This window comes from Nansenia antarctica, assembly GCF_963989245.1.
Source record: "Nansenia antarctica genome assembly, chromosome: 3".
In the NCBI taxonomy this organism is placed as follows: Eukaryota; Metazoa; Chordata; class Actinopteri; order Argentiniformes; family Microstomatidae; genus Nansenia; species Nansenia antarctica.
This window is the reverse complement of record NC_137688.1, coordinates 57,896,284-57,957,026: the sequence shown is the minus strand read 5'-3', so window position 1 is coordinate 57,957,026 and position 60,743 is coordinate 57,896,284. Positions and strand designations below refer to the sequence as shown.

The window sequence follows — 60,743 nt, the reverse complement described above, 5'->3', positions numbered from 1 at the left end:
GCTGTCACCAAGTTCAGGCCCAGCGCACTGAAACAACTGGAAAGGGGCCTCGGCGGCTCCTATGCCTGAGCCAGTGCAGAAGACGTCCCAACGACGGGTGAACACGTTCCATTCCTCAATCGATACGCCTACGTCGACTTTAGGCCGATCCAGTTTCGGGCCTCGGGGGGTCGGCGCGGCTGTGACAGGCGATGTGCGTTGATGGGCAAATCCATGATTCGTCAACAGGGCAATGGCGAGTGCTTCGGACACGTTTTCAGTTCCGAAAGCGCAACCAGGGACAGAGCATGCAACGACGACCATGGCTTCCTGGCGTTTTCATGAAGAAATACGCTCCTCAATGTCAATGAAGTGTTTAATGACAAAGATGAAAACGCCCTGCAAATATACAAACAATAGAAGCATGAATTGAGATAAAGTATAAGCAGGGTAAATGTAATATATATAACTTAACCAGAAACATTCGAATAACCAACTTACAGGAATAGGTGGACAGCTCAATAGACGGCCACCGTAACATGAACGTCTGACACTAAACAAATAATAACATGGCCGACACCTGACTGAGCCGGACAGCATAGCAAACGAGATACTGCCACCTAGTGGACAGGTGGTATACCCTTCAAAGATATGAGCTTTTCGTCATCCATTTTATCCATTCAGGTTACCGGTAAATTACATACACGTATCTTAACGTTTATGATGGCAGCTTCCACCTACGTTGCACTCGGGGAGAATCAATATCGGAGACGATGAACTGTTTTGCCCTCGGGCATGGTTTTATTTTCTCCTCACCAAAAGGAATAAAACTCTTTCGCTCAGCCGAGCTAACTTAGAATGGTAGACAACAACTCGGACAAGTGCATCAACACATCAACATATTAACAACACACAAGCCTGCAGTCTTATGCAGCGCCCCCCAGTGGTACAACAACAGTACTGCATCCCCTCATTAACCTGGGCATAGGATAAACACAATATATTCAACTGAGGACATATATAATGCATTTCACTTAACAACGTACGTACAGTAGAGTAAATATTAATTTTGGGTTGCCAGATGTCCGGTTTTCAGTGGACAGTGTCTATACAACGTGTGTACAATTTGGCTGGTCATTCAGTCGTGCTAGAAATCTGGCAACCCCGTGCAGCCAAAAACACTATCGTAGATCTTTGAGTTAACTAATATAATATATATAGTATAGTATATATTATAAGTATAAATAACGTTACTTGCTCAAAGATTCACGATAGCCTTTTTGGCTGCACAGTACAAAATACAAATAACAACAATGACAAAATAACAACAACCTTTTTAGTAATATTTTATTCACATGTATATATGCCATCATGTTAAATAACTTAATACCCTCCCTAAAGCACGTATTTCATCAAAAACAAAACCAACATATTCATAAGAATGCAGGTATGCAAAGTTATAGATAAGTTAACTGAAAAAGCTTAATGTTAAGCCCTGACAACACTATATTTGTACTTTGAAATTGCAATTGTAATTGCAATTCAAACTTCAAAATCAAATTTTGTCCGGCGACAAAAATCGCACGCCGTGTGCATTGTCCCACGTTTGCTTTTTCATCTTTCCCCATACATTATTTATTGATATATATCCTCAGAGAGCACTCAAGTTATTGTGATCAAATGTGTGTCTCCTCCAGAACAGATTATAACTCTTAGGCCAATGCACACGGCTTGCGATTTTTGTCGCCGGACAAAATTCGATTTTGAAGTTTGAATTGAAGTCTATGAGAAAATCTCATCCCAATGCACACGCCCCCGATTTTAATCGCACCGCGAAAATTCGATTCCATTCGTTTTGAATGGGACAAAGCACACGGCGGCCGATTTTTGTCACACTGTCAAATTTTGTAAAAGTTTGTGGTGCGACGGATTATTGCATCACAATGGGACAATTGGGGAAACTTAAACTGTCTTATTTATAGGCCTATGATTATTTGAATTAGATGAATTTGTACTACTGTATATTTATGATGATTAATTGAGATGCATGATCAGTTGTGGAAGTTGAGTCCTAGGGGCGAATAGCTAGATGTTGGACTGTCTCCGTCCTCCGAATCTATGTCTGCCTGATCATAGCCCATAATAATAAAGTGGCTTTTATAATACACCTTTCTGGCTGTGTGTTTTGTGCGCTCCCTCTCCTGACATTTTACCAATACCCCTAAATCAGGGGACCCACATATTTTATCACAATATGTCCAGTTGTATCTGAAATTGTGGAAGCAAGGCAAGCAATATTGGTAGAGCCTATTGTAATCAGCCTGCCTGGTCCGACTACGTAACAATAAAGTAACAATTGAGAATGGAATGTTGTGGTGCGACAAAATCGTGCATTGGGATGAGATTTTCTATGATTTTCTCATAGACTTCAATGGTGTGAGTTGAAAATCGAATTTTGCGGTGCGACAAAATCGCATCGCACGCCGTGTGCATTGCAAATTTGCAATCGAATGTTGTCCGGCGACAAAAATCGCACGCCGTGTGCATTGGCCTTTACTTCTTTCTTTACACACCCCACTGTGATTAAAAACAAGGCCTCAAATAAAAGATCTAACATGAGAGTTGTAGAGCTGTTCGTTTCGTATAAGAGTATGTATGTCGGCATGTACTATAGAAAATAAACAAGCTAATTAGGTGCTATGATATTACAATGAAAGAAACAGGGAGGCTTCAAAGGCAAGAAAACTAAATGAATAAAAATATTCTGATGAAGTCATTGGGAACAGATAACTCACTATCACAGTAAAACCTACAACCAGGCAATTAGTGCAGGCATAAAGAAGATGCCACTTCTTAAATCATACTAACAAGTTAGTCATTCATCTTTTACCACCTATGAACCAATTAAAAGATGCAGGTCTGCATAGAGAAATATGATTAACCCTAACCCTAAATTCAACAGTGAAGTGGGTGAGAAAAGTTTGAAATCCTAATGTACAGTACAGTACCATGCAATAGAGAGAGGCATTCATAGTAAAATAAACCTATCATCTCTCCATCCATCAAGGCATGTTGCTAGGCTACATCTCACCCCCTGAGAATATATGCTTTATTTGTCTTTCTTTTTTTAATCATGTACAAAGGTCATATATGAAATATCTTGTACTATCCAACCATAATTAGGCTGTGACTTGCAACATGTTTCCTGGATAACATCTTTCATTTACCTTAGACAGTTTGTCATGATGAATTCAATTATTCAGTGAAGCAAGAGCTGTTAAATTTTGATAGTGAATTAATAATAGCATCAGATGTTTGACAACTCAAAAGACACAGAGAGCAGAGGGAGCTGACAACCTCCACAGTGTTCATTATGCTCCATTGCCTATTAGGTTAAAGGCCTTTTGAAATCCATTTAGCTCTGACAGGATGAGTACCAATAATAATAATAATAATAATAATAATAACTTAGATTTTTATAGCGCCTTTCAAAAAACCCAAGGACGCTTTACAAGGGAATGATCAGACAGACAAAACAGAAAACAAACAAAGCAAAACTGAAACAATGACTAGGGGCCAAAGGCCTTGGAGAACAGATGTGTTTTGACGGCTAATTTGAAGGAGTCCAGGGTGGGGGCGTTGCGGATCACTATGGGGAGGGAGTTCCAGATAGTAGGTGCGGCCACGCTGAAGGCTCTGTCCCCAAAGGTCCGTAGGTTGGTGCGGGGGGTGGATAGCAGGCCCATGTCTGCGGACCGCAGGTTCCGGGGGGAGGAGGTCAGTTAGGTACTGGGGGGCGCAGGCATGAAGGGATTTGTAGGTGAGGAGAAGGATTTACCAATTATGTGTAGTAAGTTACAGCAGATGTATTAATTAGCATCTCTGGCATCAGCTCAGCCATCTTCTGCTTTGTCACCTGTGGGTTGGAGGAGCGCACTGTTGATGGTTTGTTTTGGATGTTCAGTAGATGTTCAACGAACTGTCAGCAACAATTCAACTAACTATCCACTAATTCTAACTCTAGCCATAACCTTAACCTGAACCCTTACCCTAACCCCTACTCTAACTCCATATCTAACCCTAACCATTACCCCTAGCATACTGTTGCATATCAATAGAGTTACAGTTGATAGTTTGTTGATAGTTGGAATAACTATAGATCATCTATATTATGGGACTATCAAAATAAAGTGTGACACTAAACTGTCACTCTGCCCTCCAGGAAGAGTAAACATTTGTGGCAGTTTGAAGCGTAGGGTCTCGTCTCTGAGCCCTTAACTGAAGACAGCTTGCTTGACAAGTACCATCAAACTGCATGGTCTCTGTACAGCTGTTACGTCCTCAAATATTATCCACGGGATGAGGGGAGTAACAATAGAATAGAACCGGGGGACATGAACAAGAGGCTGATGGGAGAATATAAATAAACCAAGATTTATTGTATAACTTATAAATAAAATAAAATAAACAGGTTTCCATGAAACTCTTAACTAAAAACTACTTTCTATAAACAGGGAGAAAGCAGATGATTGATTAACTAACAAAGTAACAGGTAAGTTAGTAGTTAACAGATCACAATGCAGTAAGTAAAGTAAAGTAAAAGCCAAACACAAGATTAACAAAAACTCCCTCTAGAAAAGGAGTGAAAGTTACCAACACCGATACACACTACAACCTGTAGCAACACACAATAGCTGTAGCTAAAACTTTAAACACACACACACACACACACACAAACACACAGAATGCTCAATCGCCATCACCACGGCGACAGGCAGGGAAGAAGGGCAATCACCTGGGGAGAAACACAGGAAACAAACAAAACACACACACACACAACTACACTACAGCCGTAACAACAGCATATATGGGCAAGCAGCGCCTCTTTCTTGCAGTGCCCTGAAAACAACAAAGGGAGAGGAAGCAATAAACAATGTTGGCCTCTGTATTTTTTCTCTATTTCAGTCAATAAATACTTCACACGGAGGGATTCATGTGTAATTATTGAGGTCGCTATAAAGGATGACACGTATAATGTCAGCATAAAGAATGATGGACCTGACCTCTACAGTCTAGACAAGGAGGGCAGTTCAATAATGTGAGAAAACCTCTCAGATCTCTCCTCATCAAACTCATCAAATAAGTGTTTATCACAGGAAAAAGGGTTACTACGGTATGTGAAAAAGTCTGGTTGTTGGTCCCTTTCCTGTGACTGTTATTGTTATTGAAAATGTCAAAATGCAAAAAAATGTACTCCATGGTGCAGTGTTTTTGCAGAGTAGGGAAAAAAGAGAGAGAGAGAGAGAGAGAGAGAGAGAGAGAGAGAAAGATAGACATGTGCAGACATGATGTTACACCATGAGATATATTTCTCCCTATCCCCCTGAGTTTAAATAAAAAATGCTAAAAAATGAATGAATAAAATGCTATTGGATCACAATATTCCCCTTATGCTGCATCCAGTCACATTCATTCCCAAGGCCTGATGACATTAGGCAACACACTGGAGCAGCAAAGGGAAAAGTACAGCCGGACACTTGATGTATAGATAGGGTTCAAACACTAATCTCCTCGGGGAGTTACACAGCGTGGGATCTCAGTTTGAGCCTAATCATGAAATCTTTCATGTTCCTCTATCAGATGAATGAGCTTCCATGTTTCTTTTATCTTGCGACAAATCCCCATGCCTATAAGCTCATCCCTGGTATGGGTTCCCTAGCTTTGATTGGGCCTCTGAGACATCTCAGCCGCTGTGGCGCAGGGGGTAGAGTCGGCGCAAGGTTGGCAGATCGGCGGTTCGAGCCCCGACTGGCCACATGTCGAAGTGTCCTTGGGCAAGACCCTGAACCCCAAATTGCTCCCGAATGAGCGGGCTGGCACCTTGCATGGTAGCTTGCCGTCATTGGTGTGTGAATGGGTGAATGAGAGGCCGTTGTAAAGCGCTTTGGAATAAGGCGCTATATACGTCAGTCCATTTACCATTTACATCTCCTACAGTATTCTATGCTGCCTGGCACATCCATCATGTTTGGTTTACTATGTCTTTTAATCTCATGTACAGTAGTACTCTCATTATATAATGTATGTCTATTTTCTTTGGATTTAATTTAAACAACATATCTATTGCTTTTATAGATTGCATGGAAAGATCTTTTTCTTTTTCAAAAGTATGCGATTCACACTATACACACCCCGGCATTTAGTGGATCTATGTGGCTTATTTGTTTTGCGGGGTCCTGTGAGTCGGAACATGTGTTTTGATTATGGAAATACATGTTTGTGTTTGGGGACAATGTATTTTGCTCTTTGGAGGACAAAAGAGAATTGGAGAACAATTGATGAAAGTAGGCTGCTGAGAGGCAGTTAATATCATTGATCCATAAAGAAGAACAGTTTTTGTGCCCCTTGGATTGACAAAGGCTAATTTGGACATTTGGATTATTCAGAATCATTTGGTCCATGGGTTTGACCCATTTGGCTCTGCAAGATAGCCTTTCATTACATCAATCAAAACATTTTGTGTGACTGCTTAATTTTGCCCTCACAAACTCTAGAAATTAGATAATTCATGAGAATTCAAACCATACAAAGCAGAAATAAAGCAAAACCTGCTTAGAATATCCTCTTTCCAATTGTTTTGTTATTATTACAAAGCCAGGCAATGTTTTCAGTTGTATGTGCTGTCTGTTCTAGAAAACTATTTCTGCAAAGCTATGGGTGTATGCATCAGGACAAATATGAAGCCAGCAGATTAAATTGTCCTTTGAAGATGATTGAGGCACGATTCAATGTGTCATCTTCTCAAACTGCAAGGGCGAATTAGGTATGACACATTTCAAAACAATCTGGTTTCAGAAAATGGACTGAAAAACAGTGGCTATTGTTTGTCACTTAATTAATAATTTATTCTGGATATAGAGTGCATTGTATTCCCTTGGAACATGGTGCTTTTTAAAAATGTTGATCCTGCTCCTTTGACTACCTAATATTAATCTGCAGCAATAACTGTAATAAATATTTTTTATATGTATCAAAAATGTGTGCGTGTGTGTGTGTGTGGGGGGGTTATATATAGACATTTTTATTTATTTTATTACAAACATTTTTATCACAAGTATATATGTGTCTTGTTTGCAACCTTTTTATGCACAATCTCTTTAAACCTTTGTTCTCTGTATGTTTGTTTGCAGGGGGCATGTTGAAACCAGTTCAGAAGGTGCTGTCTATATTGTGGAAAAACACCAATAAAAAAGAGTTAAAATAAAAAATAAATAATATAATATAAATATAAATATATAATATATCAGTATATTCTTTGCAATTAGCTTTTATATTTTAAATCTGTGCTTGAATTATACTCAGGTGCTGACTTGACCATGGCTGAAAGAATATTAGACTATTCACGAGCTGCAATTAATATATTGAAAATAAGCCAGTATGCATCACTAGTAGTTTAATCACTAAAAATTACAAGCTGATTGGCACTCATCACTAATAGTATTTTATATTTTACCCCCTTTCCTGTTTTGTATGGAGGGCGGATCGTGCCACATTCAAATGCAATACACACATCGGAATGCAATACACACATCGGAATGCAATACACGTGTATCACTAAATACAATGCAAAAATACGGCATATTTGTGCCAAAATGAAATCAATGTGTATTACATTTGAGCGCAGCGCATTACATTTGGTCATGAGTGTATTCCATTGCGCATGTGTATTCCATTTGAGCGCAGCGTATTCCATTTGGGTGTCCACAGCCACAGCCGGTACTACCGTATTGAATCTCCTGGTAATGTATTTCTGACATCTATCACTTTCGCTGTCGTTAAGATACTTTATTTAGCTGTTTTGGTAGTCTGTCCAATGTGACTAGCTAGCTACGATTTATCATCAAAATAATGAACAGCATAGCTACTATGATAAATCGTAGCTAGCTATAACATCTTCATATATATATATAGAGCAGGAACTTCTGGTCCTATGTTCTGGTCCTATGTTCCCCGCTCCCGAAAAAGGGTCCTTTGTTCCCCGCTCCAGCGAGTTAACGTGACGTCATAATGCTCCGTGTTGATGAGTGTAACTCCCTAGATAGATCATTTTCGAGATGGAATTGAAAATCTTATATTCCTAAAAGAACACCAGTGACAGTGTATATATAGACACATTATTAAATATGTTTTCTATATTTTTGTCAAACGAAATCAAATAAATACAGTAGAGATATCAATCCAAAATATAGGCTTTTATTGCAACCAACTAATTAAACTATGTTTGTGCATATGGTTCAATTTACTTCAAACAGTAAACCTAAATAATAACAATAATAACAATAATAATTAAATTAGGCCAATAATAATAATAATAACAACAACATAGGCCTACTGGACAACATATTTACTTCAAACAGTAAACCTAAATAATAACAATAATAACAATAACAATAATAATTAAATTAGGCCAATATTAATAATAATAACAACAACATAGGCCTACTGGACAACATAATAACCTCCTCCTGATTATTTGTTTGAAAAGTGCTATCCAAATAAAGGTGCATAAATGCAAAAATCAAACAAATAAAAGGGAACAAAAGTCTACCCCTTTCGATCTAGCCCATAAGGACGCTACGGCTGACAGCCCTCCAGTACGAAGCCAGATGTCTGAGGCCCTGGATATATTGTTCTTTCAGCCTCAGTAGACGGGCCTCCAACTCCCTCCACGGAGGGAGCGGGGAACATAGGACCCGGGGAACATAGGACCCTTTTTCTGGAGCGGGGAACATAGGACCCGGGGAACATAGGACCCTTTTTCGGAAGCGGGGAACATAGGACCCTTTTTCGGAAGCGGGGAACCGGGGAACATAGGACCCGGGGAACATAGGTACGCTCCCCAATTTATCATCAAAATAATGAACAGCATAGCTACGATGATAAATCCTAGCTAGCTATAACATCTTCATATACATATATATAGATATATATATATATATAGATATATATATATATATATATATATATAGAGAGAGAGAGAGAGAGAGAGAGAGAGAGAGAGAGAGAGAGAGAGAGAGAGAGAGAGAGAGAGAGAGAGAGAGAGAGCAGGAACTTCTAGAACATTCTGATTCTGAATATATCATTTTTTCACAATAGGGTATCAGATGAGCACCTGGACCCCTTATCTCTGATATCCAGCAAATGTTTCCCAACTGTGGATACAAGATGATGCGAGGACATCTTCAAGGGAGAGGCATCAGGGTTCAGAGTATGTAGTCTGATTCAGAGTTTGGCAAATCTACAGCTATCTTGGCACCAAAGGTTTTATCACATGAATACATTTGCCGTCAAGAAAGTTTAAATCATGTTTACATCCAATGTACAATAATTGAAAAAGGTCTATAGTGAAAATGAGTCCACAGCAGGATCCGTATATCATGCTTGAACGCTTGTGAACCTTCCACACATTTTAGACTTTTATTTGATCTTCATATAAGTCCCATTGTCTGATGACGACTTTCAAGCATGACTGTATATAGTGTATTGAGGGAGTGGGATTTGGAAAGTAGCTTGCGTTGTTTGTGCAGAACAGTATACAAAGCTCCAAATCCCACAAAACAAGGTTATATGTGATATATTCTGTAACCATATTGTCCTTTTAAATTGTATTAATGATCACTGTTATTGGATATTATGATATTAATTATGATATTACGATTTCATTGAAACTCCTACATTAAATTAATATTCAACAACACAGCATAAAGTATGACTAACAATTTGTGTACAACATTTGTAACAGTGCTATAACAAATACTGAGAACATGGGTAAAATGATGTGATGTTTTTCCTAAAAAGATTCTAAAAATACTTATTGGTATTTTACAGAACACGTGATCCAAATCCTGGGCAGGCCACTTCCTGTTGGCTTTGTGAAGTCCCTGGGGGATGAGATTGAGAACAGGGATGTAGTTACCATTGACAAGATAGTACATGTGTGCTGCCGTGGTCAACACGTCAGGTAGCATTGTGTTCAATAAAATCAGACAGGGGGATGTGTAGCCAGTTCATCAGTCCTGCTCTTTGTTCTGCTTGAACTCATGACACATTTACTGTAAATCACATCATAGTCACTATTTGCTCCCTCATCTCATCCAAAATCTACCTTACTGCACTGCTCTCCACCCTGCACTGACTGTGGACTCCACCTCTCCTGTGAATGGAAATAAATAATTTTAAATTAATTGTTGTCGTGAACCTCATTCCTAACAGCAAATGCTACATAAAACTGATATGAACTATAAAAACATTTCCATATGACTGCAATGCAGTGTTTTGAATGCTGTATGTTATACCAGAAGTTCCTGCTCTCTCTATATTATATATATATATACAGTATATATATGAAGATGTTATAGCTAGCTAGGATTTATCATCGTAGCTATGCTGTTCATTATTTTGATGATAAATCGTAGCTAGCTACTCACATTGGACAGACTACCAAAACAGCTAAATAAACAGCAAATGCTACATAAAACTGATATGAACTATAAAATCATTTTCATATGACTGCAATGCAGTGTTTTGAATGCTGTATGTTCTACCAGAAGTTCCTGCTCTCTCTTTATATATGAAGATGTTATAGCTAGCTACGATTTATCATAGTAGCTATGCTGTTCGTGTTCGTTATTTTTATGATAAATCGTAGCTAGCTAGTCACATTGGACAGACTACCAAAACAGCTAAATAAAGTATCTTAACGACAGCAAAAGTTATAGATGTCAGAAATACATTACCTGGAGATTCAATACGGTAGTACCGGCTGTGGCTGTGGACACTCAAAAGGCAAAAATGTCAAACGGCAAACTACAGATCTTACAGTTTTTATAGTCTCTTCCAGCTCCTCATGCAACAAAAACTCATGTTGAAATACAATGCAACTCATGTCGGAATGGAATACAATGCAAATTAGCACCGGATATCGAAAAGCAATGCAAATTAGCACCGGATGTCGAAAAGCAATGCAAATTAGCACCGGATGTCGAAAACCAATGCAAATTAGCACCGTGGCAACACTCGAATGAAATACACTCATGACCAAATGTAATACGCTGCGCTCAAATGTAATACACATGCGCTCAAATGTAATACACATGCGCAATGGAATACACTCATGACCAAATGTAAAGCGCTGCGCTCAAATGTAATACACATTGATTTCATTTTGGCACAAATATGCTGTATTTTTGCATTGTATTTAGTGTTACACGTGTATTGCATTCCGATGTGTGTATTGCATTCCGATGTGTGTATTCCATTCCGATGTGTGTATTGCATTTGAATGTGGCACGATCCGCCCTCCATAATCCGCCCTCCATACAATCCCCCAAACATCATCAAAGCATTGCTAGTATGACAGACAACTTGTGGTTGTGGTTGCTTGCTGTTATAGTTGTAGTTTTTTGCCTGATAATTGTTAATCAATCCCCACCATCCCACAATGGACGTGCTGTTCTATGTAATGAGATACTCATAGATTTAGATGATACAGTTATAGGATGAAGGATGGGTAGAGAACAAAAGGACAACAGATCAGATTATGTCCTTTCCTTCCATGATCCATTTTACTGAGCTTTTTAAAGATGAAATTACTTTTATCAGCATTTAGTATCAGACATTATATTTGAGCCATTAATTCACAGCGTTTGCCTCTGATTAAGACGGTCAATTCTGACTTATGGTTATGCTTATCTACTTTGATGAATGATCTTCGAATTCAATCTCCATGGAAACATGTTGCATAGAAGCTCTAATGATATCAAAACTCTGGCCCCTGTTTTCAAGGAATCTGCATATGAAAGGACCTTCATTGAATATTCCTTAGCTTGCATGGAGTGATACCTGAAACATATCCCTCCTCAGATCACCATACAGTATTTGTATCACAATGTACTTTAATAATAATAAAAGGCTCTTTTGTTAACAATACAAATGAAGATTAAAGATAGGAACTAATTAGAACTAATCCAATCACTGTAATGAGCTCTTTTATGCAGCATATTGATTCATGGTTTGGAGCAAATTAGCAGGTGTGTAGTGCAATTGCTAGGAATAGAGTTAGTGACAATAAAAACCTGGCCTCTGCAGCTGACATTTATATCCCCTACCCCACCCCCCTTACACCAGGAATAAATGAACTTCAAGAATGGATGAGATCTCAATCTGATTCAAGAGAATTGTCCTCTTTACTCTTTAATTGACACTTTACTGTTTCAGATAATCTATCTGTCACTCCGAATCCAAAACACCTCATTATCCCAACAGAACATGGTATAATGGAATAATAGAGGTTGAATCCAATATTTCAGCATTTCAATTTGTTCCAGAATTAATCACGGAGTCTGAACATACCCATGACATGCTATGATGATAAGCATTTCAAAGACTTTTGTGTCAGAGATTAGTGTTGTCAAAGCTAATGCAGTATACCGTGTCCATCCCAATTAAAATAACAGGCTTTGATGGGAAATGTAATATACTGCAGATAAGCAAAGTAATATTTAATTAATTAATTTGATAATGAAACCTATGGCATTCCATTAAATGTTTACTATCTCCCATGAGACTCTTATACCTAAGGTAAATCAGCCCTGCATATATTGCCTGTAATATGGATTGTATGCAATATCTGACATTTTATCCTTCCAATATTGTTTTACTTGGAAATAAGATCTTGGAGGTCCTCCGAGATTTGCTTCAATAAACTTAATTGGATAAGATGAAGCAATTTGATGAACAAACTGGTGCTAAAACTTGCTATTAAAAGTTTCAATAAAGTTATCCATCACATTAGTAACTTGTTTTTCCTTGAATGGATCCAGTATAAGTGAAATATTAGGATCTGAGTAGCACTTTGGTTTGTTTTAGTACTCATCAGATCAATCCTGGGCTACAGCACTCATCAGAACATTTGTTTGTTTGTGAGTTGAGCTTGCCTTTTCGTAATTGTTATAGCTATACCCTTCATACACATGTCAAGTGCTGTACTTCCCACTAACAACACTGACTATTCAATCCGATCAAGATAAAACGTCCCTGTTCCTAACACTGAGACTTTAGACCAACCACTGGAAAAATGTGTAACAGTCATTCACCATCAGCCTAAATTGGTCTCATCTTCCCATAGCCAATTTGACCATCTGTCTGCGGTCAGGGTTGCACAATCAATATCAAACCACTCCTGAAACAGTCGTAGGGGGAGAGAGGGTCTTGCAGTAATGATAGAGATTCTTCACTCAGGTTTTTTGAGGAGGAAAGTAAATTGCTTCACAGAGGGCAATTTGCTGAAACAACTTCAGTGCCGGGAGTATGATGTGTGATTTAACAGTGTGAAGCCACATACCAGGTAACACTGAGAAGGCCAAATATTTTAGCTTATGCTAACAGTCCTGAAATGAGTGTATCCAGAACACAGTTTTACTTTCCTGACATTGTAATCATGCAGGTGTTTCTTTGGTTAGTCCAGCCTTTGCCGAGGAGGGCTAATGGGCAGAGGGCTAGCAGAATGACATGGTGGTTTCACACTTCAGCTGCATTTCAGATGGCTTCATTAACTTGGATAGAGCTTCTGCTGGGTTGCTGTGAGACAGCTAACGACGACTCTGTAAACAGTGGTGCGCTGAGATTCTAATGACTAACCTCCCACTGGGTGTTCCATAGAAGACGGCACTGCACTGTCTTGTATTTGTATCCCAATATATAGAGCTCTCTATCTAGCTACTGCTGACTACTGTGTCTATGGCTACATAATGTACATGTATGAGTCTCTCATATTGTTGTACCTCAAATCAATAGAGAGATCTTTCATTCCACCATCTTTACCTTCCATAATCATAATGTAACTGTTCATTGCTGATGATGATTTAATGATTTAATTGCTAGCTCAGTATGGCAGTCATTCTGACCTGTTAGTTGACTGAAATAGATATTCTATACACCATGCAAAGACTACACCAGATAAGATCAAATCATCTATGTCACACACATAAATTGATCCTGACAGGTCCTTTGCTCCCCTAGCATTCTCAGGGGGATATTTCCTGTTTTGAGTACTCAGCACTTAGCCAATCTGCCACTGGGTCAGGTCCCATGGTGTGATTAATAGGTCCTGATCTGATCCGTGGCCATGAGCTTTTACAGGCGTGCTGGAACACACCAGTTGCCAATAGCCCGCTTTAAGACCTCAGGTACATCTCTAGGAGACGATCTATTGCTGTAGCAACATAAATCAAAGTCATTGCAATGTAGTTTTTCATCCCAATGATGTTCACAAATACAAATCAGAGCAAGGGGACTGTCATGGGGGAGAGAAGGCATAGAGCTATTGTGAGGGATTGAAAATCTTTGCTTGCCAGGAAATATTGTGCTAACAGAATCTAGCCATTCTGTTCTTTGGTCATTTTCTACTGACCAAAGAAAAAATGAAAACATGAAACACATAATAAGTCATCATTCTCAAAAAGTTGGTATTCGGTATTAAGGTGTTACAAGTTAAAAACATGAATCAAAAACAACATCATATTGGGTCTTTTCTATCATTTTGATTTCATATGATGATTATATGATTTAAGTCCTTATTGATTTGGAACATTTCACATATCAACACTTCACACAAGCCCTTTTCACCGGCAGCACATCTATTTCATTACACCTTAATCACAGCCCTGTGTATAAAGGATTACATGGTGGCTATTTCAGGACAGTCACACTATAGTCCAGTTGTCTCAAAGGGACAGGCACTGGGAGAGAGGATTTGTGTTGCCATTCTCTGGGGCAGCGTAGCTCCCATGTGAGGTTCGGGAGTGTCACAGACAGTAGAAACCATAAGCTGCTCAGTGCTCACAGTGATAACTGAGAGAGAGACAGTTTTGTCCATTTTAAACCAACACATAAAAGCCCAGTAATAAAGAGAGAGTATTCCTTTAATACTTGGGGGGGGGATGTTACAAATACAATATTGTAAATACAATTACAGGCTTTTAAACATTATTGTGACTGGTCTAGAGTAGACCACAGTGTTGGAAACAGGGATGATGTCATCTTGATCAGATTGAATGAGTAGTTGTGTAAGTGGGATGGGATATGGGCTCCAAAAATCATGAGCAAGGGAAACCAACTGAAGAGTGAATGGAGCACAAGAATTCTACGGCATTCTGGAATTAACCAGTAGAATATTGAAGCTGTGACTCACACAGCCCATATCCATTATGACTGGGCTCTTACCTGACAGCCAGGTACTTAGTCGACTGGGCATTCTCAACTGTTCAACATCAAACATATACACATAATACTAATTATACTAATGTACACTCATGAGGAGTTTCACCAGAGGGTGTGCATTAAGTCACCCAACAACAGTAGCAATAGCTTATTTTTTCATGTCTCTTTTGGTTGCATAAACAACTTTATCATGTTGTTTATATTCTCCAGCACAATGGTATGCAGCTCTCTCAAATGTTCCAGTTTTCAGTGATTTGTAAAGCATATTTTGTGCAACATCATCATTGTCGATTACAGTTCATAGACATAGAATTGGGAGTGATTAATGCTCTCATTATGAAATAAACAGTTAATCCAGTATTCGATTACTTTGTATTTACATTTTCTGACTAATCATGTTTGGTAAATCAAATCATTTTGATCATACCCTCCAATATTGATTATGTGGATCAGATATGTCGAAAGCTGATATTCAGCTATTTGATATTAATATTTGAGGCAACACTGTCTGTCTGAAAACAGACAGATTATTATGACACATTAATCTCTTATGCAATTTGCAGTAACTTGCTACACTTATTTAGAAATAAACAGTTCAAATGGAGTAATTAAGCATTGTTAATTATATTAATTGAGTACCCAATGTTATTACATCTGATTTATTTACAAATCCAATAGAGAACATCTATCTTTATAATAATACATTATTATGATTATAATAATTATTATTATAATTATCATTATTATTATTATTTTGTTTGGGGTGTCACTTGGTAAAGCTCCAACATCATATCCCACATCTTTAGTTTGAACAAACAATACAATTGTATATATAATAAGCAGCAAGGTATAAGATGAACTCATCATTTGACCACTTAATAAAGTATTCATATTGTATTGCGGTTTCTGTTTATACAATGAATCAAGCGAAATATGCCCCCTAGTGTTACAGAGATATTTCAGTGAGACTGACAATCCTTATATTTACAGTAGAGGGACGAAACCCACAGCCAGCCAAGTGTGGCAGTATCCGGCACAATGATTTTCTTCCAAGGAATTTTTATTCAAAGTAATGAGGTCATTGCGCTCCTAATTCCCAGGGCTATTTGACTATTCTCAGGGTTCTGCGGAATTTTCTTAAGAAAATCTTCGGTGGCCAAATGTGAAACACCTGCGGAGCACTTCATCACATGCCGCGCACCCCTGCCGAATACATTGCGCTCGTAATCCACCGCCTGGTTATGGACAAACCTTTAACTTCAAGAAAGACTAACGTTTTTTTCTTTTTTCTTTTTCTGATCAACCTCATTTGGAAGTAATGACAGTCCTAATGAATTTTAAATAATTGAACGGTAAGTGATGCGCTGCACGCAATTTACCTTCCAATTGATTACTGAAATTAAGTGGAAATGATCAATGACTATTAAGGCTCAAACATACATTTAATCCCAATTTATAAGCATATTCTTTAACTTTAAGAGTTAATTTGGCTTGCTCAGCCAACTGCATAGCATGTTTAAGTGATTTCCTATGCCCTAAGGTCGAACAAGTGTCAGTCAAGAATAACTAATTCATCATAACCACTGTTCTGAAGTGAAGGTGATTTGATCAGATATATTTTGTCTGCTCAATCGATGGTATGATTAGAATAACTTGACTATGTCCAACACGATGAATAAATTACCCATTCATAAAATGATGACATTTCTCTGAGGAGCTTTTTCCCATGAAAGCAGGTTAAAGACTGAGTTACTAATAATACATACATAAAAATAAGTTGACATTGATGTAATCTCACGATAACATAATCCAATAGACATCGATTGTATTTCTGACATGGTTTGTCAGTTTTTTCAAAAACAGATTCAATTAATTAATCAAATTGGAGCATGGACTCAAATAGCCAATAATCAAGCTTTGTGAGTGTGTGTATGTATGTATGTATGTGTAGTTAGTACCACTACTAGCATACAATCACACGTCCTCATACCTCTCCAAAAGTAATGGAACAGCTCATAAAAGCCTGGCCAAACACATGTTGTGATCATATCTCTTCTGCCGGGGTTTCCATTACTGGGGCGTTTAGAGGCACTGAGAATAGAATTACAGATAAGGTGCTGGATTCTGATGGCCTACCTTAAATATGATCCTTTTACAACAATTGGTGACTTGATTTTACAACTAGAGTTTTTCAAGTAAACTTGGTGAGATCAGTGAATTTCCTATTCTTATAATATCTGTCTTAACAGGATTGACATAAAATCTCCACCTGGAAAAGTAGCCTCCTTCACCTTGATATGCTGTGTAAACACTAGAAGGGGAACACATTCTTAATCATGCTGTTATTACTGAGATGGCTTAGGTACTGAGATGGCAATTTGCACATTGTATTAGTACAGTGATCAGACCAGTTAAGAACAGTTATGAGTAGGGCTGCAGGTGATACTTCATACTTCGTTAGCAGTCATATAATAATATCTAACAGTCTTTGTTCTATTCGTGTAATAACAAGAAACACTCAAAGCAATTACAAAGCAATTACTCAGTAATTTTTGTAATAAAATGTTACAAAGCAATTACTAACTTATTAACAACATAATTTCAGAATTGTCATATAAATATACAGTAGGAGCTACTTTATGTAAAGTGTTGCCATAAACTTTGTCTATACTTCTGGTAACTTCTCTGTTTGCTGAGACGTTTCAGAGTAGTTTGAAGGTTTAGCTGCCTTGTCCCCACAGTTGTTCAATCATCAATCCTCTTTCTTCTGTTTTGTTTTGTCTTAGAATAAGGCATGTAACAAGGGTAGGCAAAATAAGCTATTGCTTCAGCTTAAACCTTTCTGTCATTTATTTAGTTTTTGTTTTAATGCTGTATTGATATGTATGTTATGTTCATACACAAAAAAGGACTGAAATAAACTACTATGACTACTACTATGATGTAAGTGAGTAGTGCCATGATGCATTCCTCGCATATCACAGGTACTGTAGACCTCTCAACAGGGCTACATGTGCCAGCTTGCATCAGCAATCAGGCAAAAATCAATAGTCTCTTACTTTTCCCTCCCAAGGTACCCTGCCCAGAGAGATGAGTTGCCTTGCATTCTCTCCATCGTCATCATCACCCCCCCCCCCCCCGCCACACACACACACACACACACACACACACACACACACACACACACAAACACAATCTCTCTGTCTAAAAACAAGCTAATTAATAGAAGTAATTGAATGCAATTGTATGCATGTCTATAATTGTGTTCCATGTGGTTTATGTTCTGTTGTTCTGCAAGACTGTTTTACTTTGTCAGACAAGGTGGGGATGTCAGGGATGACAAAGAACAAATCCAAGGACTGCTGTATCAGATCATGTTTTAGTGCTGCTGTGACTGCTGTTGATACTCGATTATGATTGAATTTAAGGCCTGTGTCTGCCTAACGTCAGACAAATGTATAGGGAAACAGATAAGCGGGAGGACAGCTGGGGAGAGAGAGAGTTATTTCAGAGTAACTAAACCTTTAAATTCTCAGCCATTCTCTTCAGCGACATTATTAATCTCACATTGGAAGTCACATATCAAAAATATTGTTAATCTCAACTTTAAAGGTAAGACATATGTAGACATCAGTGACAGATTTTTGAGATCTGAAGATTTTAAAGATCAGTGATGTTTTTAAGGTAAAAACATGCCACCATGAAATGTCAGCACCATGGACAGCACCACAGACAAAGAAGATCAAATGTCCATATGTTTAAATATGTTGAAAAAGACAAAGGTTTTCATCGGGTGTCCTATCTTTTTCACATGATTATATGAAAGAAACTGTCAATCAATGTTTGGATGACAGATTGTGTGAGTGTGTGAGGCATTTGCCTTGGAGCATCAGTCAATGTCCTTCTCCCTAGACAGCAATATGTTGGTACTGCTGGTTGCTATTCTGGTTGTACTATCTTGAGAACATAATATTATATTCTAGTTCATAGGGCCAGTATCTCGCAGAGGCTAGAGGGGCCAATGATTGAAGGTCCATTGGTTTAGGAGTAAAATGTGAGCCTGTACTGTATATGTTAGACATTTGTGGTGGACATACTGTAGTATCAGTCAGAGATTGATCATTCAAAGAACAGGATTTTATTATGATCGCTGTGTGTCTTTGATAAACAGAATTGCAAACACTCCATACACTACAGTTCCTTTCAGACATCAAAGTGTTCCAGCATACCCCCTTATTTGTCTTCTCTCCCCGGGCCATTTGTTTCTGTCATGTAGTGGCGTCCCTTCCCCATGATCTATCAACCTCAAAGCCTTTCTCTTGGCTAATGGCCAGACTGCAGCACCTCAGAGGAGGAGGCAAATGTGGGGTATGATGGTGCCAATACACCGATTCACTTCATCTCACCTTTTACCTATCATTATCTTTCAGTTCAGCTTCGATTTCCTCAAATACATTTTCTCCAATCTGCAGTTTGTTCCCTATATGTCCTTTGTCTATCTTTATTTTCTCATCAATCTGCATTAATTTATCCTAGAGAGGCGCAACATGAGCAGGAGTCATATCAAATGTGGTCACTGAATCTGACTGTCATTTATTGTGATTGCGTTTTAAAGTAATTTTTTCTGAGTGGGGCAGTCCCACTCATATTTTAAATTTGTATTGACAGTTACAGTGAAGATTTAGACAGGAAGGATGGGTGAGAGAGAGAGAGGAGGGATGACATGCAGGATATGTCCCCGGCCGGAATCGAACCGGGGACCCTGCAGTTACATGATCAACGCTTAACCCGCTACGCCACCTAAGCGCCCTGTGATTGCGTTTTAGCGCATGCTGAAGGATTGGTGTCCGCAACTTGTGATAGAAGCACCAGAAACCTGGCAGTTTTATGATAATGCAAAATCACCACTGCAATCTCCACTCCTGGAAGGGCATCCATTTCCTAGGTGAACTGAGTAATCACATTGTTTGCTGCGTCCCTGGGTGTCACTTGCCTCCCTACAGAGTTAGGCCTCCACAGCACACTAGTGAGGGATTTACTGTAGAGGTAGTCCTTCAGATAGAACTCAGAATTGACCAAAGCTGTAAAGGCCAGTGTTTTATTAGGTCTTGAGTTACAGGCATTTGTCACTTACAGTGACAGAGAGACGGAGAATTACAGTATTTTACTCAAATTATGGTCAGTGTGGCTCTATGTTTGCAGAACAGTATTGGGAGGGAACAGATAAGATGAAAACAGAGGTTTTTGAGGTACACTAAGGGACTTGGCATTATAAAATGCTATTGTGAATGTTTCCCTGGTAGTAGTAAGTAATAAACCACAGGGGCCTGTTGAATTATTCATGTTCCTCATTCCTTTTGAAGGCTTTGCTGTTTTATAGAAGTTCTTTTTTTAAAGAACTGGTGAAGTACAACATTCTGTATAACATTGATTACTGTAGCTGTTCTATCAATATATATGAATAAGAATATGTCAATAGTTCAGAATAGGTCAATAGGTCAGAATAGGTCAAGTGGAAGAGATTCATTCCTTGGAGCTCTTTGACTTCCAGTATAAACCATAGAACAAAGAATTGGGCATCTCAAGTTTCAAGTTGTATTGTTACGTCACATTACACAAGTGTAAGAGAGTAAAATTCGTAGGCTTTGGTTCCTGGCATTGCAGCACAAAGACAATAAGGAAATATGGCAAGATAAGTCAAGAGATTAGTTATTTTGCTTCCTGGAACAGAGTTTATGCACGACATTGGGGAGGGCCTGCGTGTGTTTCAGAGGGAGGGCTGGAGGCATCTCCAATTCCCATTCTAATCCCTTGTTTAATGAAAGCCTTGTTGTCATTTTAGTTGAATCACAGTGGGATTCCAAAGGAAAAGCAAGAGAAAATTATTGTTCTGTTGATGAATGAACTTCTTTTGATGTTTGGCAGTCTCAAACTGCAGACGCTCATTTTGTTTGGGGGTGTTTGAGATGGATATTCATTTCCCAGGGACAGATACGTAGTAAAACAAGGGGTGTCAAATGGAATTATACCATAGTCTTGTCAGTGAGAGAAAATAGGTCAATGTCTTGCCTAAGGGATAGAATAGTTTTACACTCATGGAAAAAAATATTGTTTAATTGAGTGTTCCTTATGTGTTTTTTTTTCATTCAGGAGCCTAAGCAGATCTACAGTAATTGAAATATATAGTTGTCACGCTGTAGGAAAGAGATATGGAAGTATATGGAAACACTTAAGGTCCAGTATGTAGTTTTGAGCTTTAAAATAATGTTAAAAGGCCATGAGAAATCATATTTAGAATAACGTTCTTGTTTATTGTACATACAGAGTAGTGTGAACCAGTATCACCAGACATAATTATAACTTAAATAATGTGGATTTTGTAGCTTGATTGAAAACCAGCCACAAGACTAATGTTGACAACCCCAAAATATGTCAGAGCCAGAGCAAAACCAGTTTCATGGCTCTGCTGAACCAGAAATTATTCGGTAGAAGTGTGCTGAGACCTTGTTCCTCAGTCTCTTTAGACTTCATATTGAGTGGTGCATCATGGAGGGGAGACAAGTACATACTTTCACACAGTTCTCCATCTGCATTATCCTTTAGTCATGAAGTAGTGATGACTCACATTGAAATGATGGGGAAAGCACCCCTCCTTTTGTTTTCTCCCTGAAAAGCATTTGTTTCCAGATTTGCACACCAAGTAATACAGAATGAGAAAACTCACACATTTTTTTTACATGTTTTGATGGAGATACTATTGTATTTCGAACAGTGATTCTTGTGAGAAAATAAAATGTTTTACTCAATGTTGTTCCATTTAGCCTTTCATAAACTCCTTTAAAATAGAAGAATTGAGAAATGTCATGTTTCATTCATTGTCCTTTGCTACTTACTATTTTAAATCGACAGTACAATTTGAATTTCCAATACTATGTGAAATGTGTCATATCTGACATGTTTTGGTTTACACAGGTAGATACTCTGTTACATTTTCTCTGTAATAATCCATGATGTGTTTCCCTCTATCCCCACCAAGTGGCTATTCTCAGTACTTTCATTCAGTTGACCCTTGTAATAAATGATGGATCTGAGCAAAACGTCTGGTTGAACACTGACCTGACAGATTCATTGTTTGTGTTAAGGTTATCTAGCTGTTCTGACAGTTTGGTGGTACTCAATACCTACCAGGCTAAAATTAAACTACCTTACCCCTAACCACGTCCCAGTCTTTACCCACCTATCAGTGGCCATTCCATCATCTTATATCTGTATGAGGCGCACTAGGAGCAGTGTTCCATGTCCGTGATGACAGCTGATATTGAAATGTTCCGTCTACCTGGTCTACCTGAATGATTTGATGTCTTCAAACAATGTCCTTCAGCAGTCTCTCATGCTTGCTGCAAATATAAAGGTCAATTGTTCTGCCTCTCAGAGGTGATAAGAGACATTGGATGTAATAGATAAACCTTTTTTAGATTTATATGGCTAATTTCCATAATATGTAATCATATATATTATGCCACATGTGGACTGCACTGTATGTTTTCCCTCTGTGGCTGTAGTATGCCCACAGAGAGTGTTTTGTATATATTTGTAAATAAATAAGCATATATTTAAATTAGAGTAAAGAGAATCTAGCATCTAGCTGATTCCTCCACCTTTTCTCTGACGATCTGTTAATGCATTGTGATTGTGGTACATCATTTATTTCCTCTTCAGGGACCTGGGTATTCATTCAAACACAAACACAGATAATCACCCAGCATTATGATTTCACACAAGTTTTGACAGTAATTCATAGAAATTATTCCTTCCAAGCTCCTTTTTAACTCAGGAGAAGACACATGTTGTAACTGCCTATGATTCTGTCAGATTAGGACGATTAGACCTAGGCTACTGTATAGTATTTCTCAAAACATACATTTTCTCATATATGTAAAAGGTCAAAATGTTGTGTCTGCATCAGCAGTGATATTTGATTATGACCACATTACAGTCTCAAACATTCTCAAACATAATTTGTTCTATATGAACAAACAAAAAGAAGAGGTCACAATAATCAGTGTGTTATAATCACCCGTAGCTTTATAATCACCAATGAGTGGATTTTCATCTCCACCCAAAATATATTACATAAAGGCCAAACAGCACAACATCAAAACCTTACAGAAGCACAAATTACTACTATTCTACCTTAATTTTGTACAATTTTTCTATTGAATGATATCCTTCAATAACAACATACGGACAGCTCCATAGATTATTAGGCTGCTGAAAAACACAGACGAGTTTAGATAAACAGTGCCCTCTACATTTCAGCCTTGGACATAATTACAACATATGTTTTCAGATATTTTCCAATTAACACATAGTATAATAATGTAAATTTCATTGTGACAATGCATCATTTCAGCTTGAACATGTAAACATGGTTGCACTTTGTAATATGTAAACCTGTGTCTATTTTGTCTGTTACAGGATGACCACTAATCCTTAGTGTGGATTGTGTCCCTGGGAGAGAGGGGGAGAGCTGGCTCTGCCCGGGGATGGCGATGGAGAGATACTTTGAAGACTTCTCCACAGGCACCAACATCACAAACTGCACAGATGCCCCTACCAGCACTCTCCAAGTGTCAGTCCTCACAGATAGGATGGTTGTAGTCATAGTTCTGCTGGGGATTCTTACCCTCCTCACTGCGCTGGTCAACGGCGCTGTCATCGCAGCCATCTGTACCACCAAGAAGCTGCACTTGCCTGCAAACTACCTAATCTGCTCCCTGGCTGTCACTGACTTCCTAGTAGCTGTCCTGGTGATGCCAATCAGCATTCTCTACATGACCACTGAGACCTGGTCGCTGGGCCAGGTGGTGTGTGAGGCATGGCTGAGCGTGGACATGACCTGTTGCACCAGCTCCATTCTGCACCTGTGTGTCATAGCGCTGGATCGCTACTGGGCTATCACTAAGGCCATTGAGTATGCCTGTAAGAGGTCAGCCCGCCGTGCAGCTGTCATGGTTGGCATTGCCTGGGTAATCTCAGTCTTTATATCCATCCCCCCCCTCTTCTGGAGACACAGGCCTGGGAGCAGTGGTCCTAAACAGTGTGTCATAGAACATGACCATGTGGGTTACACCATTTACTCCACTTTGGGGGCATTTTACATCCCTATGACCCTCCTCCTCATCTTATACTATAGGATCTACAATGCAGCAAAGACACTCTACCAGAAGCGAGGTTCCTCACGGCACCTGAGCGGCCGGAGCACGGACAGTCAAAACTCCTTCAACCACTGCCGTGTGACACACACACTCTGCATATCAGACCTGAGCACGATCGATCCCACTCTGGAGTTTGACAGGCTCAATGTCACCGTCCGTATTCCATCTTTTGAGACAGAGATGGAGGCGACAGATGAGAGGAACCAGATCTGTACCTCCCGTGAGAGGAAGGCAGCACAAATCCTGGGCCTCATCCTTGGTGCTTTCATCTTTTGCTGGTTGCCCTTCTTTGTGAAGGAGCTCCTTGTGGGACTACAGGTCGTAAACCCCTCTCCCCAAGTGTCTGACTTTTTAACCTGGCTTGGTTACATCAATTCATTCATCAACCCTCTACTTTACACTAGCTTCAATGATGATTTCAAGTTAGCTTTTAAGAAACTGCTCAAACGAAAGGAGCATGCATAGTTTTCCTAGATTGAACATATTGCCCAAACAGGCAATGTATGCAGGAATATGCAGTGTGTCATTTTCCTATGTAACCGGTGTGATGTGATTTTCTAAATAAAAGTCGAAACAAATAGTGTTACTTGCTTTCTTTCAAGATCATTTTTTGCCAAAAAATAATGATCACAATGGCTCATAGGAAGAAGATGTTTTGCACACAAAATTTAAAAAATGTAAGTTATGATGGACTTGTTTTCTACGATCTGACTGAGACATTCCGCCCCATCATGTTATGGAGGGGATTTTGGACCAAAGACAGAACTCAGCTCAAACTCATGTGAAAAGAGGATTTTGTTTTGTAAGTGACGACATAAGTTTGATGTCATGATAATCAAATTCGATCTGATTTCTCCGGTTTAAAACACAAAGGAGGTAAATGCATGACGTGTCTACAGTACACTGAATGACATCAGGTGGCATTTGTTGATACTGCGCTTTTGGTCACGTGCTGTCTGCGTACGCGGCAGTGGTAATAACTGCTCGCCTACTAAATTTCTCGCATACTCAAATCTCGCATACTGTACGTTCGGAACGTACTACATACTCAAAATCTACGTCATATCTAGTATGAGTAGTATGCTAGTACGCTATTCCGAACACAGCCGTAGCCTACGCGACGGAGTCGGGAGTGAAGATGGCGGACGAGGAGGCCGAGCAGGACCGCTGCGCACAGAGCGGCGACAGTACAGCGATCGAGGCGCTCAGAGAACGACTGCGAGAATTAGCAAATGTGTTGAAGGACAACACGGACTCTCCAGCCCTGTCGTCTTCTCAGTATTGCCAAGATTTCTGTCAGGTGAGTTGTATCTTTCGCTCATTCGCTGTCTTCTCTGTGCGTCCTGTCCACCAAATAACCCCTCTCAGCGGTCTGCTAGCTAGCTAGCTAGCGGACATGATTAAGTAGCTTGATGATGGCCCTCTCAGCTACTGTATATCTGCGTCGGTAAAGGGTTTGACACGATCGATAGGAGCAGTATTATGGCATATTATGAATAAGCAGACGTTACTTAACACGTAACGCGTGTGCCAGTTGATCAGAGAGTGGGACGTTTTACTCGACAAACTAAGCTAGCTAGCTACCGCGTCGCTGCTGCTTGTTTAGCCAGCGATGCGCTCTCCTGTACTCAGTAAAGATAAGGGAGTGTGTGGATTTGATTGAATGACCATTGATAGGCCGTGGAAGTGGTTAACCTTTGCTTTGTTATTTCTACTTGGCACGTTAGCTAGCTAATGCAGCCAGGCAGGGACGCCGCTTGACAGTTCCGGTGATATCAGTCCCTGTCCAAGCTGACAGCTAACGAGCTAGCTACATCTAGGCTCTAATGTCCATATTAGCTAGTTACATTGGCTTTGTTCCGAATGTGCACACGCCTCACACGTTATACCTCAGCCCTCTAGGTTGTTTGGTTTTATGTTGTGTGCAGTCGGCCTACTGCATGGCCTCGGATTGTCCAAAATGGACATTATTTGATCGGTTATCGTCATCAAATCCAAATAACATTTTTGATGGGAGCTACTATTATCCTGTCCCATCAGTGAACCTCCCGCCCATGGTATGTGCTTGGAGACTGTTTGCACCTCAGTAGCCGGTTTATCTTATTATTGAACAATTTCGCAGTGGTTTAGTGACCCATATTTATGGCTAGGTATGGTGACAGGCTGCCAGATTAAAATCTGTACAATCAGTATTGATTTCTGTGCTAATTCACTGACATCTTATTCTGTAGTTGAGGATTATATGTTATTTTAATATGTTATATATGATATGGGAGTAATGAATTGTTCCCCCAGATCTGCTACAAAAATGTGCAGTAGTCATGTAATGCTCACCTGTTTGTAAAATTTTACAGGCATTATATAATTATAATGATGAACCTGAGAATAGAATCCTGTAGATAATGTTAGGTGGCCAGGCTTGAAATACTAAAGGAGCCATGTTGTATGTATGTAGGTGTGCATCCAGTCTTAAAGTGACCATTATTTTGTTAATGTTTGTTTACAGCCTAGTCTATGTTTACATTTGAGGAACTGAGTTCTGTGAGTGAGTTTTATCTATGGTCAAAGTGAAGGGTGAATAACTGAATATTGTTAAACGAGTGAATAGAGGTCGATGCAGTAGTAGTAGTAGTAGTAGTAGTAGCAGATATCACCAGCATGCTGGGTTATGCTGTCTTTGTTTGAAACATCTTATTGAGGAAGTTCAGTCTTTGATGGTGCAGTCGTTGTACAGTAGCAGTGTAATATCAAGCATGTGTGAATATTTGTGGCCAGAGGCAATGACTGTCCTTTAGCTGTGTAGGAGGAGAGTGGAGATGGATGAGTAGTACTCACTGTGCTCCTCATCCTCACACTAGCCTATTGTGTTTACCGTATTATTTTCTAAATAAGTCTACATACGTCCTGTCGATAATTTATGAGAGTGAGTAATTTTTCAAATGGCTTGTATATCATTTTCCTCTGCAGTGGGAGCCACTGTGTTTTCACGCTCCGCTGCACTGTGCACCTTGGTGGGACGATGCTCAAAAAATGACTTTCCCCCGGCGTCCGGCTGGGTTCCTTCCTAGACACACTGTGCTGCGTCTCTCTACAGACTGACTATGCATTTGTGGTGTTACCAGCCAGGCAGCCATGCAGCAGAGTGATGTCAGTCACCTCCCCCAACCTTGGTCAAGATACCGTGTGTGTTGTCTGGAGATACATTTGAGATGAGCTGCTGCCCCTGGTCACTGCGTGTCGCGGAGCGTGATGAATATGTATGAGCCAACAGTGCTGTTAGTCTGCCAGGACTGGCAATGAGCCACCAGATGTCTGTCTGCCCACAACAACCTCCTCTTTCCTCTAATGAGGCCTAGGCCTATCTCAAATTATGGTGGGATTAATAGTAGGGATTCTATGTATTTGTATATGATTCTGTGTATTTGTCTGTGTGAGCTCCCCCACACTCATGGACGAAAGTCATCGTTATAGCTAGTGTTGTCACGATACCAATATTTTACCCTGCGATACTATACCAGCCCAAGTATCACGATACTGAGTAGTATCGCGATACCGCGGCACTTTTGTAACACTTTTTATTTTTATGAACATGCAATGTATTTATACAAGTTACAATAACTTAATGAGTGGTGCATGAATAACATTTATGTAATGCATTACACTGTAACTCTACAGGTAAGTAAAAGTACTGAAACCGATATTTTTGTGAATAACATGTTTATTAATAAGTAGTTTGAAACATCAAACAGACCAACTGGCCTTTTGCAAGAGTATAGCAAAGTAGGTGTGTGTGTGTGTGTGTGTGTGTGTGTGTGTGTGTGTGTGTGTGTGTGTGTGTGTGTCTGTCTGTCTGTCTGAAAAGTAAAAGCAAACACTGGCATATCAAAAATATAGAGGGCTACTTCCAAGTTTAGATGTAATAAGCTCATGAGGTAAATGTATATGTTCATACAAAGGCTACACAGCAGCAGGATGATGATCAGTGATGATGTATAAATGTATCATAATGTCAATGATTCACTAAATTAGACGCAATTATGTTACGAGGCCGAGAATTTTAGTAGAATAGTTTTGCTGTGATATGATTGGACAATTTCTATTTTGGGGCGTGGCTTAGCGATAGGTCCATTGCATTTTATCAACATAAAAGTGATTGTCAGATACATTAGAAAATATGACATTGGAAATATCCCCATGCTCTGAATGCATTAAAAACTGAAACTTGTTTATCATTCTAAACGGAGATAGAACCTTATCATTCTAAACGGAGATAGAACCTTATCATTCTAAACGGAGACAGACCTTATTCTAAACGGAGACAGAACCTTCTCATTCTAAACGACGGAGACAGAACCTTCTCATTCTAAACGACGGAGACAGAACCTTCTCATTCTAAACGGAGATAGAACCTTATCATTCTAAACGGAGATAGAACCTTATCATTCTAAACTCACGACTTGTTCTTGATTTGCTATTATTATTTCCTCCGGTTCAAGTAGGGGGGGGGGGGGGGGGGTACCGTAACGTTACCGGCGGCGTGTATCCCCCGACAACCACGTGGGTTTTGATTGACTCCGCGGACTAACCAATCAGCGTAAACCGGCTGAATTCTTTTTACTCGCGCCCAGACAGACATCCAGATAACGTCAATATGGTAATATTGTGACTGCGGAGATGTGCGCGAGCAAACAAACTGCGATCTGTCACAACGGTGTCGCGAGCCAGTCTTGTCCTCATTAGCAGAACCAGTGAATTTGGTAATAGAGGTAACACATTGCCCCGCTGGTACCGTGTTCAACACGGTAGTATAGTATTCCACGGTAGTACCGTTGTATAAAGCTTATGGTATAGTAGGCACCGTGACATTTTGGCACCGCGGTATATCGTTGGTACCGGTATATCGTGCAACACTAGTTATAGCCACAGTAAGATGACGTAGATTTTTCTTTCCGTATAGCCGAGGCCTAGTTATGATTTTGTATTGCTGCTCTCACCCGAAACATGACAGTCCTTGTTTTTCAATTTTATGGTGAGAGGTAGGGGTGTAACGGATCACCTAACTCACGGATCGGATCGGGTCACGGTTTTTGAGTCACGGATCGGATAATTTTTCGGATCAACACAAAACATTTTTATTTTGATAAAAACTGCTTTTTCCTTGAATTCTGTAAAAACACCACTTTTATTATGTGAAAAAACCCAACAACATTCAAGATGTCAAAACTGGTAATATATATACCAGTATATATTTATATATATAAAACATATTCTACACTCAAACATTACATATTATAGTGAAATACACATTCAACTTAAAAGTAGTGCAATATGAAAGAGGGAGGCGCCTGGTTGCAGCAGTGAATCACTGGGCTCTTTTAAAGCAGACGAATAAACATGTTTTATGCCACTTTTAACTAAATAATAAGGTGAACCCTTATTTTGAACATGGTATGAAAAAAATGCCTTCATTATCAGAAGTTGTCGAGCTACCTTTTTCGTGCCTCTTGTCATAATTGACAGAGAAGCCAAAGTGCTCCCATACATGGGATTTAAATGACGAGGGAGGCATTTCGAGTTCTTCTCCGCCGAACAACGTAACTAGCTCGCCATGATACACTTGGGCCGCGTTCGTAAATTTGCTTTGAGATCGCCGGAGCGCACACTGGGTCCGACGTCTTAAAGCAGTGGTCACCAACCTTTTTAAGCCCAAGATCCCTGACCTCGGCCTTGGTGAAGGCAAGATCTACCTATTGAAGCGTTGAGAGAAAAAGACAGCCAAGGTAGTACTTTAAACTTAATGACGTTTATTTGCCTGTATTTTAATTAGATGCAATGCATTGGTCCAACATTAAAATTGATGCAACAACAACAAAAAAGACTGTATCAAGCATATCAGGAAGCTGTCTTGCTTTAAGAATTGTACATAACTGAAATTCAATTCAAAGTTTGATTATGTCATTTCATTACAACACAAAAAAATAAAGCCATGGAAGGATGGAATGGAGGAATGTATGATAAAATCATTTTGTTCATAGTAACGTTAGCTGACATTCTTGACATTTTGACACTTGACTGACTTATGACACAGCTAGTTACCATAATACAATGCCATCAACTCTGCGTCTAGTAGGGCTGTAGGCATGGGCCAATGTGTGATTTTGGTGCAAAAATGGCAAAATCACTAATAAAATCACAATAAAATTTCTTTGTGTGCCCCTAACATTTTTCATTTAGGAGCACATGTGCTCCTAGTGAAAAAGGTTAGCGTAGAGCCCTGCCATGACATCTAACTCACCAAAACGCCGATTGAACTCTGTTGCCAGTTTGTCCAGGGGAGCACAGTACTGCTCAGGGTGAAAAGCATCATTGTCTTCCAAGGCCTGTGCCATTTTCTCCAGGTTGGGAAAGTGTGTCAGCCTCCCATTCTTTAGGTGTGTGTGGTCCAAACACCGAGCTTGGCCTTGAACCCATTTACTGTGCTTATCATGTGGGGAAGGTGTCGGTCTTTTCCCTGCAGCTCGTAGTTGAGTGCGTTCAGTTTTGCGGTTATGTCTGTCAGGAACCCCAGGTCCAGTAGCCACGCATCGTCTGCCAGTTCCTTGTGCTCCTCGTTCCTTGTATGTAAGTAGGCCTAAGTAAGTAAAGCTTTATTTATATAGCACCTTTCATACAAGAAATGCAGCTCAAAGTGCTTTACAACAGGAATAAGAACATAAAGTGAATAAAAACATATATAAAAACATATACATGCATAGAATGAATATAAAAGCAGGGGGAAACAGTAAAAAGAAAAGGTAAAGATCTGACTTTCCACACCAATTTAAGTCCTTTGCCTATGAAAATATTTACTACCACTTGCCTTGTCGACAGGAACGTCTTGATCTCGGGCAGCAAGTCGACAAATCGCTGCAGCACTTTGCCGCGACTCAACCACCGCACATCAGCATGGAGAAGCAGGTCTCCGTAAGCAGCGTCGAGCTCGTCCAATAACGCTTTGAATAAGCGGTGCTGAAGCGCTTTCGCTCGAATCGAGTTGACTAGTTTCACCACCAGTGTCATTACATGGGAAAAGTCCAACACCTTACCAGCCAAGGCCTGCTGATGGATCACACAGTGATAATTGACGAAGGAGGGAAAATCAGGGTCATTACGACACAGTCCAATAAATCCATTGCGCGCACCGCGCATTGCTGGGGCCCCGTCAGTAGTAATCGCCACTAGTTTATGAATGGGTATGTCATTTTCACCGACATATTTTTTTAACTCATTGTAAATATCCACACCCCTCGTTTTCTCCTTTAAGTGCAAAAGAGTGAAGAAATCCACCTTTGTTGTAGAATCCTGGAAAACCATTTTGACAAATGTTTTTTTTGCGAGTCACATAGCAGTACTATTCTCTTATCTGATTGGTCACTTTCATGCAGCATTTGCAACACAACAGTTTGCTAGAGAGAGAGAGAGGCGCGTGCAAAACATAGGCTCTTTGTGTATTTATTTAAAAAAAAAAAGTTTTTTTATTTTTATTTTTTTTATTTTTTAATCAATCAAAGATCTACAGGGAAAGTCTCAAAGATGGGTTGGTGACCACTATCTTAAAGGGACCAAGTAATTTGATTGGACAAGAGGCGTTCCTTGAATGCTGATCAGATTCCAGAGCGAATTTACGAACGCAGCCTTGTTGTTGTGGATTTCCAGCTTCACGTGTAGTGAGTAAACAACGGATTTTTTTTTTACCGCATTATCAACCTATCATTGCGCTAGAGTAAAACAAAGCACGCAACTGTCGCGTCTATCTTTTCATGGCAACTCTACATTGTGATTTACAAGAGATATTAAGTAATATTATTACTTTTAAAATTTAGCAATTGATCCGCGGTACACATGCGTGCCGAACCGTGGGGGGCGATCCGTACGGATCACGGATTATCCTTGATCCGTTACACCCCTAGTGAGAGGTGAAATGACAAGCTAGAATTTATCGTCAGTAGCCAATGCGTTTGATAACTGTCGTGTCTGCTGAGTGTGATATGTCTGCTGAGTGTGATATGTCTGCTGAGTGTGTTATGGCAGTATGATATGTTTAAGGAGACTGTGTAGACAGCAGGGTATATCCCAACCCAGTCACAGTTTATGGCATTCAGCTCACAATGAAATAAAATACTTGTGACCTTTGACCTCGGCTATGATGTGGCAGCTGTGATATGTCTCTCGGGAGGATTACGTAGATGCCAACAATGTATTCTAAAAATAGCGTCAAACTAGTCAATATGTGTGGGTGTGTGGATGTGTTGGTGTGCCTATCAGTGTTTTCAAGACAGTATGTGCTGTGGTATAGCACTGTTCTCTTTCTATCAAGGTCCATGCAGCTTTAAATCGCTTCTTTAAGTTATGTTGCTTACAGTATGTGTGCCAATTTAGAGCCAAGGCCAATCGAATAGGCTTAGCTGTCATACACCTGCTGAGAGAGACTCCATTAATGGAGCTGTCTGTTCACGGCTCAGTTCACCTCTGTGCACATCTCCCCTGCAGGTGAATAGCCTGGCAAGCTTCTCTAATCTCTCAATCTGGCATAATGAATATCGTATTGAGGAGAACAACAATAAACCCTGTTTGTTCAGCACTTAAGTAACATTTCTTTTGTAAAAATATGAGATCTGGGAAATCCGATAATGCTTTTTAGTCGCCGATCATGATAACCGATCAATGACGCAAACAAGAACATGAGCCTGTTCATTGTCGCATGCTCATTAACCTAAACGAGCCATTCTCGCATACGGTACTTGTTAAACTAAAATCTGTCGGGCGGTGTTATGTGTTTATAACTCCAGTTCACAGTATGCATCGGGAGAGTTGAGCATGCCCGGTAGTCGCAGATACGTGAATGTTAGAATAGATATACAAACATAAGTGTGGAAGTACAATAAAGTGTGTGAGACAGATGTCACACATGCCATCTGCAATCTGTGCAAGGATAAAATACCTTGTGCGGAAGCTAAGGTAAAATCCTTCAACACAACCAATAAGGCACTTGAAGTTGCGTCACGTAGCGGAGCATGGCGAGTTTGGAAAGCTGACCGCAGAGAATGAGAAGAAAAAGGCAGAGAAACGGCAGCTAACAAAAACCACTGTAGAGGCCCACGAGTAGTCATACTCAACGATAATTCCTGAAACATGCTCAAATCAATGCAAGACGCACGATTACCAAGTCTTGGATGCAGGCCTCTACGCTAACCGTTTTCACTAGGAGCACATGTGCTCCTAAATGAAACATTTTAGGGGCACACAAAGAAATTTAGGAGCACAGTGAAACATTTTATAATAACACATTTTTATTAGTGATTTTGCAATTTTTGCACCAAAATCACACATTGGCCCATGCCTACAGCCCTACTAGACGCAGAGGATATCAGTTGTCCATATGCTTTTGTATGTTGGCCGTCTGGCACGCTTAGAGGTCAGCCAGCGGTCCACGGCAGGAGTGGGATCGAAGTCCTCGACAGAAGGCCCCTCCAGGCTGATCCTCATCAGGTCTTCGGTGGTGGAGACTCCAAGGCTGCTTCTTCTTGAATTCTTAATGCGGTTCTGTGCAGAGAAGCCTCGCTCACACTGGGCGGCTGAAATGGGCAGCACCAGCATAAGCTGCACCAACTCCAGTATGTTCTAGGGAAAATATGATATCTTTCAATTTCATTTAACTCTTACCATTAACTTATTAAAACCAACAACAGATGGATACCATACATAACCACTCAGTACTGTTGTGTTGGTCTACCTTGTAATCCTGCCTGTAGGGGTCCTTTGTCAACATGGTCTCCCACAGGCCACTGTAGGACTTGTTCTTGAAATTGTGGCTGACCAGGATTTTCAGTCCCTGCCACTCGTCCTGGACCGCAGCCAGGTCACACCCCGATCTGCAGGATTGAACAGAGTAAGTGAGTTTGCAAATATGCAAACATAACATTGTCTCATATGGCAATGCAGTGTCAAATAAATTCTTACCTCTCTAGAGGCTCCTTGAAATGCCTCACCAGGTATGCCACATCATCATCACCAAAGGTGAGAAGGCTGGTCTGGTCTTCTGGCCATGTGTCGGGGTTTAGCACTCTGAAAGACACCACTGGCGTCTGGACATCCTCATCCTTCAGCAAACCACCAAACCTGGCTTTGAGATCATTCACTCCGATGTTGATGGCCGTCTCTATGTGCTTCTTCAGCTGGGGATTGGTGAGGTCCGTGAAGCCTGTCAGATTCCCCTTCAGTGTTATTCCCTTTAACAGAAATAGCACACACACACACACACAATTAAATGTATGTTGACTTCTCCACTGCAATTGTTCTATTGTGCAACGCATAGGCCTACATTGATTCTCACACTAACTCTTAATCATAATGGTTTCTCTTACATCCTAACAAACTCTAATCCTAACACACCTGGAATCTCCTCCCATCATCATCCTGCTGCTGAGCAAGCATGGTCTGAATCTTCTCCAGCATGCCTCCTGCCTTTGCCCTAGACTTTAGTGCTTCAAGTCTGGTCACTGTCTTCCTCAACTCTGACGTGGCTTGGGGGAGGATCAGGTCATTCTTTTGCAGGGTGAGGCTAAGTGAGGATAGCTCCTCAAACATGTCTGAGAGAAAATGGCAGAATACACAAAATAGTGCATTCTCCATTTCCCTCTTTATCTGTTAAGTAGTGAGTAGATACACAATAAGTGTTAGTTAAAATTGTTTATAGCCACCTCACCTGTCAATTACTTGATTCTGAAAGTTAATTTGAGTCTTGAACTCAACCCTAACCCTATATTTTTAAATGTACTGCGTAAAACTGACCTTCTTTGCCCGCCCCTGAACCTCCGCTGTTGTTGATGCTACGGCCAGGTGCTCCATGTGCTGCAGAACAACGGAGTACTGGCCTTCGTCAGTGGCGAGGTCCTTGTCTTGTCCATGCCGCAGGAACACTTTGAGGGCTCTGTGGACATGGGGGATCCAGCGAGTTCCCTTGACGCTAGACGGTTTGCATATATCCACACCGAGCTCTTGCCCGATATGATATAGCTCTCTTTTGGATTTTCCGCTGAAGTGATACGTCTTCCATATCAGATGCAGAAGATCATACACCAGACACACCATTGGCTCTTTCTTTTGGATGGTCAGTATTGCCAGCTCTAGCCTGTGAAAGTCAGAACAGAATCTTACAAACAACTCACCATCTCTTCTCTCCCTCTATCTTGTGCCAACAGAAAACAATAATTCTGTTAGGTATTCCATTCCAGCACTTAAGAGTGTGTGCGCACACACACACACACACACAGTATTGTTTAACATTCTCTGCTAGCAAATAAAACAATATTTAAAACTTGTTTCAGTTACAAACCTATGTGGCATACAGTGGATTGGGATTATATGCCCCCCTGCCTCTCTTTGCAGGTGGGCAATCACTCCCCCACGGTGGCCCATATTCACAGAGGCGCCATCTGCCCCGAAGGAGATGCACTTCTTCATCCATGACCCTCCATCCTCCTCTGGGCAAACAGTGTGAAATGCAGCCTTGGTTGCATCCAAAACACCTCGATTGACAACACAAAAAACAATTAAACAAAAAGGCTTTTTGACAAACTAAATTATATCTCCATTATGAATAAATGATTAAACTACACAAGTATAAAGCCTATAAAGAGAAACGACTTACCAATGGCATGGGAGTGTTCAAGAGTCTGTTGTCCGACCAGGAGATTGACTGGCTTCCCACCCTCCAACAAGCGCACGTAGACAATCTCGCATTCGATGTTGGATATGTCTGTGTCTCCGTCTATTAGAACGGCTAGATACTTAGCGGCTTTCAGCTTCGCTGACAGGTTCTCTCTCATGAGGTCAGCAATTTGACCGATCATCTCAGCACATCTTACATCATTGTCGTATGTGGGATTAATGTCAATTCCGTTTTTTTTGTGGAGACGGATAAGTGGCCCAAATTTGACGAACGGTTCTTCTTCTTTTGCAATGAAGTATGCAATGTTAATCTTTATTTTCAGCTGCCTCCTCTTCTCCTCCTCGGACAGCAGCACTTGTCTCCTCAAGGCTGCTGTCACCGTTCCCGATGGTTTGTCCTGTCTCAACAGGTACAGATCTCTGCACTTGATATGCCGCTTCGAGATGTTATGTTTCGTTACGCTATCCCTTTTCAGATGCGGGTTTCCTGATAGGAACGTCGACTTGCCAGCCTGTTTCTGCCCTCTACAATATTTGCAGAACATGACGTTGTCTTTAAACTCTAGCCATGGGAAGATTTTCAGCCACTTCGGATTAAATCTATATGTTTTCCCTCCGCCGGCTGCAATGGACGCTGAGGTGTCATCTTCGCTAGTAACGTTAGGCCTACTAACGTTAGGCCTACTAACGTTGTTCTCAGCCTCACTGTCGCTACTAGCCGTCTCATCCCCATCTCTCTCGTTAGTTGAACCAGCTTGCGAATTACTTGGGCCCTCACCGGATTCCTCTTTTTCTTTGTTTCTTTGACTCGCAAAATACAAATGAATGGGCTTCATTTTCTTCATTTTGAGTCAAACTTTCGATAGCGCAGCCGTGTTCTTCTCAGGGAAAGTTGACACCACACGTTATCACAGAGAGCTGTACTGTGGTTGGCGGATTGTGGCTTGTGGAATGTGGGACTTGTAGTTTAAAAAATATATATATTGTAGTGTAGTGACCGCTCAAAGCATTGTCATATGTTTGTGTTGACTCAATCACCCAGGCTGCTTAGCGGGTGATATGACGGGATATAAGTGGGACAGAGATGAATGAATGTTGTTGTTGTCAGTACGCATGCAGAGAGTGAGAATAAAGCGCACATGATTGTTTGTCTACCGGCAAAGCGACTACATCGTCCAGTTATTGCCGTCACTCCTACAGTAGGCTGAAATCTTTCACTCGTGAATTATTTTCCCGGTTCGCACAGATTTATTTTTAGTCGCAAATGCGAGTGAAATGGTTGAAATCTGTACTCGCACAGTGTGCTCGTGAATTATTTTTCTAGTCGCACAGATTTATTTTTAGTCGCAATTGCGAGTGAAATGGTCGCACTGTCGAGCCCTGGGATGTATGGCCCACACGCTTCAGCTGGCTGTCCACGATGGAGTGCTGTCACAGCGCAGCATAAGTGATATCATAGCTACAGGAAGACTCATTGTGGGCTACTTCAAGCATTCTGCCTATTCTCGATTGCAGAATGTACAGACACAACTCGGCCAGCCTATCAAAAGGCTCTAAAAACATTTAGGCCTTGGCCTCGCTTTATCTGATGCTAAATGTCTCTTCTACACTCATTTTCGTTTTTTTATTAACCTATTAGTATTAGGCTATTATTTGATTGGTAACGGCAGTATATCAGCAGATATTGCTCATTGATTATCGGTGATCGGTATCAGTGGCAAAAAATGGTATCGGGGCATCCCAATGTCAAATCCTTGGAAATGAATCAAATAACAAGCTCCCTTAACTTTTCAGTCATCCTGAAATTCTAAATAATTGTCACCAATTCACTCAAGGAGGGGAGCTACATCACTTGTGGGGGACAACATGTTTACTGTCCACTTGATTCCCAGTAGGTGTGTGATAATGATTAATCCATTATTACCCTACTATGTATAATTCTGCCAAAGTAGAGCAGAGTAGCCTGACAGGGAGACGTGTCCATGGATGGTTGTGTTTGGTCTTGTAGTCCTCAGATGATGGCTTCCCCCTCCAGTCCTTTCTAAACTTACCAGTGTTTCAATGCTCTCTATTTTAGTTCTCTGTTGAAAATCAATCAAATAAAACTGTCTCTCTGTGTGAGTAATCCCCCCTCTCTCTGTGTGTAGACTCTGGTGGAATATGCAGGCCGGTGGAAGATAGAAGAGGACCCACTGACTTTAGTGGAGGTGTACACAGTGGCCCTGCTGAGCTATGCCCATGCCTCCCCCTCCCTCTCCTCCCAGTGTGAAAATGTCCCCCTCGTACTGGAAAGGCTCTCACTGTGAGTACTGCTGGTGGGGATTGGTTTGATGGTTGCAGCCTGTTTGAGAAACATTATATCAGTTGGCCTACATTGTTCTTGTTAACATTACATTATCGCCTTGCATGTACTTTAGGCTCCTAGCTCTACAAACTGTAATTAGTTTAGGGTAATGCAATTTATTTCTGCTGTATATAATTCTTAATAATTCCTAAGCATAGTCACTATGCTTCAGATGATCATATTTAAGGCAATGTACAAGTTACATAGAGTTACATTACATCCTTCATCGATGAGTTGCCTTGGTTCATTTTGTTGTGCAGGAGCTGCGTGGAGCTGTTACTCTCACTGCCAGAAAATGTCCCAGATGCCTTTTGGAAGGAGTTCAGTTTATCTGTCCAGGTAAACTTCATAACCATATCTTGCAGAAGGTAACACATTACCTTAAAGACATTTTTTTTTTTTTCATTCATCTCTTTGATCTTTTAACCAAACCAACCTATTGAGAAAAGTGTGTTGCATGGATGCACTTTGTTTAAACCACCTCTTGGCACTCAATGTTATTGTGTTGTTGTTGTCGTCGTCAGACTTTAAGTGTTAAGAGTAGCGTTATTGACTGTTTCCTATCTGTGCAGTCAGCCCACTCCCAGCTACAGGAGAATGGTATCACACAGCTGTGCCTGCTGTCTGCCGTGGCCCAAGAGACTGGTATATGGACCAACAGCACACTGCACAGCCTTCTCTCTAATGAAATGCCACAAACAGATCAAGGTGAGTGTGATCATTATTATAATTATTTTCCTATGGTTATATAGGGTTAGGGTTATATCATATTCTTTTAAAACCATTTGGTCTTTGACATTTTGACATTCAAAACTAAATTCTATACCACATCAACAATAGTTTTAAGATCTCATTTGATTCTGAGCTTATCCCTCTTCCCTTTTAGTTCATCAGTTCCTTGAACTGGAGGGACCCATTCTGCTGGACATGAGATTAAAGTACCTCATCAAGGAGAACCACTTGGAGAAGGCTGCACTGCTGGCAAAGGCGTGTTCAGAGTATCCTGAGTTTGAAGGAAAGGGACACTTTAAGCAGATGTACCTTGTCTGCCTGTGTACTGTCTCAGCACATGAGCCATTAATGGAGGAGGTAGGGTGTTTTTGTTTGTTTTACAACAGTCATGCCTCAGTATTATCTTACAATTCCTTAGTTCCTACTGTCTATTGCTTTTGATTCAGAGATATTGAGAATATCATCCACAAGAGGGCAGACTATTCCGTGGAAAAGGTTTACACAAAAAAATCTGAAACACAGAATTGAGTTGCACCTATAAACACTGTCGTATCAACCTTTAATTCTATTAACATGTCACTTCATATATGGTAGTTATTAGGTTATTACATGGGAACAGTCCTTATTCCACTTTAGGGCTGCCACAAACGATTATTTTCATAGTCGACTAGTCACCGATTATTTTAACGATTAGTCGACTAATCGGATCATAAATTACAGCTTATCGCACAATTACTCAATCGCTCTTATTTAGCTATCATCTTCTAAATCAGCTTCTAAATTTAGCTTGAAGTTGTTAGTTGTTGTTGTTGTAGGCATGTGCTAACTAAAAATAAAGACAATTAAAATGATTGTTCACTCAAAAATAGATATTTTAATGAACTTTGCAGATTTATTTCTGGCATCACTTGCATGTAATGTAAAGAGTAGTAGAGGGTGCAAACTGCTGAGTAAAATGAGGTAGGCTAGGCACTAGGCAACCAAAAGAATACAAAAACAAAAATAAATACTTGTACAGAGTACAAACGTTTTGCTTTGCTTCACTCATCTCATAGTAGAACGCGCCTTCTTAGCACTGTAACGTTAAGACAACATTTTTAGCTATTTGATAACTATCGCTTTGATGACAACGTAAAATAATTTAAGAAGGCTTTTAACGTAACGATATCGTTAGCCAATAACAAGCTAACTAGCTTACCGAGACGAGCCATCGTCTTCCTCGTCATCTGCCACAACATGCTTCCTTTTTAGATGCTCGCGCATCATAGACGTGCTGCCATGATAAGCGAGTTCAGCTTTGCAAATTTTACATTTTACATTCTTTTTTTCAACGTTGTGGTTGAAATGCTCCCACACTTTGGTACGAGGACAGGAAGACATTTCTCTGTTTGTTTTTCCGGGGAAGTCACGTGTGCCCCGGATGACCGACACTGCGCATGTACATCAAAGACACTGGGAGACGCTAGCCAGTGGCAGCTTCAGGGAAGAAAAACGAATGCTTATCGAATGAAATGAATGGTCTTTATTGTCATTGATATAGTACAGGTACCAAACAACGAAATTTGGCAGGGGGGGCTCCCCTGGTGCTAGGGGAATTTTTTAAAATAAAAAACGCTTATTTCAGCTCCAAAAAAACATGCGACGACGTCGATTACCAAATATGTCGGCGACGATTTTGGTAATCGACGTCGTCGCGACTAGTCGACTAATCGTGGCAGCCCTATTCCACTTGTGTAATCACACAAACCACTCGTACTTGTCTCTATTACTGTGCAATAACTGATGTACGATAATAACAGTATGTTAATTAGTGTTACTAGATTAATTACAGTTACTACACAGATATAGGGGCAACTTAATGTAAAGTGTGATCAAAGAAGTGAAGTGAAGTGAAGTGAAACTTTATTTATATAGCGCCTTTCGTACACGGATGCAACTCAAAAGGTTTATGGAAATAAATGAAAAACCAGATTTTAAAGGACTTGTGCAATCGAAATCAGTCATGACACAAACTACAATTTCATGTTAATTTGTACAGATCAAATGTTTTAGAATTTAAAATGTTACATACAGCTAATCACTGATGACTACAGCTCCACCACTACACACCCACCACTGCTTCAGCAGTCAATCTGTCTCAATTTCAGCATGGTCTGACACTGCTGCTCCAAAACCATGAAAACACATTATAAACTGTTAGTTAATGTGGTTTGGAGTCACGTTTAGAAGCATTTATGTGCACTGTTAAGTTTGCTCAGCTGCAGGTAAGCACCCGTTTGGTTTCATGGGAATTTGAGTAATGTAACTGGCACATTTGGCTTGTTAACTGAACAAGAACTTGAGCAAGGCACTCAACCTCTAATTGCTCCAGGGGCGCTGACTGGCTGACCCTGTGAGCAAAAAGTACATTTCGTTGTACTCTGTGCAATGACAAAAAAGGATGAATCTGATCTAATTTGAAAGGGGAAACAAATATAGACATAGCATTGCATAATTTACACTTTGAAAGCTGCCATGATCTGTTTGTACAGGACCTTTAAGACATGAGGAAATTGTTGAATGATGCGCAGTAGTGCAGAGAAGAGTGGCATTTGCTTGATTGTATATCTGATGTTAGAAATACATGTAGTCCAATTGTAGTCCAACAATATATTTTACACTAACAGCAAATCACATAATGCAGAAATAATATTCATGGAATAAAGTCAAGTTCTTCACACAGCTGTCCAAGGTGGATTGTCGTGATGCACTGGAGATGATTTGTAACCTGGAATCAGAGGGGGACGAGAAGGGAGCCTTTAGCTTATGCACTGCCTTTTTGACTCGCCAGCTTCTACAAGGAGACACTTACTGTGCCTGGTAAACATTTCTTTCATTTGAAACCAACCTTATTGAAAGATTGCTATCTCTCTGTTTGACATAAGATGAAGGATGGGAATATTGTGTTATTGGCCATTGCTTGTAGAATAGCTCCATTACAAAATAATTATGTCTACCATTGTGTGCAGTTCTTACATCAGTGATTACTGTATCTTCCCTCGCTCTCCTCTCCAGGGAGCTCACCCTGTTCTGGAGCAAACTGCTGAAACGCTTGGAGTCATCGGAACAGACTTTCCTGGACAGATGCCGTCAGATGTCTTTGCTGTCCAAAACAGTCTTCCACATCCTCTTTCTCATCAAGGTCATTCAATCAGAGGTAGGTTTCTGTCTAGATACTGTATTCTCTACACTGTTAACAGTACACTGTTATCTTCACACTCTTTTTGCATTTACAATCCATTGAAATTTGGTGATTGTGATTCTTTGAATCTGATGCCTTTTGTTTCTTTTACAGATAGACAACGTTGGACTGCCAGTGTGCATTGACATGTGCATACGGGCTTTACAGATGGACTCAAGTGACGGGACGACCAAAATCACCATTTGCAAAACCATCTCCTGTTTGTTGCCCACTGATCTGGAGGTGAAACGTGCTTGCCAACTAACCGAGTTCTTGCTAGAGCCCACGGTGGACTCCTACTATGCCGTGGAGAGTCTTTACAATGAACCTGACCAGAAGCTGGAGGAGGAAAATCTCCCTGTGCCCAACTCGCTACGCTGTGACCTCCTGCTGGTGTTCAAGACTCTATGGCCTTTTGACCCGGAGTTCTGGGACTGGAAGACATTGAAGCGTCATTGCCTGTCACTTATGGGCGAGGAGGCCTCCATTGTGTCATCTATTGACTTGCTCAACGACAGCGAGAGCCCAGAGGCCCCTGAGGAGGAGGATATAACCCAGGATCAGGAAGGGTTCCGGGATGTCACCGAATGCTTTCTAGACACCACAAATGAACTGAATGAGATTGCAGATAAAAGACAGAAAAACAGAGAAACAAAGAAACTGAGAGAGAAAGGTTTCATCTCTGCCAGGTTTAGAAACTGGCAGGCGTATATGCAGTACTGCGTGTTATGTGACAAGGAGTTTCTTGGTCACAGGATTGTACGTCATGCACAGACTCATTACAAAGATGGACTTTATAGCTGCCCAATATGCGCTGAGACCTTTAATTCAAAGGACACATTGGAACCACATGTAGCATCACATGTAAAACTATCATGCAAGGAGAGACTAGCTGCAATGAAAACAAGTAAAAAATTGGCTAATCCAAAAACAGCAGCCCCGATTATTGCAGCTCTGAAGGCTAAAACCGAAAATCAGCTCTGGACAAAAGATGGTGCAAACAATGATTTTCAAGAACATAATGGGGAGATGCATCAGACAGAGACATTTCAACCCAAACTCTCTGGGCTTAAGACAGAAAGCAGTGAGGAAAGCACATGCCCTGTTGCTAACTGTAGAAAGGGGTTCAAGTATTTCCGAAATCTTCTTCTTCATGTGAAAGCACATGGAGATAATGATGAGGCAAAGCGCTTTCTTGAAATGCAGAGCAAAAAGGTGCTTTGTCAGTATTGTCGTCGGCAGTTTGTTAATGTCACCCACCTTAATGATCATTTGCAAATGCACTGTGGTGTCAGGCCTTACATTTGCATACAGTTGAAGTGCAAGGCCAGCTTCCTCTCCAACACTGAATTGCTTGTACACAGAAAGGAACATGTTGTATTTAAGGCCAGATGCATGTTTCCAGGCTGTGGGAAGATTTTCAATGAAGCGTACAAGTTATATGACCATGAGGCCCAGCATTACAAAACATTCACCTGCAAAGTCCCTGACTGTGGTAAAGTATTCCATTCTCAATCTCAATTGGATTTGCACCAGGAGGAACATGTCACAAAAACAGAAGTTCAGGTTCCCCTCTCAGAGGAGGTTTCCCATGTAAACTTGTTGGACTCTGTTGCAGAGACGTCTAATTCACCAAACTATTTTGGAATGAAGCACTCCATTAAGAGCATGTTAGCCTCTTCTCAAGCTCTTTTGCTGGACTATGAAGATTTTGTAGTTAAAAACGAGCCACCAGATAACCCAGCACAACAACTCCCATATTCAGATAATTCTGTGATTCAGGCTACCATGAATGCACATATGCCTGACCCAAATGAACTTAGACAGAGGGAACACTCCGCTCTTACACCACATAATCTCCCATTAGCTTCATACCAAGGTGCTCCTGATGTCCTACACCCAAATGTTTTGTCAGGTCAGGAACTGATGTTGCCCAAAGATGAAAATGCTGGTTCTAGGAAATACCAAGACTGCCAAGTGCCAGTACCAGGACAACGTCAAGCCATGTGTGTCAACAACATGTCAGCAGCAAGCCAGAACTCTCATTACATGTCAACTGCAATGTCTCAAACACTTCCTCCATCAGTAACGCTTTTGCCACTGTCTGGTAGCAGGACTGAGAATACAATAACACAGTGCTCAAGCACTCCTGCCCAATCCAACAGTGAAAAAGAGAGACACAACTGTGCATTTGAAACATGCACCCGTAACTACAGCTCTTACAGGAGTGTTACCAAACACATGAAAGCTGTTCATCCAGAGTTTTATACAGAATGGAAACTTTCTAAACAGAAAACAAATAATAAAACAAATAGAAAACTTAGTGCTGGAGCCCCAGTCCCAGGCATTCAGAGACAGAATGTCATCCATCCACCTCTGTACCCTAACATGTGCTCAAACACTTTCTCCACCCATTCATCAGTTGTTCAAAGCCAGACTCTCCCAAACCAAATGGACAATATCCTAAATCCCATCGTACTCTCTCAGTTAGGAAAAACTTCTAATCAATTTGATCCAATGCGGTCACCTGTCCGACCTAGTTTGCCATGGCATTCAACACCTGGAAACAACCAGATTCCGAATTGTTTCCCCTCCCAAGTATACCCCTCAAACATGCAAGGGATGCCACAAATTGATGCAGCCAGTGGAGCAGTGGTCCATAGTATTCCATCCCGTCACATGATGGGATCTAATATTGGAACATCAGCAGAGATACTACCAATGGATAATGCTCCACAGCCTGTTTTGCCATCTTACAGAGACAGAATACAGAATAACATGGAATCACAATTACCCCCAGCAAGAACTCCATTCCAGGCAAGAAGCAATGGTGGAACTCAAGGTGGCACAATCGCCTCAGGAAATGATGCTGAAAATCCGAAAAGAGTCAAGCGAAACAATAGAACGAAATGGCCTGCTATTATCAAAGATGGGAAATTTATTTGTTCTAGGTGTTTTAGAGAATTTCAGAGCCCTAAATCACTGGGAGGCCATTTGTCCAAGCGTTCACACTGCAAAGCATTTGATGAGACAGACTTGACTGCTGATTTGCCATCATCATTTCTTGATCTTCTCAATTCAGAGCAAATGATCAATAGTCAGCAGCCTCCACCAGCTTCACATTATAATCCCACTGAAGCTTTTAAGGACAAACCTTGTCAGTCAGTGATCAGAGATCCACTAGATTCAAAATGTTTCCCAAATATCACTTATCCACAAGCTAATGTGTCATCATATGCAAATGATGGTGAACAAAATGATGAGATTCTGAAACAAATCATGAGTAATGAAAATATTACCAACCTGTTTGAGCCCTCAGCCATTTCTCAACCTACATTTCAAAATCCTTGCGGTTCTTATGGAGCTAGTGGACGTTTGCCAGAAAGCACGGTCATACAGCACACAGGAAATATCCACATAAAAACTGAAAATGTATCTTACAGGGATGATTATCTTCAGTCATGTGACCCTGTGTTTGACAGTAGTGATTTCTCAGATCCACTTGTCTCCCAGATGCTTGTGGGAAACAACCCTGCTGGTTCTCTGGATGGTCTTCCCACAGACCATATCAATAATTTACTCAGAACTGAAACACTCATGAAAATTAAAGAGGTCAAGAGGAACTCTGATGCCTCCAACGTAGGTGGGCTCTCCAATGATGGACTTCTGGCTGCAATGGCCAGCTTGGCGCAAAATCTTATTACAAACCCATTGTTGCAGGTGACCGCACCTGAACTTCAGCCCAGTCCAGCAACATCAACTAGCAAACAAGGTGAAATACAAAGAAAGAATACTGAACAGAACGTCAAGCAGAGATTGCGTGAACAGATTTTAGCTGGAGACTTCCAAAGAAGAAGCAGTTTATCTCACGCAACCAGCACTGACACAAATTCCTCTTCCAAGACTCCAGTGTCATTGAATCCAGCAACCAGTGTTGTACAACAGTGTGGAGTCATTCAAAGTCTCCAGTCCTTCCAGAGGATTGAGCCAACAACTACAGGACAAGGCCATGAAGTAAACAACAAGGGAATGACCTCTGTACCCTCTGCCCAAATGAATGGACCCGCAACCATTCAGAGTTTTACTGATTTTAGAGAGCCTCCCACTCAACACCATGAGGCACCAGCTCCAACCAGCATTGTAGCAGATGATGTTGATCTTGGCCCCACTCTAACATCTATAAACCAACCACACTGGATGAGGGCCATCCAGACAGCATTTGAGAGTCTGGACCTAGACAAAGAGGTTGATTTTACCCAATCATCTTACTCCATAAAACCAAGCTGTAATGATATCCCTAATGATACTGAATCTCATGTCTCATCAGAGAAGGATTCCCAGATATCTGAAAGCTTTATGAAGCCATTTGCCTGTGATATGGACAACTGCACTTATAGGGCCATGACAAAAGATGCAGTTTTGAAACACCTCACCAAGACTCACAACTACACAGATGAGATGATACATTCAATGAAGAAAAACCATGGGAAATTTGCCCCATTCTGCTGCCATATGTGTATTAAGACCTTTACCCGTAATTCAAACCTTAGGGCTCATTATCAGACAGCTCACAAATTGTCACCTGAGGAAATTGTAAAACTAAACAAAAAACGACATTTAGCTGGACTTGCTGATAACCAGGATAAACCAAGTCGGGGTGATGGTGGGCACCCATCTTTGTCTGCTCACACTGTAACTGCTCCTAATTCCCTGACAGAGACTATTGGACGTCATTATCCACACCCAGATGAGATAAAAAAAGAATACCCATCACAGCCTTTTGAACAGCAGAGTTCCAAAATGATGCCTGCCATGAGATCTCGTGATAAACATCTCTCCATAGGAATGCAGCCAGTGCAGAATCAGACTTGGGCTCCCTCAACAACAATGTCTGGATACCAAATGAAAGCACAGGACTCAACAATGATTCAACAACCTTTAATGATGGGTCCTAATGCACAACAATGGTCAAACGGACAGTCTGTACCAGCGCCCTCCATTCCAACTCAGTACTTTGATAGTCAGCAAACTGGAGGCCAATTGTCATTAAGGCCTGCTTTAATGACACCTGCTTTGTCAGGTCCCCTTCAGTCTATTGTTGCCTCATCTTTTGAAGAAAAACCTACAAACAGCAAGCACAGAGTGGTAAAACCTAAAGTTGAAAAGATTACAATTGAAACTCCAAAGAAGACAAAAGAGAAAAAGTCAGATGGAAACGATGCTTTTAGTCCATATAGGCCATATCGCTGTGTTCATCAAGGATGTGTAGCAGCCTTTACCATTCAGCATAATTTGATCCTCCATTATAGGGCTGTCCATCAGTCTGCTCTGTCAACGTTTGAAGTGAACAATGAGCATGACCAGAATGAGGAACAGGAAGACACAAAGGACTGCAAAGAGGAAGAGGAGATGGAGGAGCCAGAGGGTGAGGTCATGCAGGTCTCTGAATTCAGATGTCAAGTTAGAGACTGCTCAAGAGTATTCCAAGATGTTCCTAACCTTTTGCAGCATTATCTCCAGCTTCATAAATTCAGCCTGGATAAAGCCGGTTCTCTCATATCTAGCATCCACTTAGGCAGATTCCATTGTGATCATCAAGCATGTACAGCATCATTCACTGCTTTCTGGAAGTATATTGCACATGTTGAAGAGGATCATAACAAAGTAAAACTCTCCAACATGGAACCTGTGGATGGGATGTTTAGGTGTAATGTTGACGATTGTGACCGTGCCTACGCAACAAAGTCAAATCTGCTGAGACATACCATGAAAAAGCATCATGACATTTACAAACTTCAACTGATGAATCAACAGAAAAGTGAAGAACGTGTGAAACATTGCTCCAAGAATTTGCATTACCAAATGACTAAATCAAGTGATGGGAAAGAAAACATAGAGAGCAACAAAAAAATTACACAGAAGGGGAGTGACAAAAAGAAAAGTGACAAGTCAAAAAACAATCATTGGACTAAATTCGGAAAACCCTCCTTGAAAACTAAGGAAGAAGCGTCTGCAATGTGCACAAAAAAATACACCTTGCAATACCCCTGCATGATAAAGGGCTGTGAGTCTGTCATTAGTTCAGAACGGAGCATAATGAAACACTACATGGGGCATGGACTCTCAGAACGATACCTGGAGGAGCAGAGGAGCCACTTCATATTCTGCAAAAAGTTCTCCAGACATCGATATCGCTCAGCCAGGAGCGATGACTCAAAATCAGAAAACTCATCAGACATGTCAGAGAGTGAGGATACAACAGACACAGGTCTAGATGGCAGTGAGTATGAGTGTTCAAAACCTGTCTTAAGGAAAAGGAGGAATATTGAGAACCCAGAGATGTCTGATGGCAAATTATCAAATGATGAAAGTTCGGAAACCTTATCTGATGGCTCTGTGGTAGTGAGGCGCAAGAGAGGACGCCCACGAAAGCTACATCCTGAAAAACTGGCCAAAGGTAAAAGGGTGTCTCGGTCAACTAGGAGTAATACAGTCGACACTGGAGATAATGGATCAGACTCCTCCTCCAGTACTGCCCTGAACCAGGAGGACATGACTGATCAAGGTGTATCGTTGACCTCCTTTAAACCCATGGGATTTCAGATGTCCTTCTTGAAATTCTTGGAAGAATCCAACCAGTCTGAGCATTCTCTGAGGAGGCGGAGGATTCAGCTGAAAACTGCTAAAGTGTTGTGCAAAAGATCAGATGCATATTTGCACTCAAAAGACTCCTGCGTTGAGTTCAGTAACCCTCAGAAGTTGACATCGCTTAACAATGTGAAAATTGTAGTAGACAGAGCCTATTCAGATGTTGCTGATATTCTCTTGAAGCAGTTACAGGAAATGCGACCCACAGTGATATTAGAAAAATAGATTGCATTTGTTTGCATTAGTATAAATTGACTGGCTGAATGTTTTCAATCATGGTTACTCAGGATAAGAAGGGGTTCAAACCTGCTGCAGATTGGTGCCCAAAACAATAATGCTTTTCTTCAGTTATTTGATGGACTATGTAAATGTTTTGTTTTAAAAACTAAATGAATACCAGGTGTTATCTGTAAAAGTCCCCTGTCTTCTATAAGGAACACATTTCATAATATGTATCATGGGTAGGATTAATTAATTAAATAGAGCATGTTTGTATTTATGAAGCTTCCCAGCACATTATATTGCCTTTTCAAACATATTTTAAAATTGAGAGGGAAACATGATAAACATGTGTTAAGGATCCCCATGGGACTTAATGAAAATGGCCCTTCAAACAGATGGAATGTGATGTTGTGTATAGTCTGTGACTGTTTTTGTTAATCATGCCATGTAAATTTCAAGTTGTAGACAATGTTGTGTGTACATACTGTTTTTTGTAAATCAACTACTGCCACCAGCAGTTTTAATTAAGTTACGATAAAAACAACTTTATAACAGCTTTGATGTTTTCTTGTTTTTCTTTTTATTCAATTCATATTGTGTCATTTTGCATTGTGGCAGAAGCAATAATAGTGCACTGGGGGGTGGGGGGGAATTGGCTGAATCATTCATAAAAACAAGACATTAGCCTATAATGGCCAGACATGTCATACATGACTTCAAAAGCTGCTCAAAAGAGAGAAAGCTGAAGCTCAACTCAGACAAAAGAGAGATCATAAAGTGCTGTGAATTTAACACAGAGAACAGTGTTTTTAATCTCAATATTATGATATGAGATCTTAAGGAAGGAGGGATCCCATGTTAAACAATTCCTTAAGGTAACCTTAACTCCATAGAGGGGAACAATAGAAAGGAACACAAGATGATAGTGGTATAAACTCAGGTGCAAACCGCTGTTGATATGTCCTGTAGCAAGGCGCTTAACCCCGACGCTGCTGTCTTGTGGCTGCATCTGGCTGCTTCCAGCCTGTCATGTGTGAGTGAGTGGGTTGGGCACTGTGACTGCAAAAAAAATATATTTGTCTTTGTAAACATTTATTATATTAAGAAGGTTAGTTTCTCTCTGTAGTTGATGGATATTGTGAGGTCATCATATTTTTGTTCGAGTTTGGGATAACTGAATGACAATGACAATTAGCCCTCTCTTCCACAGGGATGTACTGCTTGGTGAAGCACTTCCAGCACTGTTTAGATAGAATGTACAGCATCTCTGAAACATTCAACAGAATACACAATATGGATGTGCTGCCCATAATGTACAGGAAAATCTTCTTTTCAGTGGCTCTGGAGATGTAGCAGTCAACAGTGTTTGGACACGGGCTCATGCTGCAGCGAAGCAGTCTGGGAACATCAAAGCCACTGTACAGGAAGTAGAAGGCTAGGAGTGAGCCCACCTCAAAGGCGGTCTTGAAGACGAGGCTGGCCAGATAGGTACAAAGCAGTCCTCCGTCAAGCCTACCCTTGTCCTCGTAGAGCTTTCGCCCATGCCTGCTCTCCCTGTTCTCACGGTAAGCCACATGTAGTGCCACCAACAGAGAGGGAGTAGACACCATGATGAGCTGAAGAGCCCATAAGCGTATCTGAGAGATGGGGAAGAAGTGGTCGAAGCACACATTGTCACAGCCAGGCTGCTGAGTGTTGCAGACAAAATCTTTTTGCTCATCCTTCCAGACCTGCTCAGCAGCTGCCACAAACACCAGGATGCGGAAGATGAAGACGACGGAGAGCCAAATTCGCCCAATGACAGTAGAGTACTTATTCACCCCACTCAGAATGTTCTCCAGAAACCCCCAGTTCATCTTTTGTTTGGTTGATTGTGCCTGTGGATGAGGAAGTATCTGTCACAAAACAAGACAAATGATACATTACCTGTTTGGTGACAGAACTGACAATGGAAATCAAATTTACTCAGGAATAACAGATAAAGAAGCTATTATGTTGTAACAATACATGTTTGTATTTGCCTATTCCTCTCCCCACCTGATGCTTGTATTCTGGGTGTACTTGGCAACAGCATGAAAGGCACATAATACAACTCATTTGTTGCAGTCATTGTTTTGTGTTCCTTTCTATTCACAGATGCTTACTATTGCATGTTGCTGAAAGCATCTACATATATATATATATTTGGATTTTGTTTGCCTTATAGGTTACAATCAGACAGTTTTAATCGGCAAATGCATGAATTATGATTTTGTTAAAAGACTAGTTGATTGATTAAATGTAAGATCAATAAATGTTTTTATTTATTTGTAGTGCGCAATAGACTACCTGCAAGTCGACAATGCAGCCTTCACAACAGCTAGCTAGACAGACAGACAGATATTAAGAGGAAAGAAACTCACCGATCAACCTGTTGATGTTTTAGTGTTATCTGTTTGGTAGATAAAGAAAGCGGATACTGACCAATGCCTTCTTCGTTACAGTAGATGGAAGTCAAACACACCTGACAGCGATACCACACCTTTTTTTTGTAACAAGCGGATTGGATAACCGGTTGCAGAGCAACCATGTACAAATAACTCGATCATCTCAGGGTTATGTTATTGACATGACGAAACTAATGGGCCTTCAGGAAAGAAAATATCCAATCAAATGTTTCATCTGTTTATTTGACCATTTATTCAGTACTTTACACAGCTTTACACAAACGGTGCCAGTATTGCAGTAATAGTATATATAGCCTAGTAATAAGTCAATTTAAATGTAGCCTATATTTGATTGCTAAAACAATTAAAGACTCCACAGGTGTCGTTTGAGGTTTATGGCTACATAATGTGTCATGCAGGTTTTATTGCCATAGCCTATGTGTCATATAACAATTAATAATTTATTGTGTACTCACTTTTCCCCTGCCGGTCTAGTGACATTATTTTCCCGAAATAAGATACTATACCTTGATGAAAATGTATTAGGGAAACGTATACAAGCCCTGGCCATTTTATTAATGGGAATATATTTGCCACCATCACCCAATGACGATAAACAAACAAACAAAAATACTAATGCTATCACATCAGTGTACTCTCCAGCCAGGCGATGGCGCTGTAGTTCTTGTTAATACGTTTTCAGCCGCAACTACATCGTCTTTGAAGTTGTTGACCATTTTGACTTTCAAAACAACGGACCCGGCTAGCTAGCGTTACTGTCGTACTGTCGCGTTACTAGCGTGTAAGACGTTGTTGATCGTTCGAAATGTTTTCTATCAATACATTCATTCACAAGCTTTGCTTGTGCCTCGTTTCCCAGTAGAATTGGACAATGTCATCCCCGGAGTCTGGAAGTGGGAAGGAGGCTCATAAAGAACAGGGCTACAAGACCCCTGGGCTGAGAGGGGCGAAGACAACCACGCTTTTCCGTGCTGTCAATCCCGAGCTCTTCATCAAACCAGTAAGGATAACGTTTAACCCCTACTACATTATAGATAGAATTGTTTGTGACGGGTCATTTTGTTCTTGCTGGCAGTTCTAATGCTTATTTGTTTTGCAGAACAAACCTGTTATGGCTTTTGGACTGGTGACAATCACCCTGTGTGTGGGATACCTTGGCTACCTTCACGCAATGAAAGACAACGATCAACAGTTGTACGAAGCCATTGACAGCGAAGGGGAGAAATACATGAGGAAAAAGACTTCTAAATGGGACTGATCTTATTGAAAGTGAAGGGGAGAGATTCACGGGGAAAGTATTCAAAAATGGGACTGATATCAGGAGAAAGACTGGAACAGTGAATGGGAGAGTCGTGAAGGCCTTCAGATGGGACTGATGATTGTGTAGAATATCCTACACGCGGATGATCAACAGATGTATCATGGCCAAAGTTTGATTGTATTTATGAAAAAGGATGATTAAAGAGTAGTCTTTGTAATTCTGACTCCATTTTTTGCAGAGTGAGACCCATAGAAATGTTTAGCACCATATGAAGCTGACCAGTGCAGTGCTCAAACGTCACTCATCAATTGATCTTGCATTTTCCGCAAACACATGACCTGGGAATCTCTATAGGCCTATTTTAAATTGGTATACTGACAGGCGGCAGGGTTCTGTAGCTTGATTGGGCTGTGACTCGATGCAACCATTATAGGCCAGGTCGACTGAAAATTCTGAAATGGATAGTTTTCTAAGCCATGCGAAACCCAACTCACACACTTTCAGAAAGAGAAGAATGTGTGTGTATCAAAGCTGCTACTGAGGAAGCATGGTCCAAGGTAACATCTCCTGTGTATAATTATTTGTGATGCAAATAATTGCAATACAATTTAAAAGGATTTGTTATGAATAAACTGCTTATACTTATGATCATTACTTTCAGGCTGATCTGGAAGTTGAGAAAGTGGTGCTGCAGACACTTCAATTTGCTAGAAAGCAGAGAGCCCTTTTAAGGAAGAAAGTTCAAAATGCTAACTCTAACTTGCAGGTGTGTTGAGACTCAACTGTGTATTACATGTATAAAAGACAAAAAACAATTGTCCCTCTTATGACTATTGTCACTTTATTTATCTTATTGTCTTATTTGTCATTGTGCTGCAATGTCAAGAATCGTACTCTCTTACCTAACTCTTGTGAGGTAACAATAAAACATGTTTTACATTTCTCTCCTTGCTGTCACAGAGGCCCTCCACCCTGCTCAAGCTCCCTCACCACTGGGGTAACCCAGGACTCTGTCCTAGGGCCCCTACTGTTCTCCCTCTACAGCAAGTCTCTTGGCTCGGTAATCTCCTCACATGGGTTCTCCTACCACAGCTACGCAGATGACACTCAACTCTTCCTGTCCTTCCCCCCTCTGACCTACACGTGGCAAAACACGTGTCTCTGCATGTCTCGTGGACATCTCAACATGGATGTCAGCCCACCATCTCAAGCTCAACCTTAACAAGACTGAGCTACTCTTCATCCCCAGGAAAGCCTGCCCTCTCCAAGACTTCTCCATCACAGTGGAGAACTCTACTGTAACCCCCTCCCTGACAGCCAAGAACCTTGGAGTGATCCTGGACAACCGACTATCCTGTGCGGAGAACATTGCAGCAACGGCACGCTCCTGCAGATTCTTCCTTTACAACATCAGAAGGATACGACCATTCCTCACCAGAGAAGCAGCGCAACTCTTGACCCAGTCACAGGTCATCTCCCGCCTTGATTACTGCAACGTACTCCTGGCCGGGCTCCCCGCCTCCGCCATCACACCTGGCTGGTGTTGAACCTCCCCAAATGTTCTCATGTCACCCCTCTCCTTCGCACCCTGCACTGGCTCCCGACCCATCTCTTCAGGTTACACCTTAACTGCTCCTCCTAAGACATCTACTACCCCCCAGATGTTTTTCCTTCTATCACTGAGACTGCCAATGGCCCCGGGCGGGCCTGAGCTAGATTGTAAGTCGCTTTGGAATAAGACGTCTGCTAAATCAATATAACGTATCAATAAAACTTGAAACTTGTTATAACCCACAACAATTGCCATAATGAAGGACAGGATTCTATGTGTGTGTATGTAATGCAAAATGTTCTTGGGAAAACGAGACAGTCTTACGAAGTGTTACCATGAAATCATAAAAAAAAACTTTCTTTAATGTATTTTCTATGTTTGAATCAGGAGACTTTGAGTATGATATCAAAACAAAGCGCCAGGTCATGTCTGACATTGAGAAACTGCGCAAGAGAAATGAGGAAAGAGCCTCTAGAGATCCGAGGGGCATTTGAGAAGATAGCCCAACGGCATGCCAGGAGTGTTGTGAGAACTAGAAAAGAAGAGAAACAAACAACTGCACATGCTGCCACTATCCTGGAGAGGTTGGTAATCATGAGATAAAGGTGCTGATTTAAAAATAAGCTCATAGAAGAAAAATCTTTTTTTATTTTGATTGATCACTTTTGTGTGATAATTACACATGGGACTTTCTGCTAAAACCAGAGTATGCAAAGCTTGTGGCCAGTAAAAAGAAGGATGAGATTCTGGAGGAGGTGGGGGCTTGGATGGCATTGAGCATCACTGGTAACATTGAGAACACCTGCAGGGAGGAGCAGGAGATTGCCCAACAAAACTTAAATGAAGTAGAAAACAGGTAGGCTACAGAGCAGAACTGACTGCCCTGAAGGAGTCAAAGAAAGAGCTGGAGGCTCTCCTATACAAGACTTCTAGGGATCTCTGAACCACTGTAGCTGAGAAGCAAGTGTACATGGATGATCTGGAGGAAACCAGGGTGGCATTTCAAGATTTAATCAATCAGCATTTTAAAGAATTAAGGCCCGATCAAGCTAACTTCATCCTCCCATCAAAGAAGATTGACAGGCGGTGAATGAATAAAAGCAAATGGTGACCCTTCATACTAGTCAGACTTGAAGTTACAGACATGCATGAGATAAACTGCTAATGTTTAATTTAAACTGTCATTCCACACATTTGCTCTAACAATTATTTTAATGTGTAATAACTGCAGTCCTTCATTGTCTATGAAGATAAACTTCAGTACAAGATGTTTGGGAGAGGCAGTAGAGGCAGATTACTAAAATTGATCAGTAACCATATTAAAAATAACCAAAATCATATTTTGCATTGCGATTTCTACATAATATGTAGATGAATGTAGATAATATGTAGTAAATAAATCGGAAATTACTGCATCTCCAGGAATTGCAATGTTGCCATACTTTGAAATAATATCTGTATGTTTATTTCAAATTGTTTGTCAACCTGTTTTGTTATTATTTTTCATTATCTTTATCTTTATAGTCTATCTCATGCATTGGGCATTCTCAGAAAAAGAAACCGCTATATAGTAAACAAATTGGCGTCTGCACATGCTTGTCATGTTCTCTTGTTATCTCTCCCCGCCCCCTCCAGTTGTGAAGTGATAAATGAGGCTCCGTGTTCCCTCAATGGGACAGCTCAGCCGTGTGATGCGCTTCGGAATGGATGCAACATGGCGGAAACAAGGGAACCAGTATCCAACGTCTGTTTTCTGAACTCCCATAGAGGACGTTATATTAACGATGGTTTTCAAAACATTGAAAAACATAGAGGGATAGTTCCTGAATTGTTAGTTTTTTATTTCGGCGGAAAAGTAACTATGAAAGACAACGTATGGATAGCTGAGCTGTGAGAACCCAAGATGAGCCGTCACGCAACAGGTACAAGTGAGTCAAGTGCGGCTGATAAACACGTACATTTTTGCAACATGTTTCTGTTATGTTAGTCAGACTCGTGTACGCACGACTGTGTTTGATACCAAGTAGGCCTCATGTTAGGAGGTACTGCTATAGCAAGAGTGTTTTTTTGCTGTGCTAAAGCAGAAGTTGGAATTCGCTGGACTGGTTTTCCCAGTGGATAGGGGAGAAAGGTATGAAATAGTTTCAAGGCATGTTTTTAATGTAAATATTCGTTTCCCACAAATCCTTCCAGAATTCCAAGGGTCCTCCCCCTCCTTGGCGTTGCCTGCAGATCATGTGTTGAATTCGGGAGCAGTACTATTACCTGGTATTACAATTCACATTTTTCAGAGTGCTACTGACTGTTAATCTGAAAGCTATTTACTATATAAAAACACTGTTGCTGATTAGCTGATTGCTATTTTCTGAACAGGTGCCTTTGATCAACATGGTTGTCCTTTGGTTGTGTTCCCTGTTGATGGTCATTGCAAACTAACTTCAGATTTGAGCAAGGAAGAAGTGGTTGACTTCATAAACTACTTTCTGTGCTTACACAAGTATGTAACCTATTCCTTTGTGCTTTTCAAGATGATTAGTGTGTTTTAAGATTATTGCATGAACCTGTCAACTTGTAGCCTGAATCATGATAAGCCTCACTAATCTGCTACTCACTTGCTTTGATAGTAAAACACTGGAGAAAGAGAGTTTGGTTTCAGTTGTGGCTGACCTGAGGCAAGCCAGCCTTACTACTACAAGATTCATCTCTGAAACTCTTCTTCTCCTTGAGGTATCTTGTCATTTTGCACAAATGGGAGGTTTGAACTTGGGGGTGGAATGAGGAGTAAATGTAGGCCTATTTGTTGTCTACAGAAACAGAGGTTTAAGTGGATGACACATTTTAAGTCTTGACATCTTTATTTCAGTGTTGGTTATAAGGTAGGCAATTGCTTATCACAAACACCATGGTTTGGTTCATAAAGTTAGATCCACTTTTACACAACTCTGAAGAATTGTTGATTCTGTCTTGAATGTCCTAAACAGAATGTAGCAGTTTTTTCGTTCAGCATTCAGTTCAGCCATGAAGAGGATTTAAAACAAATTGTGCCACCTCTAATGTCCCTTTGTCGTTCCTAATATCATTATGTAACTTTATTTTACCAATTCAACTTCCTGGTTGGAAGATAGTCATGGTGGAATTCTTCTTGGGGCAAAAATACAGAATCTCTGGGAGGGGGTGGATCACATGCATTCTGGATCATATTATGCTTTCAGTTATTTAATAATAGAGGAGTTCAAGTGAAATTGCATTTCTGAGCTAAATTGGTTAAGGTGTTTGGACATCTTGCCATGTAAGGTTTGTCATCCTGTGTTCTTTTAGTAGAAAAGTCATCATTTTGATTAATTAAGAATCAAATTGTTGGATTGCACTGTCCATAAACATGAAATTAATTGTTTGGTTATATTTGGCTGTTGCAGTGAATCTTTCAGCTCAATTTTGCTATTGATTTTTATTTTGGTTCTTGAATTTAGTGTCCCACTTACTTTAGTGTCCCACTTGAAATATGATGTGCCTGATTTTGACTTGTAGTCATTGACTGTAGATGAAATTGTAATATGAATTTCTCACCCCTTATAGCTGCATAGCAGGACTGTTCACACAGTGTACATGATTCAGCCGAAAAAGAAAGATGTTCTTAAACTATTATTGAAACTTCTGTTACCGGCACAGTGTTACATTGCTCCATTTAAGGTAAGATGGTGAAATTTATCAGTTGAATATGTATGTATGAACAATTTCATGTTTGACTTGGATTTCACATGCGCCTACAGCTAAAAATATATTTTTAACGCCAACAGATAATTCTACTTAAAGAGGTCGTTGAACTTTCCAACTACATTGACAGAAGCCAGTTGACTGCATCTTTAGGAGGATACCTTGTTTACTGCCATTGGAGTTGGGTTACATTTATCAAGGTACTTCTTTGCAATCATTTACATGTTAATATCTCACATCAGGATGAATTTAGGTGTTCAACTTCTCCTCTCCCAAAGAATGAATCCATTTAAAACAAGTGTCACTGCTCATTCTGTGAATTCACAAAGAGTGTGCACTGGATTTCTTTTCCATGAATCTTGGGCAATTTTTAGTTTCAGCCTAGTGAGTTTAATATGTGATCTTCTTAAAGTGCAGTGTTTGCTGCAGTGAGCTTTAGTGGGTAGATTATCAAGAAGTCTTATGATCAGTCATAACTCCAATAATAAAGCTTAACACATGGTAGCATTGTCCTCCTCTCTTCAGTGGTAGTTGGATGAACTCCCTGGGGAGCTTATGCCCTGTACTAGATTTCCTGCATATCTAAAGGATGAAATGTGAACTCTGCTCCCAAGCTATATTTCTCCCAAGCGAACCTCCACAGTAGATGCACAGTTAATGAATCTGTCTGGAGATGACAGCTCAGTGATTCAACTGCGTCATCGGTAGATGATGATGATGATAGATCAGGAGATGCTTAATTTTTTGTGAATCCATTCATGGGCTTTCAGTGATGTGGGTCCACGCTATTGTTATTGTGTTGGTGAAGCTTGTGCGATTGCACAACGCAATCAGCTGACCTCATTAGCAAGTGAAAGGCAGCTCCTCTTGTGGTTGATCATATTTGCTCATGTTTGACTGGGCATTCATCCAGGTTGACAGTATTCATTAGTTCCATGAGAGCAGTCTTTTTGGGATGTTATAATGAACCTTTTTGGGACATTATAATGTTATGATTTTGCCTGAATGGAAAGATTTGATAAATTATAATAATGTAGAATGTAAGCATGGTCATCAAACCTTTTGTGATTGTGTGTATATGTTATGCCTTAGTTTGACTAGAACTTTGATCAATTGATGCTCTTCTGATGTGATTGGAATGTCATTCATTTTCTCATCTTTGGTTACCTGCTTCATCTCATCTTCTAATTATCCCTCATCTTCCTCATCAACCTTATTATACAGGAGATTGATGCCTTTGTCCAGGAGTTCTTCTCAGTGGTACAAAGACTGCCTTGCTGCATCTCCACCCTGCAAACACTCTCAAGACAGCCTGTACCCTCTGCCCTGGAAGAATTAAAGGACTTCTCTTCCACGAATGAGGCAAAGTTCCAACAACTTAGAAGGTAAGTCACTATTTTGACGATGTGTATAAGTTGGACGACACTGTGTACTTGTGAACATACAGGAGACTAGATATTTGCCTTAAGTTAAATTGGATTTTGTTCTGCATGTGAGCTACACTTGCACTTCCTGACAGTGCTTTTAAAGGGTAAAGATAACTACCTCAAGTTGCAAATTTTGTAGACGGACTTTGTCTTCAATGCTTCCTTCGATTTATAGTCTGACTGTGTGTGTATATCAGGCATGATAATCGCTCACCTTTTGTCGAAATTAGCCGTTTTGAATCCAAAATAGGTGACTTCCCTGGATCATATAGATCCGATGAGGGGGGGGGGGGGATAAGCAGAGCGGAGCGGCTCTTTAGTCTGGAACGCACGTTGAACGTTCGAACGATTAGATTTTGATGGGCCGTTGATGGCCAGGGCTACAGAAAAGAGAAGCAACATGTGCGCAGGCGTGAAGGGCAGAAACTGTAATGTGCGCGTGAAACTCCTTGGTGAAGAAATTGGTGACAGAACGTCAGCTGCGGTTTTTGTATGCTGAGAGAAGACCTTCGCAAATACTGAGATAAGAATGTAACGTTAACAAAACACAAATTGCTAGCTAACGATAGATGGCTAACTTTGGTACTAACATTTGGTACTAACATTACTAAGTGCAGTACAGATACAGTACAGATAACTACTAACGTTAGCGTTGTCAGCCTATTTTGCAAGCTGTTAGCCCCTTTCACACATAGTTCCCTGTAAATTAAATGGAATCGCAACCCAGGTCCGCCAGTGATTTTCGCCGTTTAATGAACTAAATGCCCGAAAAATATGATGATGAATACATATAAAACTGAGGTATGATATATGGCAGTCTCAGGCGCCTGTCACGTCTCCAGTAGCTACATTAGAACTTTGCATCCTTTGATACATATAAGGATCTTGTAACTTCGCAAACAATGGCAACATTTAAATAGTTTACTCTATGTTCAACTGGAAAAGGTAGTGAGAAGATTTTCGTGTTTTGATTTCGCTGGGAGTTCGTTAA

At 40.5% G+C, this 60,743-nt stretch overlaps 4 protein-coding genes across 4 annotated transcripts; 3 read left to right on the top strand and 1 right to left on the bottom strand.

Annotated features, from left to right (window-relative positions):
• Nucleotides 1-23,804: 23,804 nt before the first annotated feature.
• On the top strand, nt 23,805-24,941 carry htr1e (5-hydroxytryptamine receptor 1E; the record flags this gene model as incomplete). The annotated part of the gene is made up of 1 exon (XM_080526035.1): nt 23,805-24,941. The coding sequence occupies one exon, from the start codon at nt 23,805-23,807 to the stop codon at nt 24,939-24,941; it is 1,137 nt and encodes a 378-aa protein (XP_080382161.1).
• A 652-nt stretch (nt 24,942-25,593) lies between these two features.
• znf292b (zinc finger protein 292b) lies at nt 25,594-49,847 on the top strand. Its single transcript, XM_080526884.1, has 8 exons — nt 25,594-25,776; nt 38,333-38,487; nt 38,790-38,868; nt 39,102-39,237; nt 39,416-39,618; nt 41,984-42,120; nt 42,316-42,457; nt 42,596-49,847. Exons 1-8 carry the CDS (start codon nt 25,615-25,617, stop codon nt 49,352-49,354), a joined length of 7,773 nt encoding a protein of 2,590 aa, XP_080383010.1. The 5' UTR covers nt 25,594-25,614; the 3' UTR covers nt 49,355-49,847.
• A 613-nt stretch (nt 49,848-50,460) lies between these two features.
• Nucleotides 50,461-51,207, bottom strand: gjb7 (gap junction protein beta 7; the record flags this gene model as incomplete). Its single annotated transcript, XM_080527387.1, has 1 exon — nt 50,461-51,207. The coding sequence occupies one exon, from the start codon at nt 51,205-51,207 to the stop codon at nt 50,461-50,463; it is 747 nt and encodes a 248-aa protein (XP_080383513.1).
• A 1,324-nt stretch (nt 51,208-52,531) lies between these two features.
• smim8 (small integral membrane protein 8) lies at nt 52,532-53,813 on the top strand. Its single transcript, XM_080526774.1, has 2 exons — nt 52,532-52,798; nt 52,898-53,813. The coding sequence occupies exons 1-2, from the start codon at nt 52,670-52,672 to the stop codon at nt 53,054-53,056; spliced, it is 288 nt and encodes a 95-aa protein (XP_080382900.1). The 5' UTR covers nt 52,532-52,669; the 3' UTR covers nt 53,057-53,813.
• The last annotated feature ends 6,930 nt before the right edge of the window (nt 53,814-60,743 follow it).

What these genes read in the sequence shown, in the direction of transcription:
- znf292b (XM_080526884.1), top strand. Translation starts at nt 25,615, where the DNA reads ATGGCGGACGAGGAGGCCGAGCAGGACCGCTGCGCACAGAGCGGCGAC. An exon ending in AATGCCACAAACAGATCAAG is followed by an intron (nt 39,238 to 39,415) that starts GTGAGTGTGATC and finishes CTTCCCTTTTAG; the next exon opens with TTCATCAGTTCCTTGAACTG. An exon ending in TCAAGGTCATTCAATCAGAG is followed by an intron (nt 42,458 to 42,595) that starts GTAGGTTTCTGT and finishes TTTCTTTTACAG; the next exon opens with ATAGACAACGTTGGACTGCC.
- smim8 (XM_080526774.1), top strand. Translation starts at nt 52,670, where the DNA reads ATGTCATCCCCGGAGTCTGGAAGTGGGAAGGAGGCTCATAAAGAACAG. An exon ending in CCGAGCTCTTCATCAAACCA is followed by an intron (nt 52,799 to 52,897) that starts GTAAGGATAACG and finishes TTTGTTTTGCAG; the next exon opens with AACAAACCTGTTATGGCTTT.